The 72,089-nt window shown below is 42.1% G+C and overlaps 1 protein-coding gene across 2 annotated transcripts; it reads left to right on the top strand.

The window, feature by feature from the left end:
- The first annotated feature begins 11,968 nt into the window (after positions 1 to 11,968).
- LOC148480474 (extracellular calcium-sensing receptor-like) lies at positions 11,969 to 47,396 on the top strand. Of its 2 annotated transcripts, XM_088454323.1 has the most exons (5): positions 11,969 to 12,208; positions 14,502 to 15,308; positions 40,777 to 41,010; positions 43,819 to 43,942; positions 46,186 to 47,396. In XM_088454323.1, the coding sequence occupies exons 2-5, from the start codon at positions 14,511 to 14,513 to the stop codon at positions 47,085 to 47,087; spliced, it is 2,058 nt and encodes a 685-aa protein (XP_088310449.1). In that variant the 5' UTR covers positions 11,969 to 12,208; positions 14,502 to 14,510; the 3' UTR covers positions 47,088 to 47,396. The 2 variants fall into 2 exon arrangements, 1 of the variants encoding a protein (XP_088310449.1); XR_015871978.1 differs by lacking the exons at positions 14,502 to 15,308; positions 40,777 to 41,010; positions 43,819 to 43,942; positions 46,186 to 47,396 and adding an exon at positions 12,280 to 14,350.
- The last annotated feature ends 24,693 nt before the right edge of the window (positions 47,397 to 72,089 follow it).

Here is a 72,089-nt window from a genome sequence, read left to right on the forward strand (position 1 = left end):
GGAGATTTGAAGGGATTTAAAGCTTTTGGCCTGGAGGAAGTAAAATTGGGAATTAGAGGGGGTGACCTCACTAAAGAATTACTCAAGAAAGAGAGTCAATGGACTTTCAATTTGGGAACCCTAACACCAGTAAGCCTCAATGAATATATTAGCTTCAGTTCTTTCCTCTAAAAACCATGCATACCAACATTGCGGAATGAGGATATGTGTATATAGATGTGTGTATATACACACATGCAATGATATTTCCTCTTTCCTCCCTCTCTCTCTCTTTCTTCTTTTTACCTCTCATTTATATAATATATTTTGCTATGATATTTTCCCTAACAGCTTCATCATGTATAATAATAATATACTATAAGGATTTTCATCCTCAGAGGCCTTAATATACATAGTAGGATATACAGACACCTATTACTCAGGAGTCCTCTATTTAATAATTATTATTTTCAGACTAGTTAATAGTATTCATCAGTTACCACCAGATATCAGTCTTCAACCATATCTTACTCCTTTACTCTATTCATACTTAATTATTATTTAGTTCACCATAAGTTTAAGGAGAACTTATAGTACTCCAATATTACAATATTATATCCTCACATTACTTTTGTCTCTGAAATATCTCATACGGATGCTCTGGATAACTTTAAATACTTATGCTGGATACCTTTAATATATATTCACTAAGTGGTTACATGTATGAGTTACTATATATGATTAATGAGGTATGGTATGTATACAGACATGTTCTAGTATAATTTTGGATATTAGGATCCTACCTACTAATTATGCCTAACACTGACCGCTGCCTAGTGTTATTATCTAACTAGACATCAATCTAGGATTATACTATACTTATTTTTTGTCTACCAGATCATTGCACTACCGATGCCATTATCCACCATAGGGAGAATTAACTGTCTTACTTACCATCTCTTGGATACTTTACTCAACTCTAAATAAATGTGCAGGTTGTCATTCATACTGCAATCAATTGGCCTCGACCAATTAGACACCAGGCCGCTTTACCTTATATACATATATGTTAACCTATTTGTTATTCCTATAGCTGTTCAAATATTTACTTAAATTACTAGTATGTATCTACCTAAAAGATACTAAAAGGTATATACATTCAGAGCATCTCACTATCCTTGATGTAACAATCTCTTTCACCAGTTTTGAGTTAATGCAGTAATCAGATAATCAGTCTCTACGTGGGGGGATATATAATGAACCACTCCCTTCACATACTTCACTGATGTGAACAAGCCTCACTTACAAGGCGAAACGTACGTCATCACCCATTGCCCCAGAGTTCTGACCGGCCGGGCACCATCCTGCTGACTGCCGTAAGTATGGAACACGCAGTTACAGCCGCTCGATCCTAAGAAATCACCTACTACACAGTGATCAGGCCAGCCGGGCACTTTCCCGCTGACTACCATGAGTACGGAGCGTGCAGTCACAGCCGCTCGATCTTGAAAAGATCACCCACTGCCTAAAGACTTTACTGGCCGGGCGTTATCCCGCTGATTGCCCATGATACACAGTAAGCTAGTACAGCCTAAATACTTACCTGAACAACCACTCTTACCTGGCAATATTTTATTCATTTCCCCAGTGTTATTGCATGTAACTGGTACTGCTTGAATCTTCAAACAAGAAGGACTATACAATCTGCCTTTTTTCCTCCTCCTTCTATGTGATATCTAATTTTAGTTTTCTAGCTCTGCTATATTTTTTTTATTATAGTACGGGAGCTAATTTCTCTATACTGTACACCCGCTCAGGAGGTTTATTTACTTTCATTTTGTTTACTATGCTTTTGGGAGAATTCTTTTCCTTAATATATATGCATTTATATGTCAATATTTCAAGCATTACCTTCAAAGGGGAAGGGCAGCAATATTAATAAATATCAATATATCATGTATTGTTACTCATTAATGTATAAAACAACAGGTTCAATGTGTGTTCAATTACGTGCATAATCTAATTACTGACCAACACAGTTGGTCTCTGTGAATTTACAGTCTCAAATATGGAGTATTGATATGCTCATATGTATTGCTAAAGAACCTCCAATTTTGAGACTTCTCGTGGAAATCTACTCTAACATATGTGATCATCAAGGGACCATTATACATATGGAAATTGTCTTCCGCACTTTCTCATCAGTCTGCCTCTTGTACCTACCCTGCAATGTCATTTTGATATCAGGGGAATGACAATTTGTGCACACTGACAGCAGAAGTGCCCTTTTGCTTCCTTACTACCAGCTGCCAAACCCCGTTCTCTCATCCCGTGTCCTCTGGTTACATGACACAGTGACAGCAGAAACGGGGGAGACAAATGTCTGGGCCCCTTTTTAGAACAACTTTCAGGAGCGCATATACTTCTGTATAAAACGTCAACTTATAATTACTGCATGCAACTTATTTCCCAATTTAGGTGACACAGTGATTATAAGACATGTACTTTGAGTATCATGTTTTAAAGTTTATTTTGCATGCTTCCGATGATCCATAGACTTCGCCTATTAACATTACGTAGGTGCTGTTTAATAACATGATCTTTTTTTCAACAGATTATATATAACAAACTTCTGTTGATGCCTGTGTCAGAATTATATGTAGTAATTTACACCATTACCTTGGGTACAGTGATTCTTCTCATGCCTGTCTATGTGAACAATTGTTTGGTGATTTGTTATGCTCACTTAGGTGAGCAAAAGTTTGGCTGTATGTAACATTAGGAAATCTCTTCCTAGTTACATACTTAATTTTGACAATTCAGTCGATTGACCTTCTAATACCTTATTATTATTCGCCTGCAGTTAAGCTTATTTCAGCTTAGCTCATTCTCACATCATTTATCAGTGCTATATGCACAATTTGTTCCACCTATCTGAGTGATATTGTGGACGAAATACACTATATATTATTTTGTGTTGTATGTTGTATGTCATGTACTGTTGATTATTTACTATTTTATATTTAATTATATTAAAAGTTAAGTTTTAGTATCACTAGTTTTACTACTGATACAATAATTGAGTGCCCCCAACACAGAGTCTTCTTTTCTGTCTCTACATACCTACATACTTTGTATCCTTCTGACTCAGGGGAGCACCGCCAACTCAAAAATCCACATCTTCCTCATTATTGAATACCATTAATACTATATAAGTTGGTCCAATAGAGATATATACCACTCCATCCTACGGGTGTAGTTTGTATACACCCAGGAGGTCTATTATACTACCCTTTTTTCTGTTTTTTCCTGTGCGGGCTCCAAAAATATATTTTTTTGTTCTATGTGTGTCCTTCTACTGAATACAATTCAGTCTCAGGAGCCCTAGCACGGTTTAACAGTATATCAAATTAGTTGAACACCTTGTTAGTAGATAATACAACAATACATCACGTTGGTTCATAACCCCTCACGTGTAAATATTTAAGATATGAGTAACTTTAATCTCAAAACTGAGCTTTCCACCAAAAAAAGATTTTTGGGAGATCTCAATGAGATCTTCCCAAATGAAGTGACATCAGAAGAATCTGATAAGAATTGGGATAATGATTTTCAAAAACTTAAAACATTACTCCAGAAACAATTAAGAGTAGGGTGGGACCTGACCACCTTGGAAAATTATCAAAAACACAAAATCTGTCCAAGAGGTTTAAGACCCAATCTCTTCCGTGCATTCCAACTCTTTTCGGAAACATTACAAAAAGAATGGGAATCTACCCTACTAAAATGCTCTCAAGAACTAATTAACATACTTCTCAAACATGATAATCTTATTTTGAATGAGTGTGAGAGAGAAATTGAAACCCTAGGTAAGAAGCTCGAACAATGGGAAACTGACAACACCTTCCAAAAAAACTTTGAGCAGAGCAAAAAAGATTTGGAAAACTATGAGAAAATCATTATAGAGAGGAAAAAGAACAAATTTTCTAGAGACAAAAAGGATTTCTCGACTGGACATATCTTCCGTTGGAGATCATCCAATAGAAGAGATCTCCATAGAGAACAAAACAGTAACTATTCCTCCTCAGAACTTGAATCATCAGGTGACGAAGGCACCACACTTAAGATCTCCAGTGCCTCTAACTCATTAGCACCTGTTTTTTTAGGGAATCCGAGAGGAAATCGGGAGCTATACAGAGGAAACAGAGGAAGATCAGGAGGTCAAGGAAGAAGAGGAGGATCAAAGTGGGACAACCTGTCGCCCAGCAGATACAGTACACGAAATCAACACAAGAAACAATAGACAACTTAAAAATTATTAATTTATCAACACATATACTTACAATCACGGAAATGAGAGTTCTCAGTAGGGGGTTATCATTCTCACCCACATCTAAGTTCAATCGCTTTAGATGGGAAAAAGATCTTAAACTGTTTGGCAGAAAACTACTGTTGAAAAAGTTCTTTTCAAAAAAACAGGAGGACATAGTGGCTACTACTCAAGAATCTCTTACTGAATTGGAAGCATCAGCACTATTAGCACTTGAGAGTCTACAAGAAGAATCTGATTCAACATCACTCATACATCGACAACGACCACAGTGTAGAAATAAATCCTATTTTTTTCCCTCTGAAACTATTTGTCCAGAGGTAAATATCTTTATGAATTTGATTTCACAAGATCTGGATAAATTATATAACAATAAACATCTTCATAGTAGAACATCTAATCTCAATAAGGAAGAGAGGGAAGCCCTCCACGACATCAAAGGATGGTCCAATGTTGTAATCAAACCCTCAGACAAAGGGGGTAACATAGTGATCTGGCCCAAAACTGAATACTTAAAAGAAGCATACCGACAACTCCTGGATGAGGAATGTTATCAAAGAATACTCTTGAACCCCATAGATACGTTCAAAAATATATATTACAACATGATAAATCGTGCATTTGGTAATGGGACTATTACCAAATCCGAACATACTTACCTTAATGTGGAACATCCTAAACTGGCGACTTTTTATCTTCTCCCCAAGATACATAAGAACAGTCTCACCCCACCGGGGAGGCCAATAGTATCAGGCATAGGCAGCCTAGCTGAAAAAGCCAGCACCTTTATAGACTTACATCTTCGCCATTTTGTTCTACAACTCCCCTCTTACACGAAGGATACTTCAGATATCCTTAAAAAACTCAATGATACTAGATTGGAGGAAGGCCAAATTCTAGCGAGTCTAGATGTGGAGGCCCTCTATACCAGCATCAATCATGATGTAGGTATCAGAGCGGTGCGATATTTCCAAAACATGGAAGATCATAATGAATTTCAAGACTTTATATTAGAACTACTGGATTTTGTACTACACTACAATTTTTTTACATTTGACGACAAATTTTTCTTACAGGTTAGAGGCACTGAAATGGGCGCAGCATGCGCACCGACCTATGCCAACCTCTATTTGGGATGGTGGGAGCAGGAACATGTTTTCAGTGAAAACAATGACTTTTACACTAACCATATTATAGCATGGCATCGCTATATAGACGATATTTTTGTCATATGGGATGGGGAGGAAAAACTCCTACTTGAATTCATTCAGTCATTAAATCAAAACACTTTCAATCTGAGGCTAACACACGAGATCAGTCAAACCACAATAACCTTTCTGGACCTCAAAATTTACAAGAGTTCGAAAGGAACTATTGAAACCGAACTCTTTAGGAAAGAAACAGCTACTAACAGTTTACTCCACCAGACTAGCTCACATTTTCCCCCAACAGTGGAGAACATTCCCAAAGGCGAATTTCTACGCCTACGTAGGAACTGTTCGGATTATGCAGTTTTTAAACAACAGAGTATAACCCTCTCCTCCAGATTGAAAGAGAGGGGTTATAGCAACAGATCCATCAAAAAGGCCTTTAAAATTACCGACTCTGCTGACAGAGATGATCTTATCTTTGGGAGGAACAAACCTATAGAGACCAATCCCGTGGAAACCATCAGATTTGTGGGAGATTTTTGCCAGGAATGGAAAGTCATAAAAAACATTATTCAAAAACATTGGCATGTCTTACTCCTGGACAAAGATTTATCATCTGCTCTAGGCCAAAATGTATCTATGAGTTGGAGACGATCCCCCAATTTAAGGGATAATCTTACTCAGAGCCACTATCGCCAAGCTCCGCCTAGATCCTTATCTATCCAAGGCTCTTACCCTTGTGGGTCATGCAAGGCATGTACCTATATGATTAAAAAGAGGGAGGTTGCTAATAGATATGGAGCATTGGTTCCAATCAAGAGCTATATAAACTGCAGAACGAAAGGTGTTGTATACTGCCTCACATGTCAATGTGGTATGAGATATGTCGGCATGACTACCAGGATGCTAAAGGAAAGGATCCTGGAACACTTAGGCACAGTGAGAAATGCCGCTTGTGATATAATCAAGATGAGGCAACTAACATCGGTTGCCAGACACTTCCACTACAAACATAAGGGAGATTTGAAGGGATTTAAAGCTTTTGGCCTGGAGGAAGTAAAATTGGGAATTAGAGGGGGTGACCTCACTAAAGAATAACTCAAGAAAGAGAGTCAATGGACTTTCAATTTGGGAACCCTAACACCAGGAGGCCTCAATGAATATATTAGCTTCAGTTCTTTCCTCTAAAAACCATGCATACCAACATTGCGGAATGAGGATATGTGTATATAGATGTGTGTATATACACACATGCAATGATATTTCCTCTTTCCTCCCTCTCTCTCTCTTTCTTCTTTTTACCTCTCATTTATATAATATATTTTGCTATGATATTTTCCCTAACAGCTTCTTCATGTATAATAATAATATACTATAAGGATTTTCATCCTCAGAGGCCATAATATACATAGTAGGATATACAGACACCTATTACTCAGGAGTCCTCTATTTAATAATTATTATTTTCAGACTAGTTAATAGTATTCATCAGTTACCACCAGATATCAATCTTCAACCATATCTTACTCCTTTACTCTATTCATACTTAATTATTATTTAGTTCACCATAAGTTTAAGGAGAACTTATAGTACTCCAATATTACAATATTATATCCTCACATTACTTTTGTCTCTGAAATATCTCATACGGATGCTCTGGATAACTTTAAATACTTATGCTGGATACCTTTAATATATATTCACTAAGTGGTTACATGTATGAGTTACTATATATGATTAATGAGGTATGGTATGTATACAGACATGTTCTAGTATAATTTTGGATATTAGGATCCTACCTACTAATTATGCCTAACACTGACCGCTGCCTAGTGTTATTATCTAACTAGACATCAATCTAGGATTATACTATACTTATTTTTTGTCTACCAGATCATTGCACTACCGATGCCATTATCCACCATAGGGAGAATTAACTGTCTTACTTACCATCTCTTGGATACTTTACTCAACTCTAAATAAATGTGCAGGTTGTCATTCATACTGCAATCAATTGGCCTCGACCAATTAGACACCAGGCCGCTTTACCTTATATACATATATGTTAACCTATTTGTTATTCCTATAGCTGTTCAAATATTTACTTAAATTACTAGTATGTATCTACCTAAAAGATACTAAAAGGTATATACATTCAGAGCATCTCACTATCCTTGATGTAACAATCTCTTTCACCAGTTTTGAGTTAATGCAGTAATCAGATAATCAGTCTCTACGCGGGGGGATATATAATGAACCACTCCCTTCACATACTTCACTGATGTGAACAAGCCTCACTTACAAGGCGAAACGTACGTCATCACCCATTGCCCCAGAGTTCTGACCGGCCGGGCACCATCCCGCTGACTGCCGTAAGTATGGAACATGCAGTTACAGCCGCTCGATCCTAAGAAATCACCTACTACACAGTGATCAGGCCAGCCGGGCACTTTCCCGCTGACTACCGTGAGTACGGAGCGTGCAGTCACAGCCGCTCGATCTTGAAAAGATCACCCACTGCCTAAAGACTTTACTGGCCGGGCGTTATCCCGCTGATTGCCCACAATACACAGTAAGCTAGTACAGCCTAAATACTTACCTGAACAACCACTCTTACCTGGCAATATTTTATTCATTTCCCCAGTGTTATTGCATGTAACTGGTACTGTTTGAATCTTCAAACAAGAAGGACTATACAATCTGCCTTTTTTCCTCCTCCTTCTATGTGATATCTAATTTTAGTTTTCTAGCTCTGCTATATTTTTTATCATAGTACGGGAGCTAATTTCTCTATACTGTACACCCGCTCAGGAGGTTTATTTACTTTCATTTTGCTTACTATGCTTTTGGGAGAATTCTTTTCCTTAATATATATGCATTTATATGTCAATATTTCAAGCATTACCTTCAAAGGGGAAGGGCAGCAATATTAATAAATATCGATATATCATGTATTGTTACTCATTAATGTATAAAACAACAGGTTCAATGTGTGTTCAATTACGTGCATAATCTAATTACTGACCAACACAGTTGGTCTCTGTGAATTTACAGTCTCAAATATGGAGTATTGATATTCTCATATGTATTGCTAAAGAACCTCCAATTTTGAGACTTCTCGTGGAAATCTACTCTAACATATGTGATCATCAAGGGACCATTATACATATGGAAATTGTCTTCCGCACTCTCTCATCAGTCTGCCTCTTGTACCTACCCTGCAATGTCATTTTGATATCAGGGGAATGACAATTTGTGCACACTGACAGCAGAAGTGCCCTTTTGCTTCCTTACTACCAGCTGCCAAACCCCGTTCTCTCATCCCGTGTCCTCTGGTTACATGACACAGTGACAGCAGAAACGGGGGAGACAAATGTCTGGGCCCCTTTTTAGAACAACTTTCAGGAGCGCATATACTTCTGTATAAAACATCAACTTATAATTACTGCATGCAACTTATTTCCCAATTTAGGTGACATAGTGATTATAAGACATGTACTTTGAGTATCATGTTTTAAAGTTTATTTTGCATGCTTCCGATGATCCATAGACTTCGCCTATTAACATTACGTAGGTGCTGTTTAATAACATGATCTTTTTTTCAACAGATTATATATAACAAACTTCTGTTGATGCCTGTGTCAGAATTATATGTAGTAATTTACACCATTACCTTGGGTACAGTGATTCTTCTCATGCCTGTCTATGTGAACAATTGTTTGGTGATTTGTTATGCTCACTTAGGTGAGCAAAAGTTTGGCTGTATGTAACATTAGGAAATCTCTTCCTAGTTACATACTTAATTTTGACAATTCAGTCGATTGACCTTCTAATACCTTATTATTATTCACCTGCAGTTAAGCTTATTTCAGCTTAACTCATTCTCACATCATTTATCAGTGCTATATGCACAATTTGTTCCACCTATCTGAGTGATATTGTGGATGAAATACACTATATATTATTTTGTGTTGTATGTTGTATGTCATGTACTGTTGATTATTTACTATTTTATATTTAATTATATTAAAAGTTAAGTTTTAGTATCACTAGTTTTACTACTGATACAATAATTGAGTGCCCCCAACACAGAGTCTTCTTTTCTGTCTCTACATACCTACATACTATTATAAGATGCACAAACTTGAAAAAGTCTCATTACAGGTAAATTCAATTTAACATGTGTATTTATAAAATAGTATTTGCCTATTATTTACGCACAATTTATAATATATAGATTCATTTGGCATTTTATCTTTTTTATCTTTTTAGTATGCTGCTTGAAGACTTTTACAACTTCCTTAGTTTGGTGTTTGCTGTGGACGAAATCAACCGCAACCCTAAAATTTTGCCTAATGTGACATTGGGCTACAATGTCTATGACTCTTATGTCGACCTCTTTCGAACTGTCCAAGGGGCTGTACGTATATATTCAGGAAACACCAAGCAATATCCAAATTATAATTGTGACCGATATGGCGTTTTAGCTGCTATAATTGAAGCAATGGCATCTAGCTTCTCCATACAATATGCCAATATATTTGGAATCTATAAATATCCACAGGTATGTGATTTTATGCCTAGACCAATTGTTCCCAAACTCGGTCCTCAAAGCACCCTAACAGTCCATGTTTTAAGGATATCCATGGTTGAGCACAGATGATTAAAACAAAAGACTGAGGAACTATTCAAATTACCTGTGCCAAAGCATGGATATCCTTAAAACCTGGGCCATTAGGGAAATGCATAGGGTAAAGAGGCTTTGAAATCCACTATAAGGATACACAATGAAACTCTGAACCCTAGAATAAGGATGGAAAAATCTTATACCTTGAGAGTGGAACATCTGCAACTAGATGTGATGAAATCTGTTTTGTGAAAAGTGTGGTTTATACAAATAAATGTAAAAAAAAAAGATATTTCAATTTGTAGTATTGGGTTTACAGCCCTGTGGTATTACCGGGATGTAGTTATGAGACCGGCGGCCGTGATGCCACTTGTCTCAATCCTGATACTGGAAGCCTGACAAAAGGACTTAAGATAGGCATCTAAATACCGATGCCTATCTTAATCCCGACGCTGGAATTCAGGAGGACGACAGCCCGAAAGAAGGTAAGACGGGCGCCCTTAGCGTTAGCTGCGGAGGGTGGGTTAGGTTTAAATAGCATAGCAGGGTTATCATTATCTTTTGGGGGAGGTTAGGGTTAAGCACCTCTAGAGGGGAGGGTTAGGCTCCACTGGAGGGGGTTAGGGTTAGGCAATAAGGGAGGAGGGATAGGTTTAGGCACAAAGGGGGAGAATTCAGGTTTAGGCACTAACGGGGAGGGTTAGGTTTAAAGTGCAGGGTGGGGAGGGTTAGGCTACAAAAAGGCTCAATACACGAGTCAGGCGAACAGAGTCAAAAACATCATTAGGAAACACTGGCCAATTCTTTTACAAGATAAAACACTATCTACCATTTTACCATCTCAACCAAAGTAGTTTTTTGCAAAGCAGCAGACTACAAAACCAAACTAGTCAAGAATCATTTTAAACCACGAGAATTGATGCAGAGTACATTAACTGGTGCTCCGCTGGGAGAAGGTTTCTACTACTGTGGAACCTGCCCAGCCTGCAATAACATCCACCTATAACCACTCAACACTCCCAATCAAGGACCATATATCATGCCACAGCAAAGGGGTCATATACCTACTAACATGTCCCTGCATGAAACAGTATGAGGGGAGAATGATTAGACAACTGAGAGTTAGAGTGAATGAACATATTCACAACATCCAAAAAGGAACCGAGGATCACCCCCTGTCTGCACATTTCAAAGAATTCCATCAATGTGACCCCACACATCTAGAATTCATAGGAATCAAACATGTAAAACCAAATTGGAGGAGACTTCAATAGACAAATCAACAAAGAGGAACTCAGACACATGGTCATTTTGGACACTTTAGTGCCAAAAGGGTTAAACATAGATAATGAGGTCAAATCCATCATCTGTCCTTGAATATACAATATTCAACTGATCCACAAATAAGTAATATATTCTCTGAATGGTTAGGTGATATTGAACATTGAAACATCTCGACAGATAAAAGCAAACATATTTTTTTCTTCCGTATTTTCTACTGCTTTATCCAAATTAATTCAAAACATAACTACAATTACATCTAAGTTAACACATGTATGTATTCACATATGGCTTCATATCTTGTATGGTTCTGTATATGTATACACAACCTCTTGAGGTGTAAAATTTTTTACTTGTACCAATTACAACCCTAAGGGTTTATTCCAGAATTCTTCTCTCATTCCCCTTTTTTTTTTCTCTTCTTTATTAAACATATGTGCATGAGGAATAACACCTGCATTTACTATTTAATTATTTACTTACACTGAAGGACCTATCAGCAAGGAGATTTGAGCTGTCAATCATTTGGAGGTTGTACCTCCACGAGAATTTTACCCCCTCCCTTTCAAGACCATACTACAACACTCCTAGAGGAAGGCCACAAATGGCCGAAACGCGTTGGAGCTTTTTTCACACAGTCTCCACATTTGCCAACCACCATTTACCACTGCATCAGATGGGCAGTGCTTCTACAATCCTGATATTAGCGGTCACATGACCCGGAAGTGACGACGGGAGCCCAGCAGCAGTCCGCATCCAGTAGCCGTGCTGACAGAAGGAGCCGTGCAGACATACATAGAGGACAGAAGAGGGAGACAGCAGCAATGCGGCAAGAGCCAGGTGAGTTCTGACGTTGAGACAGGGTGCCCGGTGGAGATCTATAGGTTGACACTGGTCCGCTCCCTCTCTAGGTGGAGTAGGCAGGAGCGCAATCGGGACCCGGTGCCATGTTACTCAGACGCTGCACTGATCCCGGACGCCGTCCAGCTCACCAGCCAGGGATCCCTGCCACACTGTCGCACAGCTGCAGCATCCCATCCTGAAGGGAACCCGGGCACCACAGGCTACCACTAGGATACTTTGTACTCTAATATCCAGGGGACCAGTAATGGGACGCCGTACTGAGGATCCCTTTGGGACACTTATTCAGTGACATTGTACAAGTGAGCCAGCCAGCCCACACCCTCAATCCCTCCTAGGGGTTTAGTACATCTAGGAACATTCTGACATTTCTACATATCTTTTACATTTGTTTTAACCAACACCCTAACATTGGGCACCAGGCATTTGTGTCTATTATAGTTACTGCATACATACCTAGTATTGAATAAAATTCATGGTTGTATACACAATTGGCATCTATTCATTTCTTGTTTCACCCATTACATATATCCATCAACACTATTTGTAGAGGGCAAGCACTGTACAAATCTTTTACTACTACAAAAAGGGAGGGTTAGGGGGAGAAGGTGGGAGGATACCAACCATCGGGATGCCGCTGTCTGCATTTTGACAGGAGGCACCCGACAGCCAGCATTACATACTGATTCCGGTCAGTGGCGTAACTTCATCCCAGTTGCCCAGAGGCAAGATAAATGTTGGTGCCCCCCACGAATTAAAATTTACCACTCCCCGGCACCTATGCCTGCCCCAGCTGCCTCCCCCCCACCACCTGCCCTATCCTCATAGAGCTAGGCTTGCACTTACCATGTTTTTTACTGCCACACTGCTTATAAGCTGGGCTGGCTCTGGATGCTCTCCCACATGATCCCCCGTAGTGGTCCCTTTATGCAGTTTCTCTTATACAGTGCCCCAGTAGTGCCCTTTATACAGTGCACCCAGTAGTGTCCCATATACAGTGCCCCCCTATGTAGTCTCCCCAGTAGTGGTCCCCTTATGCAGTGCCCCCAGTAGTGCTCCTTATACAGTGCCCCAGGTAGTGGCCCCCCTATACAGTGGCCCCAGTAGTGCCTCTTATACAGTGCCCCCAGTAGTGTCCCTTATACAGTGCCCCATATACAGTTCCCCCCTATGTAGTGCCCCCAGTAGTGGTCCCCCTATGCAGGGCCCCAAGTGGTGCCCCTTATACAGTGCCCTCAGTAGTGCCCCTTAGGCAGTGCCCCCTATGTAGTGCCCCCAGTGTTGGTCTTCCTATGCAGTGCCCCTTATACAGTGTCCCCAGTAGCGGGTCCCCCCTATGTAGTGCCCCCAGTAGTAAGTCCCCCTATGCAGTGCACCTTATACAGTGCCCCCAGTAGTGGTCCCCTTATGCAGTGCACCTAACATATATAACACAAGACACACACAGATTACTTACCTGAATCCCCATTCCTGCACCCGCCACCATCTGCTCCTCTGTCCTCCCGCTCGGCACTATGGGAGAAACACCATGACATCTCTCTAATCACCACTGCAGGAGCCGGAAGGCGGAGCTCATGAGTGAGCTCCAGCCCGGCTCCCTCCGTGGATGCAGCAGCAAATGAGAGTCTGTCTGATATTCATTGGTTGCTAAAACAAACACATCGCCACCGGCGGTGTGTTTGTTACTGAATAGTGCGGACCACACTCACTGCGGTCCGCAATACACTTACTGATCGGTGGGCAGGAAACCCCCATGTGTGCACATATGGGCACACATGCTATGTGACATCTGCAACCATAGAGCACTACAGCACGTCATGTAGGAGGAGCGCCACTGCTGATCAAAGTTCAGCGGCTCCTCTGTTCCTCAGTAGCAGCTGGAATGGCTGGGTGACAATGGAGCTGGGTTCTCCCTTCAGGGCCCAGCAGCAAATGATTCAATTATCTCCGGGAGTTCCGCCACTGATTGAGGTATTACCTACAGAAATTTGGGTATAGCACCATTGCTATCCTTGTTTGTTGGGGCAGGTTTATAACTTTCATATACTTGATTCCCCTTAGAACAATTTAACCATTGTCAGTCACCATAAATCTTCAGATAATCAGCTGGAAAACAGAGAATACCAGTTTTAGTTTATTTTATATGCACCCTTTAGTGGGTTTTTTTTGGAGATATATATATATATATATATATATATATATATATACCTGCTTTAATATTAGTAATGTGTTGTAATATTTTCACCTGTTTTCTTATTTTATTTTATTGCAGGTCAGTTTCATGTCTCAAGAACCTCTACAAAGTAATAAACAGAAATTCCCCTTATTCTACCGTGCAGTACCTAGTGAAAATACTTTATATGCTGCTATAATTGCCCTAATGAGGCACTTTGGTTGGATGTGGGTTGGTATTGTATATCCAGATGATGATAGCAGTATAAATGCTATAAAGATTATTAAAAACATGATTGTAGATAATGGGGGGTGCATTGAATTTATTAAGCTTGTACCCTCTATTAATGACTACAGCCCTGACAGGATCAAAGACATTGAACGAACCATAGCAAATTCAACAGCAAACGTTATACTCATCTATGGATCAAAAAATAATGTTTATTACCTGGAACTCAATGTACACATAACCAGCATACCAGGGAAGGTGTGGATCCATATAGCAGAGTCCAGTTTCAGAATATTTAGCATTCTAAATGACACTGCTGTCAATGGCTCTTTGAGATTCACCATGCATAAAAATGAACAGCCAGAATTCATTAAGTTTGTCCGTGAAGTTAATCCTAGTAGATTCCCACCAGGGCGGACATTTACAACCTGGTGGGATGAACTTTGTGAAAATCGATGTCCATTCAACCCCAGGAGACGAAATTGCACAGGTGTGGAGAATGGAAGGCAAATCATTTTCTCACATTGTAATCTCCGATTCACAGGCATGAGCTACTTTGTATATAATTCAGTTTATGCTGTAGCTTACGCATTACATGAAATGTATCAAGAGACACCTTTAAGAGAAAGATTAAGTGATATATATAAACTAAAATTTCAAGACTTAAAAGGTTGGAAGGTAAGAAATAATAAAATTAAAATTTGTACCTGAAAAAAAGACACAAATAAAACAGCATTGTACAGTACTGGACTGTGAGACTCTCTAATAAGGAAAATGTCACCTTAATTTAAATAATTCATTTTAATATATATTCATCTGAAAATGCATCAAAAATATAACCAAAAATTAAAAAAAAATGACAATTGCTTAGATTGCAGATGGACACATTTCTACAACACAATTCAATTGAGGGCCACCTTGGTAATGTTGTATCAATACTTGAGATCGTAATTACATACATTTGATAAACTGTGTCTTACAAGATACATTTATAATTAAATTACTGAACATTAGGCAACTGGACATTATCACTATTCAAATTATCTGCTCGCACTAATGTGTTTTGAAACAATTTAAATCTATATAGGAAGCGAGAAAGCGTGTCTGTTTGTCCTTTATGCACGGCCGGAGTTTTAGATCTACCTCCACCAAATTTGGCAGGGTGGTGTAGTTTGACCAGGATTAGGTTTTTGCCTAGGTTTGAACTTCATCAGGGCCACACACTGTCACACAATCCCTAAAAATAGGGACACTCATAAATTACACAAGTTCTGGGGCTGGCTCAAGTGGAAATTGGCAGTCTGCCAAAAACCTATGTAAAGCTACAAAAGTATCATATTAAATCCAGAATTAAGGTGCGTACACACTAGATGATATATCGTTCGATCCGAGCGATATAGGCTGGATCATACGATACATAATTCACATTGTCTAGTGTGTACGCACTATATCATGTACAATGCATGCTACTGCGCATCATAAGCCACATCATTTGTCATCTGGACAAGCAGCTCAATCAGGTTAGTGACTTGCAGCATATCGTTGAATGTGTACGCACGACCAAACGACAGAACGATATGTGCAATGACTTGGCCGATGCAGACGTCATCCTGGACCCTCCCCTCCTCCATTTTGTGCTTGGATAGGCGTGGAGAGAGATGGCAGCATTAGGAGCACAGGCAGACAGGAGTACAGCTGATCAGGTATGTTTATGCAAACTTTGCAAACTTTATTGTTGCTGCCCTATGATGTACTTTTGCATCTAATATTTATGTATACATTTCAATGTTTTTTTACACTTTCTCCTGCTATTGTCCACTGACCACCAATGCTATAGATCACACTGCTGACCACCAATAGCTAATGTATTACGCTAATGACCATGTATAGTTATGTCAATGGCCGCCTACCTATGCTAATGCTGCTGACCTATGCTAATGCTGCTGATTTTTCTGACTATTTGGTGGGATTTGCAATTCCAAAAATTACAGACCACTTAGTATTGTCTTTCTGAAATGTAGAGCTCTATTGTACTATCATCTGCCTTGGGAGAAAGTTTTTTTTTTTTTTTAAGTTTATTAAAAAAAAAATCTCAAATAACAGTAAAAACAGCAAACTATGAAAAACAATAAAAACATAACAACAACATTAAATACATTAAAATGAATAATATTTCTTGAAAATTTTGTAGAAAGGCACCATTATTTGGGGCCCACCATAAGTAAAAATTTACATATTTAATATTTAAAATTTTTGAAAATACCCTGTACAATGACAGTTGGGCCACAAGACTATCCAAATATTGTTTTTTGTAGTGGGGGCACCCGGAGACTAATATAGGCCCCCCCTCACTACATGCTAACAATCTATGTTATTCTTTAACCACATATTTTGTCCATTTGTTCTTCTATTTTATACAGGCAGGGATCACGAGTTCTGGACTAGTTTTATTGAAATCTACCACAATAAAGAATGTCTGTGGTGGGTTATGGGGCAGATTATTCAAATAATATTTAAAAAAAAAATTGGCCCTGGATGAATTAGTCCAATTTAGTAAGGAGCAGTACCCTACACATACATTTGCTCCTAAACAGAGCTAATTCATGCTATGCCACACAGAGTCCAACCAGCAACTCACCTCCCCGTGTACCTCCAGCAGCTTCTTGCCTTCTCCCTGTGTGCCATCAGCAGCACAGCAGATGTGGATTTGGTTCTGGACAGCCAGCTAATTGCGGCTAGTGCACCGGCAGGCAGCAAGCACACAAGAAAAGGGGTAGTATAATGGTGCACTATTCGAATGTGACTAAATATAAACACATAAAAGAAAACTTTTATTGAGTATTCATTAAAATATATGTAGTTCCCCTTCGGGAGTTATAATCATGGCGAATTTTATAAAATAATATATAGATAAAGAAATTGAAATGAAAGATTAAAATAATGTGCCTGGGGTATTGTCACACATTCAAAAAGACTCCTTATGATATTACCGTATCTGGGTATCAGCTCCTCAGATAGTAAAATACAGGAATGATAAAAGTAACAATGGTCTGAAGTTTGTTCTGAATTAGTTCTGTATTAAGTATGGTACAAATAAATGAGCATTGTATTGTGAAAAAAAGTTTAGTGTCTTATTTATCCAATTTGTTATTCACTTGATTGAACACACTGCGTATATTAAGTGTGCCTATCTCACTCAGACTTATTTATGATGGCACGAAAATTATTGATAACGTGTACTGTGGATCCCCTATTGCTCAAGGATATCTTCTTCACTTATTATCCAGTTATATAATTTTTCCGTGAAGTAATTGATTTATATTCAGTTTCTAATTAGCTGAATAGCCTTATAGCAAGATGAAAACAAATTCCTCTTGCTACACTCTAATTCGTGATGTCATTAGTTTACACACATACAGTCAGGTCCATAAATATTAGGACATTGACAGAATTTTCATATTTTGGCCTCTATTCACCACCACAATGGCTTTGAAATGAAACAAACAAGATGTGATTTAACTGCAGACTTTCAGATTTAATTTGAGGGTAATTACATTCAAATCAGGTGACCGGTGTAGGAATTACAATGGTTTCTATATGTGCCTCCCACTTTTTAAGGGGCCAAAAGTAATGGGACAAACTAAACAATCCTAAAATTAACTTTCACTTTTTAATACTTTGTTGCAAATCCTTTACAGGCATTTACAGCCTGAAGTCTGGACTGCATAGACGTCACCAGACGCTGGGTTTCATCCCTGGTGATGCTCTGCTAGGCCTCTACTGCAAATGTCTTCAGTTCCTGCTTGTTCTTGGGGCTTTTTCCCTTCAGTTTTGTCTTCATCAAGTGAAATGCATGCTCAATCGGATTCAGGTCAGGGGATTGACTTGGCCATTGCATAACATTCCACTTTTTAGCCTTAAAAAACTCTTTGGTTGCTTTTGCAGTATGCTTCGGGTCATTGTCCATCTGTACTGTGAAGCGCCGTCCAATGAGTTCTGAAGCATTTGACTGAATATGAGCATATAATATTGCCCAAAACACTTCAGAATTCATTCTGCTGCTTTTGTCAGCAGTCACATCATCAATAAATACAAGGGAGCCAGTTCCATTGGCAGCCATACATGCCCACGCCATGACACTACCACCACCATGCTTCACTGATGAGGTGGTATGTTTTGGATCATGAGCAGTTCCTTTCCTTCTCTTCTCTTCCCATCACTCTGGTTCAAGTTGATCTTTGTCTCATCTGTCCATAGGATGTTGTTCCGGAACTGTAATGGCTTTTTTAGATGTTGTTTGGCAAACTCTAATCTGGTCTTTCTGTTTTTGTGGCACACCAATGGTTTACATCTTGTGGTGAACCCTCTATATTCACTCTTGTGAAGTCTTCTCTTGATTGTTGACTTTGAAACAGATACACCTACCTCCTGGAGAGTGTTCTTGATTTGGCCAACTGTTGTGAAGGGGTTTTTCTTCACCAGGGAAATAATTCTATTGTCATCCACCACAGTTGTTTTCCATGGTCTTCCGGGTCTTTTGGTGTTGCTGAGCTCTCTGGTGCATTCTTTCTTTTTAAGAATGTTCCAAACAGTTGATTTGGCCACACCTAATGTTTTTGCTATCTCTCTGATGGGTTTGTTTTGATTTTTCAGCCTAATGATGGCTTGCTTCACTGATAGTGACAGCTCTTTGGATCTCATATTGAGAGTTGACAGCAACTGATTCCATATGCAAATGTCACACCTAGAATCAACTCAAGACCTTTTACCTGCTTAATTGATAATGAAATAACAAGGGAATAGCCCACACCTGTCCATGAAATAGCTTTTGAGTTGATAGTCCCATTACTTTTGGCCCCTTAAAAAGTGGGAGGCACATATAGAAACCGTTGTAATTCCTACACCGTTCACCCGATTTGGATGTAATTACCCTCAAATTAAATCTGAAAGTCTGCAGTTAAAGCACATCTTGTTTGTTTCATTTCAAAACCATTGTGGTGGTGAATAAAGGCCAAAATATGAAAATTCTGTCAATGTCCCAATATTTATGGACCTGACTGTATATACTTCCAAATTGACCATTATATAGTTACTAATATCGTCACCCTGATTACAAGAAGGGGCTGTAGTCTATCCTTTAATAACAGATAGTTTCCCTCCGGTAGAATAAATCACATATATACAGTATGTGCGTGAATCTACTATATTAATTGGGTATTTATACAGCAGGGAATAAACCTCTCCTGTATAATTTAAGGTGCAGTTATTGCCCAATTATTCGATATTAGTTTACTCCTCCTGTTTGATTACTTGTCTCACTTCATTTACTGTATGCCAGTGGTTCCCAAACTGTGTGCCGTAGCACTCTGGGGTGCCTCGGGACATTTGCAGGGGTGACTCAGGTTGGTGGTCTAGCACCAAATCAAATCATTTATGGTCAATGTAATGTAAATATGTGGACAAACAGAAGCGCAAACCAGTCACCATCACCATCACATAACTGAGCCTAAGGTTGACAGGTAGCACATTTTATTTCACTTATTTTTTACATTTCTCAATATCAAACTTTTGGCCTAGGGGGTGCCATGAAAACAATGTTGATACTCTAGGGTGCCTTGGTTCAAAAAAGTTTGGGAACCACTGCTGTAAGCTGTTTAATATATTGGATATTGATACCATCAAGGAGTAATAATTCCTTAGACAGCTGTAAATCAGTCCTATCAATGGCTTGTTGTATAGTAAGTTGTTAAAAAGTATATAGATAGTAACAATCTCATTTATGACAAATTTGTCTCAAGATAAACTGTAACAAATATCAGTAACCCACAAGTGTTATGGTGCATACACATGGTCAGATCAGGCTGATAGAGCCAAAATCAATCCAGGGCTTGTGGCAGGGAGACCCTACCGCAGGGTCTCCATCGCAAGTCAAGACCATCGCGACCATATTTTTGGCCACTCGCATATGCTGTGGGTGGTCACCCACAGCTATACGAGCGGCCAGGAGGCCGCTCCATTTCCATGGAGGAGGGCCCTGATTCAGAGCGAGTGCTCTGGTCAGAGCGTCCGGCTCTGAATCAGGCCCTCAGTCCATTCCATGCTGTCTGTAGTTCAGCTTGTAATGGTAAATGCTGCATATTCTACATACAACAATTTTCCACAAATAGCAGTTAGAACATATATAAAGCTGAAATTGGCTGCTTATAGTTAGTGTTTGCTTATAACAGTATTTATACAATAGTGGTTTTATTTATATAGATGATTATGTTGCTGTTATTCGATCTTCGCATAAATCAGGGGAGTAGGGTGACTTATGATAGTATGCTCATTCCTCAAATACCCTATATATACTATGTGATTTTTGGAATTAGTTATATATTCAGTGGAGTCTGTTAAAGCACACAGCTGTAGCCAGTGATTATGTTCGTGGATATACAAAATGTTTGTGGCTTGGTGCTATAATGGTGCTCCTTTATGAAGTATTTGCACTCACAGCAGCCACACATATACAGCTGGGATTGACAGTACTATTTAGTGACATTACTACTTCAGATACAGATCATACAGCTGTGATGAGCATTAGTCAATAGTCGAGAGTGTGTGAGCACCCCTAGCACTCGCTGATGCGCATTTTGTCTGAGCTTACTCATGGAATCACCCGATGGGCGGGTCTGATGGGTTTAAATACCCTTACCTTCCTATTCAGTTGCGGTCCAGCCAATTAGATCTCCGTAATCACGGAGGGTCTCAGGATAGGAATACTATGCACTTGCCGATTCAAGCACCAGACAGAACTAATTGATATTGGTTAAGTTGATTCTACATATTCCAATCTTATGGAAATGTCACTAGTGCGTTAATTACATAGGGGAGTTCTTGGGATACAGACATATAGTTCATCACCTAGTTAATATTCATCACAAATTAGTTAAAGACATAATATGTAATCCATAATAATAGATATTAGATAATAGATAATATATATATACACAAAGATCAGCAAATCCTGCACACTCTCACTATTATATAAAAAGATCATAGGGTGCCAGATCACAAATATTAATAGTCTCAAAAGTCCAGAACACCAGACGACCGGCACACCTTATTCATATGCAAAAAATAGTTTTAATCCATAAAAACCATCAAAAGGTACATAGCCCAATAGCTAACAACGTCCGTTCATGTAAGCCAAAAAAATGTAACATGCAGTCAAGTAATGTAATTCCAGCATGATACTCATCGTTAGTTGAATCTTCGTTGTAGCAATAAAGTGTGGCCCTGCCCGACAGCTGTTTCGGTACCCTCCGGTACCTTCTTCCAAGGGCACTGTCACATACACTAAGGCCTCATGTCTTATTGCACCCTGACAACCTGGACCTGAAAACAAATGGCATCAATCAACAGCACTCACCTGTAGATGATCTCACCTGGAACCTCCGGAAAGTGGAGCCACGCATCCAGCGAAAAACCGGAAGTGACGCGTGCGTTCCACCGGAGCTTGCGTTCCAGCAACCGGAAATTATGTTCCGGTTGTTCTGTGCTATGTCTAAATACATTATATCAGTTTTATAGCCAGGCCTGGCTATAAAGGTGCTACAAGGACAAACACACACAAATTAGACAATAACAAGAAAAACATCAAAGCAAGTCAGGAAGATGCATAGGAAAAAGGCATGTCAGAATATATGAAAATTAGATATAGAAAGCAGTTCAAATTGAGTTCTTCATTTAGTCCACCAGGTGAAACTGTATGGAGATCATATATCCAGCGACATTCCTTTTGCAGTAAAAGTTTGTTACGATCGCCCCCTCTTATCAAAGGTGGTACATGGTCAATGGGCATTACTTTAAAGTCCAGCAGGCTATGGCCCTTTTCAATAAAGTGTTTAGCAACTGGTGGAGTATTGCTGTCTATTCCAACCAACGCTTTGCGTATTGAAGATCTGTGTAAAGCTATTCGCTCCTTCAGCATACGTACAGTTTTACCTACATATAGCTGGTTACAAGGACATTTTATCACATACACAACATATTTGCTTTCGCAATTCAAACGATGTTGTATCTTATATTCTTTGTTGGTATGTGGATCTTTGAAAATATCACCAGTTGTCATAAATCTGCAGTTGGTGCATCCTGAGCATCTAAACACACAATTTTTCAATGTAAGCCAAGTATTTTGCTTTTTGATCCCAACATCAGATCTTGTTACAATGTCCTTGATATTATTACTACGCTTGTAGCTGATTAATGGGGGACCTTGACAGCTAGTTGACAGGGCCGGGTCCAACTGCACAATGTGCCAATGGCGTAAAATTGCCTTTTTGATGGTTTGTGAACAGACTGAATATGTCATGTTAAATATTAACCTCTCAGGTTTTTTATTTTTTATTTCATTCTTTTTCAACAAAACCAGTCTGTCGATTTGTAGACATTTAGGTTTCCTACCATAATTTTACATCTGACCAAGCCGATGCAATTAAATCCTTACAAGATAATAAAAATATAATCATATGCCCCGCTGATAAAGGCGGTGGCGTGGTAATACTAGATCGGATGGATTATATTAAAGAGGTTTATAGACAACTCGAAGATGAAACATGCTACCAGAAGTTGACGAGTGATCCTACCTGGAGGTATAAACGAGAGATTGAGGGTATCATTAATATGGGAGTAGTTAATGGTTGGGTGGATGAGATGTTGTCTAAAGTTTTGATACAAGAGCACCCGATTATTCCATTACTTTATATTCTACCGAAGATACACAAGTCTCTCTCTAGACCACCAGGTAGACCTATAATTTCCTCCCAAGGGTCGCTGTGTCAACCGATCTCTAAACATGTAGACTACTTATTACAACCTATTGTTCAGAATACTGATTATTATGTACGTAATACTACACATTTTCTAAATATGCTGAGAAATTTTGTCTGTCCATCTAAGGAAGTGTTACTTGTTACAATGGATATTGTTAACTTATACACCAACATTCCACATGCTGATGGAATGCAAGCAGTTAAAAAGATGATCACCTCCAGCCCACACTATAAGGGACCACCAGTCGATTTTGGTACTTTATTAATTGACATTATATTACATAAAAATTACTTCTTATTTGATAATACATTTTTTTTGCAACACCAGGGCACCTCGATGGGTTCGATTATGGCCCCGACGTATGCTAATTTATTCATGCACGTTTATGAAAAAAAGAGCATCATGAGTCACTTTTTGGCTAAATATATTCTATTTTACGTACGATATATTGATGATGTATTCATGGTGTGGTCTGGAGGTGAAAAAAGTCTCTTGGAAATGGTAGATCATTTGAATGCTATTAATAGCACGATAAGGTTTACACTCAACTTTAGTAAAGTAAACATTAATTATCTTGATGTTACGATTGAAAAAATAAATGGTCTATTTAAAACATCGGTTTACACTAAGGTAACCAATAAAAATACACTATTGGCGGCAGATAGTTTCCATCCATGGCCCCTGAAAAAAGGTTTACCGTATTCACAACTATTGCGAGTAACATGTATTACTTCTGATAATACTGAGCTACCTAAAGCTCTACAACAAATGGGCGATAAATATATTGAAAGAGGCTATGACCCTAAGGAAATTAAAGATGCAACAGATAAATGTCTACAAATCGACAGACTGGCTTTGTTGAAAAAGAATGAAATAAGAATGAAACCTGAGAGGTTAATATTTAACACGACATATTCAGTCTGTTCACAAACCATCAAAAAGGCAATTTTACGCCATTGGCACATTGTGCAGTTGGACCCGGCCCTGTCAATTAGCTGTCAAGATCCCCCATTAATCAGCTACAAGCGTAGTAATAATATCAAGGACATTGTAACAAGATCTGATGTTGGGATCAAAAAGCAAAATACTTGGCTTACATTGAAAAATGGTGTGTTTAGATGCTCAGGATGCACCAACTGCAGATTTATGACAACTGGTGATATTTTCAAAGATCCACATACCAACAAAGAATATAAGATACAACATCGTTTGAATTGCGAAAGCAAATATGTTGTGTATGTGATAAAATGTCCTTGTAACCAGCTATATGTAGGTAAAACTGTACGTATGCTGAAGGAGCGAATAGCTTTACACAGATCTTCAATACGCAAAGCGTTGGTTGGAATAGACAGCAATACTCCACCAGTTGCTAAACACTTTATTGAAAAGGGCCATAGCCTGATGGACTTTAAAGTAATGCCCATTGACCATGTACCACCTTTGATAAGAGGGGGCGATCGTAACAAACTTTTACTGCAAAAGGAGTGTCGCTGGATATATGATCTCCATACAGTTTCACCTGGTGGACTAAATGAAGAACTCAATTTGAACTGCTTTCTATAATTAATTTTCATATATTCTGACATGCCTTTTTCCTATGCATCTTCCTGACTTGCTTTGATGTTTTTTGTTGTTATTGTCTAATTTGTGTGTGTTTGTCCTTGTAGCACCTTTATAGCCAGGCCTGAACTCATTGGCATCAATACACTGCACTAATGGTATTTTAAAACTGATATAATGTATTTAGAAATAGCACAGAACAACCGGAACATCATTTCCAGTTGCTAGAACGCAAGCTGCGGTGGACTTCTGTTTTTTTGCTGAACGCGTGGCTCCACTTTCCGGAGATTGCAGGTGAGAAGATCATCTACAAGTGAGTGCTGTTGATTGACGTCGTTTGTTTTCAGGTGCAGGTTGTCATGGTGCTATAAGACATGAGGCATTAGTGTATGTGGCAGTGCCCTTGGAAGAAGGTACCAGAGGGTACCAAAACAGCTGTCGGGCCGGGCCACACTTTATTGCTACAACAAAGGTTTAACTAACGATGAGTATCATGCTGGAATTACATTACTTGATTGCATGTTACATTTTTTTGGCTTACATGAACGGATATTGTTAGCTATTGGGCTATGTACCTTTTGATGGTTTTTATGGATTAAAACTATTTTTTGCATATGAATAAGGTGTGCCAGTTGTCTGGTGTTCTGGACTTTTGTGCAAAAAAAATGTATTATCAAATAAGAAGTAATTTTTATGTAATATAATGTCAATTAATAAAGTACCAAAATCGACTGGTGGTCCCTTATAGTGTGGGCTGGAGGTGATCATCTTTTTAACTGCTTGCATTCCATCAGCATGTGGAATGTTGGTGTATAAGTTAACAATATCCATTGTAACAAGTAACACTTCCTTAGATGGACAGACAAAATTTCTCAGCATATTTAGAAAATGTGTAGTATTACGTACATAATAATCAGTATTCTGAACAATAGGTTGTAATAAGTATATATATATATATATATATACACAGAGAGAGAGAGAGAGAGAGAGAGAGAATGGAATCGTATAGGAAACTGAATCATGACTCCTATTCAAGCTCGAAAATTGTTAGTGAAATTGTGACTAATACATTTTATGAATAATCTTAAAGAAAAGAAATTAGTAAGTGTCACTGATGGAACAGAATATTAGTTATCCTGTAATCATATGTGAAAATTATGTGAGAGATGCGAAATTGTGAGAAAAAGAAAAACTAAGGTGTATTGGGTCTCTAAATGTGCCCAAAATATAAGAGAGAGAGGAAAAAAAGAAAACTGATGACTCTCAAATAAGTGATGAATAAAAAAAAAAAGTGTAACTAGGATTGAGAAGACATTACTCTAAATGCTTTGAATACATTTTACCAATGTACACTAATTGGGTGCGGTGCGGTGATTATAAGGGTGTGTGTATGTGTGTGTGTGTATGTGTATATATATATATATATATATATATATACATATACACATACACATCCATAGGTGTTGGTCAGAATCAACCATTAACAAGACATTACATTTAATTGTGTACCCCATACATCCTCCTATTGCAATTTCTCAGGATATGTGACCCAGAGTCAGCTCCCTCTAAATTTGCGATCCAAGATCTATATATATATATATATATATATATATATATATATATGTAGAATAATTATTCTTCTCATTAAGACCCAGGGGATAGATACTGCCCATCAGAAATATGAGGCGTGCTTCCCGTCTGAGGAGTTGTTTAGTCAAATCTCCTCCTCTATTGTCTGTTCTGATTTTCTCCATCATGAAGGCCTTAGGAAAACGTGGGTTGCCTTGATGATGAAGTAGAAAGTGTTTTGCCACAGTTGTTAATGTTTTGAATTTCTTCTGGTCAGATTCAGCAATACGAATATTACCTGCATGTTCAAGTAATCTTTGTTTAAAACGTCTAATAGTCATGCCCACATATCAAAGATTGCAGGGACATGTTAGGCAGTAGATGATATTTTGTGAATTACAATTTAAGAACTCTGAAATCTGTCAAACATGATTATATTTGTCAGAAAATTATTTAGTTTTAGTCATATACTGGCACGCTCTGCAGTGTCCACAGCTAAAAAAGCCCTTAATTGATGGTTTTACAGTTGACTCCGATTGATAATGGCTATGTACAAGTGAGTCTATCAAATTTTTGGATCTTCGCCAGCAGATTCTCATTCTGTCACCAATAATGCTTGCTAAATCTCGATCTGTCCTTAGGACATGCCATTGGCTCTAGATAATCGTAAAGAGATATGTGCTCCACGCTAAGTGAATTAGCTGCTCTGTTTAAAGGAAAAATAACAATAGGTATGTTAGGAGTGCTTGTAATGTGTGTGTGCAATGCTGAAAACACATAAAAAAGTTGTTGCAATTTAATGTGGCAAAAAAGAAAAAAGATTTTTTAAAACAATATTACGTTTTTACAGTGCATCCAGAAAGTATTCACAGCGAGTCACTTTTTCCACATTTTGTTATGTTACAGCCTTATTTCAAAATGGAATAAATTAATTTTTGTCCTCAAAATTCTAGACACAATACCCCATAATGACAACGTGTAAAAAGTTTTTTTGAGATTTTGGCAAATTTAATTTTAAAAAACCACTAAGAAATCACATGTACATAAGTATTCACAGCCTTTGCCATGAAGCTCAAAATTGAGCTCAGGTGCATCCTGTTTCCACTGATCATCCTTGAGATGTTCCTACAGCTTAATTTGAGTCCACCTGTTGCAAATTCAGTTGATTGGACATGACTTTGAAAGGCCTACACCTGTCTATATAAGGTCCCACACTTGACAGTGCATGTCAGAGCACAAACCAAGCATGAAGTTCAAGGAATTGTCTGTAGACCTCCGAAACAGGATTGTCTTGAGGCACAAATCTGGGGAAGGTTACAGAAAATTATCTACTGTTTTGAAGGTACCAATGAGCACAGTGGCCTCCATCATCCGTAAATGTAAGAAGTTCAGAACCACCAGGACTCTTCCTAGAGTTGGCTGTCTGTCTAAACTGAGCGATTGGGGAAGAAGAGCCCTAGTCAGGGAGGTGACCAAGAACCCAATGGTCACTGTCATACCTACAGCATTCCTCTGTGGAGAGATGAGAAACTTCCAGAAGGACAACCATCTCTGCAGCAATCCACCAATCAGACCTGTATGGTAGAGTGGCCAGACGGAAGCCACTCCTTAGTAAAAAGCACATGGCAGCCCACCTGGAGTTTGCCAAAATGCACCTGAAGGACTCTCAGACCATGAGAGACAAAGATTGAACTCTTTGGCGTGAATACCAGGCATTCTGTTTGGAGGAAACCAGGCACCGCACATCACCAGGCCAATACCATACCTACAGTGAAGCATGGTGGTGGCAGCATCATGCTGTGGGGATGTTTTTCAGCAGCAGGAACTGGGAAACGACAGGATAAAGGGAAAGATGAATGCAGCAATGTACAGAGACATCCTGGATGAAAACCTGCTCCAGAGCACTCTTGACTTTAGACTGGAGCGACGGTTTCAGCAGGACAACGACCCTAAGCCTACAGCCAAGATATCAAAGGAGTGGCTTCAGGACAACTCTGTGAATGTCCTTGTGTGGCCCAGCCAGAGCCCAGACATTTATCTGGTTGAACATCTCTGGAGAGATCTGAAAAAGGCTGTGCATCGACGCTTCCCATCCAACCTGATGGAGCTTGAGAGGTGCTGCAAAGAGGAATGGGCAAAATTGCCCAAAGATACAGTAGGTGTGCCAAGCTTGTGGCATCATATTCAAAAAGACTTGAGGCTGTAATTGCTGCCAAAACTGCATCAACAAAGTATTGAGCAAAGGCTGTGAATACTTATGTACATGTGATTTCTTAATTTTTTTTTATTTTTTATTAAGTTTGCAAAAATCTCAAAAAAAACTTTTTACATGCTGTCATTATGGGTTATTGTGTGTAGAATTTTGAGGAGATAAATGAACTTATTCCATTTTGGAATAAGGCTGTAACATAACAAAATGTGGAAAAACTGATGCGCTGTGAATACTTTCCGGATGCACTCTAGCTCTTTAAGCAAGGTGGTCGGACCCGGATGGTGGGAAGTGTAGATGGAACAATGCCGGTGATTATAGTGACTTCAGCTTGATGTTTGGAGATGTACTCACTAACTTTCCCTATTCCTACCTTTCTCCTGGCAGTAGCTACTGTAGATGTGACTAGTGTCAGGAGACAGGTAGGAATAGGGAAAGTTAGTGAGTACATTGCCTACATCTCCAATCATCGAGCTGAAGTCACTATCCTCACTGGCATTATTCCATCTACACTTCCCGCCATCCGGGTCCTACCACCTTGCTTAAAGACCTATAAACATAATATTGTTTTAAAAAATCTTTTTTATTTATTGCCACATTAAATTGTAACAAGTTTTTTATGTGTTTTCAGCATTGCACACACATTACAAGTGCTCCTAACATACCTATTGTTGCTCTAGATAATCTCTCTTATCCTTTGATTTTCCTGACAATAGGTACCTATAAATCTTATCGGTTGCTTTTCTTGGACCCCCATGGTTTGATTTTGTTTGGGATGGATCAGTGATTCTCTGCTCATTCTAGCCGAATGGAATGCTTTCCATGTCAATCTTCTACTATATCTTCTAGCTATTAATCTTGTATGCATCTCCTTGGCTCTGATCTCTTCGAGTTCTAAAAAACTATTCTTTTGGTATATCAGTAATTACTGATCTTGGATGAGAGCTGGTCGCATGTAAGATGCTATTTGTCACAGTCTTCTTTATAAACATATCAGAGGTAAGATGTCCATCCTCTTTGACAGAGATTGTTAGGTCTAAGAAGTTCACGGCTTGTTGACTCATCTCCATAGTCAACCTTAGGTTGAAGGGACTGGAATTGAGGATTTCTTTAAACTTTAAATCCTCTTTGTTTCCTTTCCAAATTATGAAGAGATCCTCTATATATCGCAGCCACAGGAGGACATGCTGGGTATGATGTTCATTAGCTTTCGTAAAGACGTACTCTTTTTCCCACCAACCCATAAATAGGTTGGCATAATTTGGTGCTCATGCTGTGCCCATACCAGTCCCCCTCTGCTGCAGGAAGAAACTTCCATGAAAAATTATATAATCTTTAATCAACACAAATTCAAGGAGTTGGAGTAGAAAGTTGTTGAAGTCACAGTGAGTGTCTATTTTGAGAAAGTATTCTGTTGCATGTAAGCCCCTAGTAAGTTGAATACTTGTGTATAGGGACTCCACATCACATGTGGCCAACCATGTTCCTGGAACTACAATAAGATCTATAATTAGTTAGGATATCCATGGTGTTCCTCACATATAACGGTAGACTAACAACAAATTTCCTCAAATGTTTGTCTATGAAGCAGCTAGCTTTCTCGGTTAAGTTGTTGATACCAGAGACGACAGGCCTACCTGGTGGAGTAAGTTTGCCCTTATGGACTTTGGGAAGCATGTAAAAAGTTTCCACCCTGGGTTCTTTTGTTTCAAGATATTCAAATTGGATTTTATTTATGGTGCCCTCCTCTCTCACTTGTTTGATTAAGTTGTTATACTGTCTCAAAATTCCTCTGTTGGGTTAGATCAGAGGTTCCCAAACACGGTCCTCAAGGCTCCCCAACAGTTCAGATTTTAGAGATATCCATGGTTGAGCACAAGTGGTTAAATCAAATTGACTGAGGTACTAATTAAGTCACCTGTGCCCAACCATGGATATCTCTAAAACCTGAACTGCTGGGGAGCCTTGAGGACCATGTTTGGGAACCTCTGGGTTAGATGTTTATTTCTTATAGCATTGAAAGTCCAAGAGTTGTTTAGAGGCTTCTTTGATGTACATTTCTCTTGGCCAGAGTACTATAGTCCCACTTTTGTCAGATGGCATTTCTGTATTTCATTGAGAGCATTTTGTTTTTCTTTACTGATGTTACGTTTCACTCTGAATTTTTGTACAAATAGCTGATCTAGGTCATGTGAGACTAGTTCTGTAAATATATTATGTGTGGATTGCTGTTAATATCCGGAAAAAAATCAGATTTCTTTTTTAATGTTATGAGTTTGTCAGGACTTGTTGCTGAGGCTTCAGAAGACCAGTTATCAATTTGAAGTTCCTTGAGAATTTCTAAGGCTTCCCTTTCTTCCATTGCCTCAAAAATTGAGAAATAAAGGAGGAATCATCACTGGTCTTTATTTCCATACCATTAGCGTCACTTTATTCCCCAGTGGGTCATCTTTATGAATAAAGTGTTTTCTGAGAAACAGCTTTCTAGCAAAGAGATTGATGTCTTTCTCCCATTCAAATCTATTCATGGTCTGTGTGGGGGAGTAGGATAAGCCTCTACTTAATATCTTTTTGGGGGTCTATAAGAGCTCTATTTGTTAAGTTAATAATTTGCAACTCCGTTTGTTCTTGAGATAGTATTGTCTCCTGTATGTCTTGGGTTTCTCCCATCTTCCTCCCATATTGCGAGTTCTTAAATTTCTTCCCCCTTCTCCTGGTCCTCTTATATTTGGATTTTGATCTTCTTTGCTTCTCACTAAAAAATCCCTCTGACTGAGGGTTTATTTCTTTGAGGTAGATGGTGTGTCAAAGATGGCAGGCAGTGGCAGATATGGACAGGCAGTCCCACTGCAATTTGAATCTGGCACTGGTCGCAAGCCAATCGTAGCTCACAGACCAGCAGCCAATCAGGAGTGACCACTGCTGATTGAGTGCCCATTCATCAGCTCTGATTGCCCAGTAATCGGCGACACTGTCTCTCCATGTCTGCCTGCTAATGCACCAGTTATAATCAGCTAGCAGGCCAGCATCAAATCAACATCGCTGACACCCAGGACCCCCTCGGTTTCTCTGACTGGACTGGCACACCTTGTTGCGTGACTGGGTGCAGCGGGAGTGGTGGGCAACAGAGGCAGCTCGAGGACCATAGCAGCCACACCCTTTGCACCCACAGTAGTTACGCAACTGTTTGCATGCATGTTAACAAACAGTGGGGTCCTTTTCAGGATCAATGGAATGGGGTTATAGGCGAGGACAATGTAAAGGCTGCAGGTGTACTTCAGGGTCCAGTCTTCAACCTGGGCAACGCTGGGTATCCCAGCTAGTTTGTAGTAATTGTTAGTTATATTTTTTTAATTTTGAGCTAAATATACAGTATACTAAATAGAATTACTTGAATTAAGGTGCCCTTTTGCTTACTAGAGACTCACAGGGGTATATTTACTAAAGTGAGTTTTTAGAAATGGAGATGTTGCCCATAGCAACCAATTAGATTGTACTTAACATTTAACTGCCACCTTTTAGAAGATAATAGCTAGAATCTGACTGGTTGCTATGGGCAACATCTCCACTTCTAAAAACTCTCACCTCAGTAAATATCCCCCACATAGTAAAATAAAGCGCTGTTTTATATTTGTCTTTTTTTCCTTTTAAAATTTTGTTATTAATTATTGGATCATACAAAATAATAATTATGCAAAATTGATTTATTAAAGTAAGCATGTGTATTGCAGACATTCTGTATCACGTAATTATATCCAAAAGCTCTACCCATTTTAGGCTGCAGGGTGTTTCAAATTATAATTCATGTTAATCTTTCAACATTTATTCAGGAGTCTTGATGAGACTTTCACTGGGAGCATCTGTGGGCTTTCCTTTCGTCAGTCACAAATTCATATTGGAACACTCCAACTCCCGGGAATAGAATGCTGTAAACTTAATTCTTAGTGTTCCACTGATATTAACATGTCCTATTAACCAGACTTTGACATCCTCCTAGTGGTTACTTAGAAAAATACAGGTTTTTCAATATGCTTTAAACTAATTGTGCTATAAAATCACATTTTACTATCCATCATATATATATATAATATACTGTATATATAATCAGTAGATGATGGACTTTGTTGTACCTCCTGACAGCAGTAGCTTTGTTATTTACCCATGCCAAGCAAATTTGACGGCAATCCTAAACTCTGTCGTGGTTTTTTAAATCAGTGTGATATACACTTTACGTTACAGCCTGATAACTTCCCCACCGCTAGAACCAAAGTGGCATACATCGTATCCTTGCTCACCGGCTCGGCTCTGGATTGGGCTTCCCCACTCTGGGAGCATTCAGACTCACTGCTGGATAATTATACAGACTTTGTATCTTCATTCAGGAGGATTTTCGATGAACCTGGACGCACAGTGTCAGCATCATCCAGCATCATGACCCTGAGACAAGGAACCCATCCTGTCAGCCAATATGCCGTACAGTTTCAAATTTTGGCATCAGAGCTTAAGTGGAATGAGGAGGCCCTCACCTCAGCCTTTTGGCATGGTCTGTCCAACCGATTAAAAGATGATCTGATTACCCATGAGCTTCCTACCAAATTAAATTATATGATCTCACTCTGCAACAAAATTGACCTACACTTCAGAGAACATTAGGTTGAAAAGCACAGAACTGACCTTCAAAGGTCATTTACGTCTCCCTTGTCTACCTGCCCACCCCATCCTCCTATAGATGAGGAGCCCATGCAGGTGAACCAAACCCATCTCTCTAAAGAGGAATGTCAGAGAAGGATACTAAAAAACCTCTGTCTGTACTGCGGAGATTCGGGTCACCTGGTGGCCTCCTGCTCCCGCAAGTCGGGAAATGTCTGTTCCTAACTGACCTTGGGGACATCAAGTTAGGAGTTATTTGCCCATCCCCAAATACTGAAGATTTCAAGATTTCCTTAGCTTTGAATCTCAAGCCCAACCCTGTCTTTGTCTCTGCTCTATTAGACTCTGGAGCAGCCGGAAACTTCCAGCCTAGTTGATAAACTACAGATTCCTTGTTCATCTCTCAAGCAACCAATTTCCCTGATTTCTGTAGATGGACATCCTCTAGCTAAAGGAGTGGACACCAAGGAAACTCAACCAGTATTAGTTCGAGTTGGGGCACTCCACTCCCAGTCTTTAAAGTTCTTAGTGATACCAGAGGCTTCTCAAGAAATCATCTCAGATTTACCCTGGTTACGCCAACATAATCCCAGGATAGACTGGTGCTCAATGCAGATTCTTTCATGGGGATCTGACTGTCAGAAATCCTGTCTTCCCAAAATATGACCTGTAAGAAAGATTGCTTCGTTACCATCTCCAGCTATACCCGTGGAGTACCAGATGTTTTTTCCGAGCAACAGGTGAACATCTTACCTCCCCACAGAGAATGGGACTGTCCTATTGAGTTGCTGCCTGACAAGATGCCACCCCTTGGTCGCACCTATCCTCTATCCGTGCCTGAGACTCAAGCCATGTCAGAGTACATCCATGACACCCTAGCAAAGGGGTTTATTCGACCTTCCACCTCTCCCACTGGAGCTGGCTTCTTTTTTGTTGGCAAGAAAGACGGAGGCCTAAGACCTTGTATAGATTACCGGGGCCTCAATGATATAACGATTAGGAATCGGTATCCTCTTCCCCTGATCACAGAATTGTTTGACAGAGTTAAAGGGTCAATCATATTCTCTAAGCTGGATCTGAGAGGGGCTTATAATCTCATCCACATTCGTGCTGGTGATGAATGGAAGATCGCCTTTAATACTAGAGATGGACACTTTGAATACCTTGTGATGCCCTTTGGGTTGTGCAATGCCCCTGCCGTGTTTCAGGGCTTTGTTAATGAGATTTTCTGGGACCTGATGTACGTCTCGGTTGTAGTTTACCTGGATGATATATTGATTTTTTCGTCATCTGTAACAAAGCATCATGAACATGTGAAGGAAGTATTGTCCCATCTGAGAAAGAACCACCTTTATTGCAAACTAGAGAAATGTGTCTTTGGGGTTCCCAGTGCACCATTCCTTGGTTACATCATCTGGCTCCAGCCTAGAAATGGACCCCAAGAAGGTGCAGGCGATTTTGGATTGGTCCCGTCCTCAAACTTTGAAAGTCATCCAGAGATTGCTTGCGTTCGCCAACTACTACAGACGTTTTATTAAAGGAATTTCATCATTGTTGGCTCCCATTACTGCATTGACCCGAAAAGATGCTAACCCTGCCCAGGGGGTCACCTGAGGCAGAGACTGCCTTGAAACTTTTAAAACAGGCGTTTATTTCAGCTCCAGTATTACGACAACCAGACCTGGATAGGCCATTTCTAGTGGAGGTGGATGCGTCATCAGAGGCTGTGGGTGCAGTTCTCTCCCAGCATTATGATGATAATTGAGTTCATCCCTGCTGGTTCTTCTCTATGAAGTTTTCTCCTGCCGAGAGAAATTAGGCCATTGGTGAACAAGAACTTCTAGCAGTAAAATTAGCATTAAAAGAATGGAGATATCTGCTGGAAGGGGCCAAATTTCCCTTCACTGTCTTCACGGACCATAGAAATCTTCTCTTCCTCAAGAATCTTCAGTGCGTGAGTCCTCGTTTGGCCCGATGGGCAATATTTTTTGCTCGGTTCCAGTTCATCCTGACCTTCCGGTCTGGATCCCTTAATCAAAAGGCAGATGCCCTGTCCAGATCTTTCCTCTGCGATTTGGACGAGGGGGGTTTACACGTGCGCTCCTGTATGTGGATACATGCTGCGAGGGTAGGAAAAAAGGGGGGGGGTTGTGGGAGAAATGTATGTATATATGATGGTGGGGTGAGAGGAACGGGGTGGGGGGGGGAAAAGGGGGGGGGAGGTGACAGGGGAGGGTAGGTGGGAAAGCGGAATATGGGTGGTTATGTAGTAACAATAGATGGCGTGTATTGGTGTTTGTCTACTGTGTGGGTGTTGTTGGTGTGTAATGAAAAGCTAGACACTTGAGATCGAATCCAACCTGTTTATTGGTGAGTCACAGTGCTCCCCAGGCGGTATCGTGAATGAGATTGAGGTTGAGTGGCGGATTAAGTGATTTCCTGGTCAGGGAGTTGGTGAGCCCTTTTAGGGGGCTCCTTTCCGTGCGGCCCTTACTTCTGCAAGTCCCCTCTGCTGGACTTATGGTCACAGTCTTAGAGGACCAGGATAGTGATGATGTCTATGATAAAGTCCCATGAAGTGGCAGTGGCGGCGTCCCGTCCGTGTACAGATGTCGTGTACTCCGGTATCGGTCCGGTGGTCACTGGCACCCTGCGAGCCCGCAGGGTGTGCCGGACGGGCGCTCGTCACTGCTTTGTGATAGGGGATGATGCGGCGGTCCGCATTCGTAATTCTGTGCCACCTTGCCATGGAGTTGATGATGGGGTACAAGGTGGGGTAGTGCAGTAGTCCTGTGCAGGGGTGTGTTGCCTCCAACGCGTTTCGGCCTTAAGCCTTCTTCAAGGAGTTACTGATAGTATGAATGTGAGCATGCTATATAGGTGGAAGGTGGGTGTGTGGGCGTGGCCTGTGGGTTGTGTAGCCTATCGTGACAGCAGTGTTAGCAGGTGTGGGCTGTATTGGGTGGGGTGGTGCAGTATGAGTGATTGACATTGATACAGACTAATCATTGGTGGTAATGGTATATTGTGCAAGCGGGGGGTGTGTGTGTCAGCGCGCGCGTAATACACCACGCGGTATTGGCAGGGCTGCCCGGCGGTGAGCGTTGCCGTGGGAGCGTCGGGTATCCCTCTGACATCACCTCCCACGTGCGCGTCGCTAACATGTGGTCCGTGTTGGCCGGGGGTGTGGCAAGTCATGTGACGCATAGACGCAGGCATCCTCCTGCTTCGAGCGTCACATGGTGTACATGGGCCTATCAGGGAGGGGGTTCGCAGTGGCAGCGTCCTGGTCTCCATGGTGACGCTAGCTTGCCGGGACCCGACTACAGAGGTGCTGTATGCGGCAGGCGTCTTGCGTATAGCGCCTATGCAATGACAAGTCGGAGAATCAACAAGATGCCCCTGTTTTGGATTCAAGCGTCTTTGCCACCATACAGTTAAAGCCTCCTACAGGGAAGTCCTTTGTGGCCCCAGAGTTAAGGAAGCAGCTCCTCACCTGGGCTCATTCCTCTTGCTTTGCAGGTCACTTAGGTATTCGGAAGACCTTGGAGTTTTTATAGAGAGGATATTGTTGGCCATCCATGAAAGCAGACGTGTTGGAATTTATTTCTTCATGTTCTTTGTGTGCCCAGCATAAATCTTCACGTCAGGCATTGGCTGGTGAGTTATTGCCACTGCCTATTCCATTGTGTCCATGGACTTCGTCACAGATCTGCCGAACTCTCAAGGGTTCACTACCATCTGGGTCGTAGTAGACCGATTCTCTAAAATGGTTCATTACATACCACTAAAGAAATTGCCTTCTGCTCCTGACTTGGCTCACTTGTTCATTCAACATATTTTCCATCTCCATGGTCTTCCTGCTGAGATAGTATCTGACCGTGGTGTTCAGTTCACAGCAAAATTTTGGAGAGCCTTATGTTCTGTATTGCAAGTAAAGCTAAATTTTTCTACGGCTTATCACCCACAAAGCAACGGTTCCACTGAGAGGGTTAATCAAGATCTGGAGACCTTCCTGAGGATTTTTATGACATTTTCCCAAGATAATTGGTCTGTATTGCTGCCATGGGCTGAATTTGCGCATAACGCCTCCTACCACTCTTCCACGAACCAAACACCATTTCAAGTGGTCTACGGCCTACATCCACGGGTCCCTGAATTTCAGAGTCTGCCCGTCTTTGACATCCCAGCTGTAGAAGACACTGTATGGAGATTTGCTTCAATCTGGTCTCAAGTTCGTTCTGACCTGGAGAAGGCGTCCTCCCGTTACAAATTTCAAGCTGATAAGAGGAGTAGGAAAGTACCACATATGCGAGTTGGAGACCAGGTCTGGTTGTCCACCTGGAACCTACGACTTCGAGTGCCATCCATGAAATTTGCTCCACGCTTCATCGGGCCCTTCTCCATCATAGAGGTCATTAACTCCATGGCTTATCACCTTCACCTACCCCCTTATCTGAAAATCCCCAATTTCTTTCATGTCTCCCTGTTGAAATCTCTGGTGCTAAACAAGTTCCACAGAGTCCTTCCTGCTTCTCCCTGAGTCCAGACTGAGAGGGGCATAAAGTTTGAGAGGTCTCCCAGGTCTTGGATTCCCGTCTCCACAGGGGACATTTGCAGTACCTACTAGACTGGAGGGGCTACGGCCCAGAGGAATGTTGTTGGACCGATGCCCGAGATGTCCATGCTCCTGCACTCATCAAGAGGTTCCATGCTGCCCATCCAGAGAAGCCTGGTGAGTGTCCTGAGGCCACCCATAAAGGGGGGTGCTGTCACGGCCAGGGTTTTCGGCATGGTACCCGCTAGGTATTACCTGTGAGGTCAATGTCCGGGGGGTCACTGGCAGTGGTGCTGGTGTTTGGCGAGGGGCATTGGCTGTGCATGGTCCTGTGTGGGCACATTGCCACTAGGCCTGGTTAGATCTGGTGGTGTTTCCGTTCCATTGTCATGGGCGCTGCCATCTTGCCTGTGGCCATGTGGTCCCAGCTGTCCAATCCTGGTAGGTCATGTGCTCATTCCAGCCAGTCACAGTGCGGCACTAAGTATTTAAGAAGGTCCAGAGCCTTCCTTCCTTTGACAGTGCAATGTGTTTCTCAGCTGCGGCTGAGAGAGAGTACCTGTGCCTTTTCAGCCTGCCTGTCGGTTACAGTACTAGCCTGAACCTTGCCTGCTTCAACCTGCTGGACTTACCCTGCACCCTCCATATACCTTCTTACCTGCCTGAGTTCCTGAACCTGCTGTTTCCCTGCACCTTGCTTTACTTCACTCCCAGCTGGACTTCACTACCTCTGTCTGCATCAGTTACAGCTCACCATACCTGCAATCACTTACAGCTCATCAAGCCTGCATTTTGTTACAGCTCATCATAACTACATTCTGTTTTAGCTCACCATACTTATACTGGACTGTTCCTGCCTGTCACTATCTGGACATTTGTTCATTAACCCTCACTACAGTTATCAAGTGCACTTTAGTGCTATACTTGGACTTTTTGATTGCCATTCCTATGTCTTCTCAGTCACTTATTAAAAACCCCACTTTTTCATTTAAGTCTGCTTCTATCACCACCCCGGGTCCACAACAAATTCATAACCTCACACATTGCGCCCTATCTTCGTCGCTCATGACCGAAAATGGGGGTGTGGCCTAATTACCATAAGCTACACACCCTACATGCCATTATTAGGAGGCGTGTCTGCCTCCAAATAACGTCAGGCTGAGGGGAGCCTCACAAGCTGGGCTTCCCCGAGCTCTCTCCCATCACTGAATGGATGCCGAGCGCAGCTGTGGCAGTGGGGGGTCCCCAACCTCCTGATTTGACCACCCGTGGGCTACTTCGGCCCACAGGTGGAACAGCAAGACATACTGTCCTGCTGAAATCGGGTTGTTGGGGAGGGGTGCGCCCCTCTATGGGTGGTGCCCCTGTGCGACCACTCAGGTGGAACACCCCTATAGCCGGCCCTGATACTTGCCTAACTTTGAAAAAGCATTACAGGGAGATTATGAATGCAACATACTATGTGTGTGGCACTGTAATGCTCCACCAAAGAGGTGTGTCATAAAATGTACTTAGGTCCAACTGTAAATGAACTCCAAAGCAACAATTACATATTAACTATATAGAAAGATGCAAATGTGATAGTAGGCTGTGCTTTGAACCAAGTATTTCCATTTTGCAAACCATGCTCATCTTTCACAGAACAAATCTGGAATGGTCACAGAAAGAACCTGTAAAAGTAGGCAAATAATCTGCTCTTTAGCCCAAAGACCCACTGAGGCAAGATATTTTACCTTAGGCATGAGTGTAAATTGAAGATATACTGGACTCTAATATTTTCTAGCATCTTAAATGAATCCCTGTAAAGCTAGGTACACAGCTATGCAATCCTTAGCCTGATCACCCCATATTGGATGATCGGGCCGACAATTGTATAGCTGTGCATTCTGTACTGTTGCAGGAGCATTAGCCGATAAACGGCTTTTAACGCTACAGCAACGGTCAGGACAGGGGGTCGCATCTTATGTACTGTTTAATATTTGTTAGCCTGACCTCCCTATCCCATACAAGCCCTTACACACTGAGCTATGTCTGCACAATGTGTATTGTGCTCTATGGTAGCTAACATGAGGTCATGCTGGGATCACCCCACTTGGCAGATCGGGACAGTTTAACCCAATCAGCCGCTGATCGAAAGGGTGCGTACCCAGCTTAACTCTGTCCCTTTTAAGTTTCATGCAATTTGTCACACAACCCCTCTAATGTAACACAGTTCCTTGGGCACATACCCCATGTAATGAAGCCCATATCCCTTGTAATGAATTACACTTGCCCTTTAATGGAGTAAACATCTTCACTATCTTGACAACAAATCACCTGTAAGTCTTCACACAGCCATTCCTGTAGCCTTCAATATGGTGGAAAGCAGCAGACATTTTCTCACAGCACACATGCTCCTTATTCTTCTCCTCAGTGTTTCCTCCAGGGAGATTGCTAGACTCTTATGGGAATTAGTGAGATCACCAGTATTACAGGGAGTCTCCTTGACATTCAGGAAGAGATGGTAAATATGTTACCAGTTTTTGAGAAAATTAACTGTGCAATGTGATTTTATAAGCCAACTAACCTCCATGCATGATTAGTATTAATTTTGATTTAACAAAGCCATAATTAATCTTCATGCCTATGTCGTTTGGTGAGTGGGTCAGAAAAAGTTTATTTTTCTACTACTTTTTTTTTATTTATCTGCCATAATTTGAGCCAAAATGATTTTATATTTTTACTTTTGGGTTATATTTTCCTTTACAATTCCTACTATCAGTACAGGGGTGGTTTGTCTTTTACAGCTGCATAAATATCTGAGAAGAGTTAATTTCACAAACACAATGGGACAAGATATTTACTTTAGTGATGGAGAAATATCTATTGGATATGATATTTATAATTTAATCTACTATCCAAATTGGACAATAAATTCTCAAAAAGTTGGAGGTTTTGATTCCCATGCTCCACCAGGAAAACAGATCATTTTGGATAAATCTGCCATAATCTGGGAAAATAAATTCACCAAGGTTAGTCCTGTGCATTACAACCAAAATATGGTAAAATATATGAAAAAAAAAAAAGCATGGTAATATATACCATAACAATGTACAAGAGTTGAATGTCACACTGTGCATGCTCCTAAACTGGGTGCATGCAAACACAGGCAATGCAAAGTCATACACATTTCAATCCCTACTCAACGTTTGACCAGAGAGACAGAAAAAGGCTGTAACTGGGCTTTGTTATGTAGGGCCTGTTGATGGAACTGGGGAATAAGTGATATTGCACCTGTGTCTAGGTGTATCATTTGTGCCAAGATTAGGCTGGGGAAAGTCAACAGTAATGATGATGATAAGCAGAGCCGGCCCTAGGCATAGGCATTATAAGCAAATGCCTAGGGGAGACTCAGAATGCTAGGGGCATTCCAGGGCTCTGCCTGTCTGTCCCCGTCCGCCGCCTGCAGCTAGCCCCCACCTCCTCCGCCGCTTGCCGCTGGTGTAACTTAATGAGCACTGCCCCAAGAGCGTAATCTATGGAAGGTTATCTATCTCTTCCCCCTTCTCGGCAGCTGCTACTGGGTCCATTGGTGCTGCTGCCGCTGCGCCTGTAACGCTGTACAACATGCAGCGGCAGCCTGCTATACAGAAGTGCACACACTGCACTGTGGGCTGAACCAGGAGGGAGGCTCTGCACAAAGTCCCACCCCCTGCTGTTTCCCCTCCTTCCTCCCCTATCCTTCCCGCTTCTGCGCTGCGCTGTACCTGACCCCTCCTTCGCTGGAAGCAGGGGAAGCCTGTGAGCAGAGCAGTGACGTCTGGCACATATCGGCAGCAGCAGGACTCGGGACATCAGCGGGACACGGGAGTCAGTGCCGGTGATGACTGCAGAGGTATCTCAGAGCGTCCTTTCTGTATAGATGGAGTGTGGCAGCCAGGAAGCGGGACTCCCAGATGCGGCCAGCACCTGGTGGCTCTACAGTGCGCCAGGTAAGAAAGAATGGGGGTAAGTCTGCCTGGAAAGGGGGGAGGGCTTCTAAGTGTGCCCAGTAATGGAGGGGGGGTGCTAAATATAGCCACTTAGTGAGTGGTTGGTATGTCTTCCCAGTAAAAGGGGGAGGATTAATAAGTGTGCCCAGAAAGGGAAGGGAGGGTGGTACCAAGTGAGCCCAAGATGGGGGTGGCACTGTCCCCTCTGTCCTGGTCCTGTTCCTGTCACCTCTAGGCCTTTAACCCCTGTCCCGGGTTTTGTCTCTGTCCTACCCTGTCCTTTTTGTCCTGTCACCTCTGTCCTGGCCCCTCTGTCCTACCTCTGTTCTGTCACCTCTGTCCTGGCCCTGTCACCTCTATCCAGGCCCCTCTGTTCTGTCCCCACTGTCCTGTCACCTCTGCCCTTGCTCTATCCCCTCTTTCCTGGCTCTGTCACCTCTGTCCTGTCACCTCTATCCTGGCTCCTCTGTCCTGGCCCTGTCACCTCTATCCGGGCCCCTCTGTCCTGTCCCAACTGTCCTATCACCTCTGCCCTGGCCCTGTCAGCTCTGTCCTGTCACCTCTGCCCTGGCCCTATCCCCTATTTTAGTCAATCTGCAGATATATCCATCAGCTGTGTACCCACTTTAAGATTGGTGGTGAATTATCTTCTAGGGGGCACCAGCCAAAATTTTGCATAGGTCACCAAATTGGCTAGGGCCGGCCCTGATGATAAGTAGCAAACCAAGAATAAGGATAGGGTCATAGATGTATTTAAAATGGGTTGGGTATGAAATCTCAGCTGTTGGGATGCAATCCTAACACTCCCTACTTGGTGCCTAACTCTAAACCTCCTCCTAATGCCTAATCTTAACCCCGCTAGCTAACCCTAACCTCCCCCTAACACCCCGAAACTTACCTTCAAGATGCCGGTGGTTGGGATACTGGTGCCGGAATTTCGACATCAGTATACAGACCGTTGGCATCCCACACACCAGGATGCCAACTACATCCCTTTAATATGAATGCAGGGTGGGTGGCTCAAAAGGGACCCTGGGTCCAGGGGGGGCCCCTGCACCACACATCCTACAACCAAAGTATAATTACTTTGCTCCAGCAAGTGGGTCCCTTCTCCTCTGTGGCTCCATCTTACCAGTAACATCTTTGGGAAGATGGTGCTGCGCAGTGACAACAAAGACTCTGGCACTATGCTAGAGCCTTTGTTCTTTAGTGCGCATGCACCATCTTTCTGAGTATCACTGGGAAGATGGCACCGTGGAATTGGAGGGACCCGCTTGCTGCAGCAAAGTAAGATGCCTGGTTGGTGGAGGGCTGGTGCTGCTCAGATGAGGGGGTCCACTGCACATGGGCCATCTCAGGAGTTAATATGCCCCTGGATAGGGGGCGGGCGAAATGCAGCATTTTCTACCATCCACACCATGCGTAAGCACATATGGAGAATTTGTATTTAACTCTACATCAGGCCCAATGGTTGTTATTTATGGAAGAGTAGCATAATAGAACATATCCTAAAAGTACTATTTAAACATCCAGATGATTATTATTATGCTGTTGATGATTATTATTACAGTATTTATGTTAATTACAATAACAATATTCATAACTTCGTGGACTTTGTAAGTCTATTTAGATGTTGAGCTAAATGCAGTAGTGAAATGTGCCCCATATGATCAGTATTCGGTGGTGGCATCTTTCTTTTCTTCTTTACGATAAGTCATTAGTTGCTCTGTTGTTTTTAAACTCCATAGATATTTCTTCAATTTAATGGCTGCATACACATTTTCCTGTCATCAGCAACTATCCAATCACATAACATAAATGGCTCTCTCTATACATTTATTGCACTCTATCATGTAGATCCCGCAGTCTGTGTGCAGTGACAGCTGCCAGCCTGGAAATAGGAAATCTGTCAGGGAAGGACAGCCGATATGCTGCTATGACTGCCTCCCTTGTCCAGCAGGACAATTTTCCAACATGACAGGTTAGTTGTGCTTTTAATGCCCTATTTATGTTAAACATTTCCACGTTTTATTATTTCTCTTCTTCTTCTTTTGATAATATATTGAATTATTGATTTGCCTACATTGTTTTTTATTTTTGTAAAGTCAAAGGGCCATTTTATAGACTCTCTGCCCTACAGTCTATACTTTAAACCAGTGAATCCCAAACTGGGTGCCGCGGGGCACTTGCAGGGGTGCCACGGATTGGTGGTCCAAGACCAAATCAAATGTATGGTCAATGTGATAGGCAAAATCAGTGCTGCTGGCTGCCAATCATGTGGACAAACAGAAGCCCGACCCTGTCCAATACCACATAACCACATAACTGAATATCTCCATAAGAAACGTTTAGCATTTGGGTATCTTGAAAAAATGCGGATACTTTAGGGCTCTATGAGTTTGGGAACCACTGATTTTTAAACCATATATGATGTAAATTATTAATTACATATGCTATAAAGTGTATAAGGAGACCAATGTGTACATTTATGTCCAAGGCCAGTGCTAGGTTCTTCTGCGGCTCCCCCAGACTTACTCCAATGCTCTGCAGAGCTGGGGATGGGCTGGCCCTACCGCCACATCTAACAGCTTACTGTGAACTCTGACCCTGTATATGTGTGATGTGTTGTGCACATTGCACTCTGTATCAGGCAGGCTATAGCTTAAGTGCTAATTATGCGCCCCCCCATGGACTGGTGACACATGGAATATTAGTAGAGTAAAATTGTATTTAAGAATATTCAATCTATATACGTAACAAATGGAGTATGTGCATGTGTGTACAAAGCAAATGAATATTATTCATTCATATCCTCACCTTCTTACGTCTTATCTATCTGCCTAATTTCTTCCCAATTCACTTCTCAGTTATTATTAATCTGTAAGACATACCCCTTTTAACTGTGCCACTTTCGGTGGGACAGTTCTGCATTTCTGGGACTGGGGCTGCCCCGCCTTCCCACCCGCAAGCCTCAGTGTCCCGCGTGGAGGAAGGGGGATATCAGTGGAATTATTCTGAAGCTTACTGCTGTTCTGCATAGCAGCAGAGCATCCTGTGAATAAATGCCACAGCGTCTATTGACGGTATTAAATAATAGACAATGATATACCAGTTTACGATCTATAAATTGTATTCCCTTAAAGTTCTCTTGAAATGATTAGAAGGATGAGACTGAAATGAGATACCAGTGTTGCTCCAGACATCAGCAGGGGTTTGAGATGATGGAGCAGATTTAGAATAATGTTAGGTTACTAAAAAAAAATACCCTAAACATAGAGTGGGCCTGATAATTTCTAAGGAGATGTTATCAAAATATTATTTATTTGTTACTAGCATATAAGGCTCTGCAGACATCTTGTAAAGTAGAATGTTATTATAAAAGTAGTGATAGCTACTAGCAAAAAATTATACCACAACAATTTGCACCAATACCTAGTCAAAATTACTTGGCAAATTATAGGTTAGTAAGGGAGTGGGTTCAAATGGCCTTGAAACTTTTTTAAATGGAGAGATTGTAGAATCGAGATTGAGGCAAATTAGTAGACATAGCATAGCTAACCATACATGTGCAATCTTCTAGAGCTAGGTAACATTCAATAGATAAGCAAGTTGTTTGTACCTCCTATCTAGTTACTGTATGTCTTGTATGCCTACCTTTTATACAAAGAATGGAACTGATATTCAAAACTAGTAGAGAGCTAATTGATCTAAGGAATCAAACTGATTAAAATATTTTTTTCATTCCACAAGTTGCCTTGTTGTTGGTTCCGCTTTACTGTCCTCTGGATAAACACAGTAACAATTTAATCAGCTTGTGTGAGAAGAGAGAGGGCTCCTTCATACAGTGTGCTAGTCCCCAGTGCAAAGTGGAAGCAACCTCAGCCATTAGTCCCTAGAAATTTGATGGGTTGAGGTGTCACCCACCTCTAGATAATGTTTCAGCCTCTTAAATTGGCTGCATACATTGTGTGCCAGTAATGGATGAACTTTATGGTCAAGCTGACAGAATGTTGGGTTTATATACTGTAGCAAAAATGCGTAAAATATTCAATATAATAAAAAGAAAGTATTTAGCATATATATATATATATATATATACACATACAGTATATCATGTATAATAATGTAAAAAGTATATATATTGCATGTGTAATAATGTAAAAAGTATATATATTGCATGTATAATAATATAATAAGTATATATAATGCATGTTAATATTCTAGATATAGATGTGTGTACAAAATGTCCAGAAGAAGAATGGCCCAATGAACAGAAGACAGGTTGTATCAGAAAAGATGTAACATTCTTGTCTTATGGAGATCCAATCGGAATTGTCCTGACTTTTATAGCAATCTTATTTTCTATTATATCTGCCATGGTTCTTGGAGTATTTATTAAGTATCAGAACACCCCGATCGTCAGAGCAAACAATCGGGATCTTAGTTATCTAATTTTATCAGCACTCATGTTCTCCTCTCTCTGCTGCCTTATATTTATTGAACGTCCAGAGCGATGGACTTGCTTTTTGCGTCAAGCTATTTTTGGAATCACTTTTTCCATTTCAGTATCCTCCCTCCTTGCAAAAACATTGGTTGTGGTGATAGCATTCAATGCCACCAAGCCAGGGAAAAGCCTATGGAAGTGGAAGGGGGCTAAAGTTCCTAAATATATTGTTTTTCTTAGTTCAGTATTTCAGGTGTTTATATGTATTATGTGGCTTTTCATAACACCTCCTTACACATTTTATAACACACAGTCAGAAATGACAAAGATCATTGTTGAGTGTGATAAGGAGTCAGCCATTGTGTTCTATATCATTTTAGGTTATTTATGTATTTTGGCTTCTATATGTTTCATTGTTGCATTTTTTTCAAGAAAGCTTCCTGATACATTCAACGATGCCAAGTTAATCACATTTAGCATGTTAGTCTTCTTCAGTGTTTGGTTATTTTTCATTCCAACATACCTCAGCGCTAAAGGGACGTTCACCGTGGCGGTTGAGATATTTGCCATCCTGGCTTCTAGTTCTGGCATGCTTGGCTCTGTATTTGCCCCAAAGTGTTATATTATTTTACTAAAACCTCATAGAAACAGGAAAAGATTTGTGTTGAAGGGTTCTCTCTAGTTTGACAACCAGACATTTTTAGCACTTTAACGCCTATATTATTTATTAACAAAAATGCGTTTGGTGTTATATCATGTTCATTTATGTGCAAATAATTGTAAATAGTGCCTGAACAATAAATGTATATTTTATAGTTTTGTAGTTGCAATTTAGTTTTAAAATGTTCTTATTATTCTTAAATAAAATAACAGGCTTACCGTTAAAATGCATTTAGGGGGAATGATTTAAAATATGGAAAATACTGATAAACCCACAGAAACCTATTACTTCTAGATATTGCTGCTAATAGATATTCTACAAGCTATACAATCATGGGTACACTTACTTTTTTCAACATGGTTTCATCATGTTGTCATAATTCTTAATAAATAATGATACATCAAAATCTGTTATGTGTTTTTGTCATATGAGATTAGATTTATCACATGATTTAGGAGCATATTTAGTACCACATTTGTTAAGAGGAAATCTCCTGAAAATAGTAATTTTTGGATTATTTCCACAAAAATTACATATTCCCAGAATGTTAGAAGGGTTGACCGATATCTGCTTTGGTTCCACCATCAATCGCAAAAGCAACCTCCATAGGTTTCTAATGGGCTGCTGAGATTTTAAATGTACTACGCTTCGAAAAGTATAGTTATTGTAGCCAATGGGCCACATTTTACTACATTTTTCAGGAGAGGGATCCTAAGGGCAAAAATGCAGGTTTTAATAAATATGCCCATAAGTGAGGACTAGATGAGTTTTAATAATATCCTTATATGTAAAAACATACATTTAAGGCGTACCTTGTTTTCACATGAATGTATGTAGTCTCTGCTGGCCTAAATGGTTGCACCGATACCAAATGGTGCATGGGCCAGGGTAGTGTGGAGACCAGTGGACATTTTTGGCCATGCTGGTCAAAATGGTGAAAAGACCAGTGTGGGCTGGGAGCCTGTATAAACTATGTCTAACATGTGCTTTCCCCCTGTACAAAACACAATTAAGAAGCGAACATTTGACAGTATACAGTGCACTTACAAACCCACTGCAGTGAATCCCCATTTTATACCTGTTAATACTAGCACAGTGGTTCTCAACCTTCATGTTTTCTCAACAGGTCATGTTTTGAAGATTCCTGTAAATGGAAGCAGGTGGAATAATTACTGACCCAGCAAAATAGATTAACTCACCTGTGCATGATTAAAGAAATCCACAAAACATGACCTGTTGGTGGTAACCACTGTCCTATGATATAAATAAAAGAGAGAGAGAGAGAGAGAAAAATCATTGAACAATGGCCCTCATTCAGGGGCGGTCGCAAGAAGCGATCGCTCTCTCTGAATGAGGGTGGCCGCTTCCTTTTTTTTAGTGCAGCCTCCTAGTCACTATCTAAGCTGTGGGTTACCACCCACAGCTTAGCGACCGACCAGGTTGATGGTCGTGATGGTGATCACCATCGCAACCATCGGGGCTTGCGACGAGACCATAAGGTTGGGTCTCGGCAACCGCAAGCCCCAGGGAGCTTCCTGCTCTGATTGAGCAGGAAACTCCCCACTAACATCACTGATGATGTCAGTGCGGCCGCCCACAAAACGGTAGGCGTTCCATTTTGGAAACCACCCCCTGGCCCGCCTACAAAATGGGGCGAGCTGTCGATCAACATCGACAGCTGCCCCTTTTGTAGAGAGCTCCGGAGCGAGAGAGTTTCTCTCTCGCTCCGGGGTTTGCGCGTGCGCAGTGTGGCCGCTGCGCATGCGTAGGGCTAACCATCGACCCGGTTGCGAGCGCATCGGCGCTTGCGACTGGGTCTGAATGAGACCCTATAGCACTAAAAACCATCTGTGCCATTTTGACTGGTAGCAGTGAGGTCTCTCATGATTATAAATGCAGCATAACAATTCATACATTAAACACATTAAAAACTACACCTAAAACATGCCTCCCAACATTGGAAGTCAACAAGGAGGAGTGAAGCTAGATTTTCTGTCACCCTGACCAGGGACTCATCAAGGTAAATCCTCCCACCAATGCCCTCTGTCATAGTGGATAGTAGTCACCCTCTACCTATATGACACTATATTACACATACTGTATCAGTGACCGCCATATACTACAGACAGCATTAGTGACCACTATATACTAGAAAGCATTGTTAAACATAATAAAATACAGACAGTATCAGTGACTGCCATATACTATAGACAGCATTAGTGACCACCGTATACTAGACAGCATTAGGGATCATTAGCGTTCCCGCTAGGCTGTTTTAGCGGGGCGCGGCACCCTGCCCTCCTTCTGGAGGGCAAAAAGCATCCTGCCCTCCAGGAGGAGGGCAAAAAGCGCCCTGCCCTCACAGCCTGCGGGAGCCGTTCTCACCCGCGGGACACAGTGTCCCGCGGGTGGAGAAACATGCAGTGGCCCGGTCACCGCCGGAGAATAGACGCCGGGCGCATGCACCCGGCATCTATTCTCCCTGTCTGCAGGGCTTGGGGGCTGCCCGGCGTGTCCGTAAGTGCCGGGCACGCCCCCAAGAGTGACGAAAAGGGGACGCATCTTATAGACATGCCCCCTTTTCCGATGACCGCGCCCCCTTCTCAGAGCCGTTCTCACCCGCGGGACGCAGTGTCCCGCGGGTGGAGAAACATGCGGTGACCCGGTCACCGCCGGAGAATAGACGCCGGGCGCATGTGCCCGGCATCTATTCTCCCTGTCTGCAGGGCTTGGGGGCTGCCCGGCATCTCCGTAAGTGCCGGGCACGCCCCCAAGAGTGACGAAAAGGGGGCGCATCTTATAGACACGCCCCCTTTTCCGATGACCGCGCCCCCTTCTCGGACGCAAGCGGGCATGCCCTCTCTAGCTCAGGCACCCTGCCTCCCGCCGGAGCTAGAAGGAACACTAGATCATCATATACTACAGACAGCCTTAGTGACTGCCATATACTAGGCAGCATTAGTGACTGTCATATACTACAGACAGCATTAGTGACCACTGTATACGAGACAGCATTAGGGACCATCATATACTACAGACAGCCTTAGTGACTGCCACATACTAGACAGCATTAGTGACCGTCATATACTACAGACAGCATTAGTGACTGCCATATACTAGACAGCATTGCTGACCACCATAAAATACAGACCGCATTAGTGACTGCCGTATACTACAGTTATCATTAGTTACGGCCATATATTAGACATTAGTGACCGCCGTATACTACAGTTAGCATTAGTGACCACCATATATTAGACAGCATTGTTGACCATCGTATAATTCAAAATGCATTAGTGACTGCCATATAATAAAGACAGCGACAGAATTAGTGACCCCCATATAATACATGCAGCATTAGTGACCCCCCATATACTATAGACAGCATTAGTGACAGTGATATACTATAGCCATCATTAGTGCCAGTGATATACTATAGCCATCATTAGTGCCCATATAATACAGACAGCATTAGTGACCACCATATACTACAAACAGCATAGTCTCTATGGCATCTCTGTGGAAGAATCTATTATCAAACCCATATATAAATACAAACAATTGCAAAAGTATCCAACTGCCTAAAAAGTCAAGAAATTGGTCTGTATTACAAATGACACTTGTTCACATTGTACCAGGCAGTAATTTTATTGTGAACTAGTAGACACTTCAAGTATATTTTCAAACTCCACTGATTATTTGTCTGCAGATTTTTTTTTCAACCTCAAAACTGCTGCTTGCATAAGTATTCAATCCTTGTGGTGTGAAAGCTCCTGAAAGCATTAGTGACCACCATATAATACAAACAGCATTAGTGACTGCCATATAATACAGACAGAATTAGTGACTACCATATACTACAGACAGCATTAGTGACTGCCGTATACTACAGACAATATTAGTGACCATCACATTCCACAGACAGCAGTAGTAACCACCATATACTAAAGACAGCATTAGTAACTGCCATATAATACAGAAAGCATTAGTGACTCCCATATAATACATATAGCATTAGTGATTTCCATATACAACATACAGCATTAACATCCTAATTACATCCCTCAGTCTCATAAAAAACCTTAATACTAATTAGCCCCAATAAATCTTTATACCCACCCACCTCTCCATACCCTAATTTACCTGTTGGAGAGCTCTTCTGTTAAATCTGTTCCTCTTCTATTGCAGCCATATTTTGAGAAGCATCTGCCTATCATACAGGTCCCTCTGAGGCTGCTGTTGTCTGTGAGGAGGCAAGGCCATGCACAGACAGACGGGTGACTGGGGCCATGCAGCCTATTCCTACATTGCACGGCCCATGGGAGGGGATAACTGTAGCCTGACTACCTCCATCCTCCTCTATGGTATTGTATGTGAGGCAGTTGCAACTCTTGATCCCCTGCTGGCACTACTTTCTCTCTGTCACCCCAGGGACATTACCTACCTGTTCCCCCCCTGGCTAACTAATGGGGTTTGGCCACACTCAAGTGGCCATGTGCCGATCTGCCTCCTTAACTAGTGCCTGCCTCCTCCTGTAAACATTTAACTGTCACATACACCAGTGAGAAGCAATTTACAGCAAGATGTTATTTTTCCATGGAAGTCCCACATTCCAAGTCATTTACAAGTGAAACACATGTGTTGCAACATTTTTACACCCGGTGCCCAAAGAGATTTAAGTCATTAAACTGTATGTATATTCAGATTTGTGTACTCATTGCAACTCTTCTGCTATAATTACCCAATGTCAGGGGGTTGAGTATGGGATGCCGGTGCTCTAGATCCCAGCAGTGAGAGTCCTGATGCTGGCATTCCGACCAGGTTAGAATGCCGATGACCCCAGGTAAGTAATCCTAACCTAACCCCTAACCCTCCCCACAGCCTAAACCTAACCTCCCCCTTAGTGCCTAAACCTAACCCTTTCTCCCCACAGCCTAAACCTAACCCCACCCACCCCCTCCCCCCCGCAGCCTAACCCTAACCCACCCCCTAGTCCCTAACCCTCCCCCTAACCCCATTACTTACCTTCGGGATTCCGGCGGTCGGGATGCCGGTGCCAGTATTCTGATAAGTGGCAGGATTCCAGCATCGGCATTCTGACCGCCGGAATCCCAGCGGTCGCCATTCTGACTGCATCCCAATGCCAGGATGTAGAAGTAAACAAAATGGAAAAGTCAGGATAAAGTATTTCCTCTCATTAGCTGGGTCTTTTCATCTTTCTTTAAATACACTGCTTATTTGACCCTTATGCAGACCCGGATTTACACCTCATGGGGCCCTAGGCAAGATACCGGTTTTGGGCCCCCCCTTCCTCAAACACTACATAGCACTATATTTTCATTCCAGTGCCCCTCCCTTTACAGCATAGACCCTCTTACCGCACAGGTCCCCTCTCCTCTCACAGCACAGACCCCCTCACAGCACAGAACCCCTCACAGCACAGAACCCCTCACAGCACAGAACCCCTCTCCCCTCACAGCACAGACCCCCTCTCCCCTCACAGCACAGACCCCCTCACAACACAGAACCCCTCCCTTTACAGCATAGACCCTCTTACCGCACAGGCCCCCTCTCCTCTCACAGCACAGACCCCCTCACAGCACGTAGCCCCTTTCTTTACAGCACAGCCCCCTCACAGCATAGACCCCCATACAGCACAGTCCCCCTCTCCTCTCACAGGACAGACCACATCTTCTCACAGCACAGTCCCCCTCTCCTCTCACAGCACAGACCTCCTTACAGCACAGAGCCCCTCCCTTTACAGCATATACCCTCTTACCACACAGGCCCCCTCTCCTCTCACAGCACAGAACCCTCACAGCACAGAGCCCCTTTCTTTACAGCATTGACCCCCATACAGCACAGTCCCCCTCTCCTCTCACAGGACAGACCCCATCTTCTCACAGCACAGACCCCCTCCCCACATAACACAGAACTCCCTCCCCTTACAGCACAGACATCCTCCCCTCCTCTCATAGCACTTACAGTACCTGCCATGGACGCTGCAAGGCAGAATGGCCATGGCTCCTCAAGTGTGGCTCTTCCTCAGTGTACCAATGCCTCCTCCTCAGTGTACTAGTTGCGATGTGACGTGATGACGTCACGTCACCGTTAGCGATGCAAAGCCTCCTGGGCCACGGAGGTAAGGCAAGTGACAGTGTGGAAGAGTCACTCAACAGGACCCTCTAAGACTCGGTAATGATAGGGCCAGCCCTGGTCTGTAGCTCCGCCTCTTCCTCCCCTGCCTGAACCTCCTTCCCCGTGCCATACTGCTGCAGTGTATACTGTACCAGACTTGTAGCAATCAGTGTGGTGTGCGTCCTCTCCCCAGCTGGTGGCAGTGCAGCAGGTTCTCCTCCAGGGCCAGATATCAGGGGGGCCCGGCCACGGGCCCCTTGGGACCCGCCGGGCCCTAGGCAGCCACTTAGGTTGCCTAGCGTTAATCCGCCCCTGGCCTTATGCAGCAACAGTGTTACTCAGGAAAGTATAGGGGTGGCTTTAATTGTCATATTGTCACGGTCTGTGTAGTTCCTTCTCCCTATCTCTGGTGTCGCTCTTTGCCTAGGCCTGTCTAGCCCATTCCACCCTGGCTAGTCTTTGATTGCAGACCTGATTGCATAATCAAGCAGCTGCGGGTTGCACCTGGGAACTAGTTTTATATTCCCTCAGAACTGAGCAATCAGTGCCAGGTCATCTAGTCTACCTCTGAGACTGTGCATCTAGGTTCCCAGATAGCCTCTGCTTGGCTCGCTTCTACAAAGTTTTCTTCTGCTTCCTGTGTAAGTTATCCTGGACACTATTATTATTACATTGCACAAACTTACCTGGACTCTGTTTATCTGTATATCAGTTACTCTGGACTTTTTATTTCTTCATCAGTATTATATTACATTGCACCAACTTACCTGGACTTGTTTAATTGCATATCAGTTACTCTGGACTTTGTTGCTATCAGCAATTACCATGTTTGCTTCACATCAGGATCTATTTAGGCAGTGCATTGCTACCTTGGACTTCTGTATTTAACTTTGCATATTCAGTCTGGTTCCATCCGGTCCTGTCAGTTTACCTGTGTTCATAGACTCCCTGTTAATAGTTCCATTCTGAACCCAGTGATTATCTGTCTGCATTGCTCTGTTCAACCTGACCATTTCAGCATTCATGAGTACCTTGTTTAATAAATTATTTCAGTACACCTGATGGTTGTATTAACCTTTATTTTGAGTACTTCACACACACACAAAGAACCCTGATTTTTGACACATTTAATGTTTTCATTTAAATTAATTGGTTTGATTGTGAAAAACTGTATTGTTGCCATGACTGGGAAGAGCAAATGGCGTTCAAGTAATTGTTTATCAACTACATTCAGTTACCACAGTATTTCTTTATTTTTTATTTTTTGCATGCATCCACTTTTGGAGAAATCATAATGGCAGTAAGTCCAGAAAAAAAGCTTTTATCACATCAAAATGAGAGCTGCTTTGCACATACACAAAGGGTTTAAAGGCTTCCGTTTTCAGGTTTAGCTGTCTTATAAAATACAAGATTAGTAAACATTATAGAAAAAATATCATGGAATAATAGACTAGATCAGAACATATCATTTATCAATTAGTTTTATCATTCCCAACAAACAATAAAACCTTGAGTATGATAAATGGTGCTCAAGCCAATCGGCTCCCAACTGTCATTTTTCAAACAGATGACAGTTGGGAGCTGATTGGCTGGAGCACTATTATCATATACAACGAGTTTTAGCATTTGTTGTGAATGTTAAATGAGGCTCACAGTCATGTCTGCCATCACTTCAGATACATCTGGGAGATTAAAGAAGAAATTCCTTTTTGGGGCACACTTGTGAAAATCAATTTAGAACATAGCTTTTAATCTCTGTAAAACAATAAGTGGAGAATACTACTAGATATATAAAGGTGGTGTGGTTGTTACTAGATTAAAGGGTACTTCCGTATCTCTGCAGCCCCCTGGTAACGCTACTTGCGTATCTTCACTATTCAGTGAAGATACGCAAGTAGCGTAAACTTGAGGATATGCCATTCGGCCCCTTGCGGGCTCGATTCACTTGCCACACTGCGGGCACGGTGGCTCGATTCACTCGCCACATGGATTTATTCCCCCTCCATGCCCATTTGGATGGTAGGGAATGATGTTGGACAATAGCGTAAAGATGAGCCAGTGTGCAACGTCAGTCCGTAAGGTATATCAGATCCTTGCAGGTGATTAAATAGTATCAGATCATTTATTTCGCCATTCTATTTTGACAGCAAAAAAATATGATAATGGAATCTCATTATATAATTTTTTGCTCTCTAAATAGTATCAGACTATTTATTTTGCCATTCTATCTTATCACCTGCAAGGATTTGATATACCTTATAGACCTATTGATGCTTAATACTTATTTTATAAATTACGTTGCTACTAATTTAATCTAGTAACAACCACACCACCTTTGTATATCTAGAAGTCTCTGCAAGCTTTTAATAATTTCTGTAAAAAAGTGTTTTAAATTAGTTTCACATGGAGTTTTTCTTCAGTCAATCCTGCTCCTTGATGTATCGATTACATAACTCCATGGGAACATCACCAACAACGTCTATTTTATAATTAGGAATTGTTTTATCCCTAAAATACATACAGAATACGTTGGTATTTGTATACATTTCTCTGGTATCAGTCCTGTGCGGAATCTCCTCCAACCCCCCCCCCCCATTTTTTTATTTTTTTTAATGGAATAATAGAGGTGGGAGGTCTGGAGTGTGATGACTGGTATGGGGGGGCTGTGATGGCATGATTCACAGTGCCACCAGTGGGGTAGCTATGATGGGTGCAGGGTTTGCGGTGCACAACCTGCATACAATTAGTATTCTTGCCTCTCCAGAATCTATGGTCGGTGCTATGCAAATCACCGGGAAAATAGCGTGGCTGCCATTTTCCTGGAGATTTGTGCATACACAGTATATTAATCACTGGGAACATGGGGCAGGCATGTGCAGTAGACCCTGGCGCCTGTGACTCTGGCTCAAACTAGTCGTATCTCCGAGATGAAGGAAGGAAGGTACCCACACAGAGATTACACACCGGTCCCTGCCCCTTGGTGCCACATCCTCTGCGTCTCCCACCTGGAACCCCTGGGATTTCCTGGAGGAGCTAAATTAAGTTGGCATATGGTGGCAGTGAATGCTGTAGATCAGAGCAAATGCTGCATTATGCACAAATCTTACCCAACTAAAAAGCCAATGGAAGCATACTCTAGAATCACTTTGGTACATGTTCTGACATATACAGTTCAGGCAACTGAAAAGAACTGAAAATAACTCATTAATACCCATCACAGGCACCCTGGCCCTGTTCACACGCTTCTTTACTCAGATTTGGTGACAGGCATGTCTCTGCATTAGAATCTCTACATGCTACAACAGTACCTATGCAGTAAAACATTTTCTCCGTGCATTTGCAAGCAGTTCCAGCGGGGGAAGCTTGAGACACTTGACAGCCACTAAAAATAATATAGTTGCAGCTACATGTGGCTCCGTAACCTTCACAATTGCCCCCTCCTTGTAAACAGCTTGCAAGAGACTTATCAGGATTTTTACAAGCGTTTGAGGAATCCTGTGCACAATGTCTGACTTTCCCCCAGCAGGCTTGTATGAAGAACATTTCATACAGGGAACATTGGCAGGCCTCTCCAGGAGGAGCTGGTTCCTCAACCTTACACCCCTTGTTGAACACAGAACATGTACAAGTATCAAAAAAATCAGCTTTACCTGTAATGAAATAAAAAAGAAAAATGTCATATATACATTTGTTGTTGAGATGCATTTCTTCTATTCCGTACCAACAGATATAATGTATAAATACTCCCAGCACCACAAATGTGTTAAACACACTGGAGTGTTCACATTTTGTCGGAAATGTATTCTACTTTGAAGAGGCATAAAGTACCAGCCAATCAGCTTCTGACATTTTTCAAACACAGCCTATAAAGTGACAGTTAGAAACTGATTGTTTGGTCGCTCAACTAAATTTAAAATAAACTGTCTTTATAAACATCTGATAGAAGTATCTACTCATGCTTGGTCGACAGTTGCTGAAACATAGCACACATAAATACCAGAGCTGTGTTATTTTTGAGTCAATTATTGTGGATTTGGAGTACGTCTTGCCTTAAATCAGCGCGATTACAAGAAATTCACCTCCGAGTTCTAAACCGCACATACATCTCCCCCGCCCGAAGGAAACACTTTGTCCCATTGGCGGATGGCAATTGTGTAAAATGGATTTGTTCTAATGCCTCCCTTTCACATAACCTCTGGTACTGCAGAAAAATCCATAGATTTTGGAATAAAATCTTATATTATCTAAACAACACACTACACCTTTAAATTGACCAAAAACGCTGCTGCTCTTAATTTCTCAGTATGGGAGACAGACTCCTCTTTAGATTTATGGAAACCTTCTTTGAGGGTCATGGTTACAGTGGCCAAACAACTCATTCTTAAATATTGGATCCTAAAATCTGCACCCACTTTAAATGAATGGAAAACTGCACTGCTGGAGGTTATTTATGGTGAGAGACGTATGGCGCTATTCAATGTTGAAAAAGGAGTGCAAATTTTCTCCAAGAAATGGGAACCTTATATACAATGTTTACCAACCCAAACCCAGAACAATATATGGAGGGTCTTTGAACATACGGAATGGTTTATGCTAAGACACATTACCTAAAATAATTTCTGTCACTGTAGTGTGTGCTTCTCCTCATGAAATCCCTTCTGACAACATATTCCTCCCTATCTGACACAAATTATATTGATATATCGATATATTGATGACAAATTGTTAAGTTATCAGCAAGTGTTTGTACAGATTATACAAGTTAGGCAGTCTGAGTGACACTGTTTATATGTTACTCTAGATTTCTTTACGGTGTATTACACCGATTATTCTACAGTGTATATATACAGTCAGGTGCATAAATATTGGGACATTGACGGAATTTTAATATTTTGGCCTCTATTCACCACCATAATGGCTTTGAAATGAAACAAACAAGATGTGCTTTAACTGCAGACTTTCAGATTTAATTTGAGGGTAATTACATCCAAATCAGGTGAACGGTGTAGGAATTACAACGGTTTCTATATGTGCCTCCCACTTTTTAAGGGGCCAAAAGTAATGGGACTATCAACTCAAAAGCAATTTCATGGACAGGTGTGGGCTATTCCCTCATTATTTCATTATCAATTAAGCAGGTAAAAGGTCTGGAGATAATTCTAGGTGTGACATTTGCATTTGGAATCAGTTGCTGTCGATTCTCAATATGAGATCCAAAGAGCTGTCACTATCAGTGAAGCAAGCCATCATTAGGCTGAAAAATCAAAACAAACCCATCAGAGAGATAGCAAAAACATTAGGTGTGGCCAAATCAACTGTTTGGAACATTCTTAAAAAGAAAGAATGCACCGGAGAGCTCAGCAACACCAAAAGACCCGTAAGACCATGGAAAACAACTGTGGTGGATGACAGAAGAATTATTTCCCTGGTAATGAAAAACCCCTTCACAACAGTTGGCCAAATCAAGAACACTCTCCAGGAGGTAGGTGTTTATGTGTCAAAGTCAACAATCAAGAGAAGACTTCACAAGAGTGAATATAGAGGGTTCACCACAAGATGTAAACCATTGGTGAGCCTCAAAAACAGGAAGACCAGATTAGAGTTTGCCAAACAACATCTAAAAAAGCCATTACAGTTCTGGAACAACATCCTATGGACAGATGAGACAAAGATCAACTTGTACCAGAGTGATGGGAAGAGAAGAGTATGGAGAAGGAAAGGAACTGCTCATGATCCAAAACATACCACCTCTTCAGTGAAGCATGGTGGTGGTAGTGTCATGGCGTGGGCATGTATGGCTGCCAATGGAACTGGTTCCCTTGTATTTATTGATGATGTGACTGCTGACAAAAGCAGCAGAATGAATTCTGAAGTGTTTCGGGCAATATTCTATGCTCATATTCAGTCAAATGCTTCAGAACTCATTGGACGACGCTTCACAGTGCAGATGGACAATGACCCGAAGCATACTGCAAAAGCAACCAAACAGTTTTTTAAGGCTAAAAAGTGGAATGTTATGCAATGACCAAGTCAATCCCCTGACCTGAATCCAATTGAGCATGCATTTCACTTGATGAAGACAAAACTGAAGGGAAAATGCCCCAAGAACAAGCAGGAACTGAAGACATTTGCAGTAGAGGCCTGGCAGAGCATCACCAGGGATGAAACCCAGCGTCTGATGATGTCTATGCGTTCCAGACTTCAGGCTGTAATTGCCTGCAAAGGATTTGCAACAAAGTGAACGTTAGATTTAGGATTGTTTAGTTTGTCCCATTACTTTTGGCCCCTTCAAAAGTGGGAGGCAAATATAGAAACCGTTGTAATTCCTACACCGTTCACCTGATTTGGATGTAATTACCCTCAAATTAAATCTGAAAGTCTGCAGTTAAAGCACATCTTGTTTGTTTCATTTCAAAGCCATTGTGGTGGTGAATAGAGGCCAAAATGTGAAAATTCTGTCAATGTCCCAGTATTTATGCACCTGACTGTGTATATAGTCTTTTTTTTTTTTTTTTTTTGATATGTTAAATTATTTTCGGGTACTTTTTTTTTTTTTTTTTTTCTATGCTCTGAAACAATTTCAACTTGTGTTTGCTTTAGTTTTAAAAATTAGAAAAATTAACAGTAATTTTGTGTATTGTTGGTACCAAGAAACAGACCAGTTGTATATCTGATAATTTTATTATATTCAATTCTTGGATTGTACTGTGTATAATTTTTACTGTTCAATAAAAAGATTTAAAAAAAAATAATAAAATACCAAACACTCTATTTTAATTATTATCTCTCTCCATGTAATCACTCTCCAAGTTTTGATACATCTTCCCCTATGCCACACAGAAACCCCAGTTTACATATGCCACAGTGCTCCCCATGCTATGTGAGGAAGGGGGCAAGTGTGCGGGGGCCCTGGGGCGATCGCCTCGGATGCCCCGTTGTAAATCCGACTCTGTGTAGAAAACCTGATGTCCAAATTGGCCATCAGAATCACATAATTGACACTCATGCCATTTCAGTATACTGTAGCATTTAACACCTTCGCTACTGAAGGTTTTCTCACCCCCTGTGCTGATCGTATTTTGCCACATTCTGCACCTGTCACGTTACAACATCAAAATCAATTAAAAAAATGTATGCAGTGCCCAGAATAATGACATAAAAATTTTCAGTAAATACCATTACTGTAGACTTTTTTGCTCTTTTTAACACCGCAAATAAAATCTACCTACAACAGACAAAGAAGTGTTTTGTTTTTTTTGTAATTGTAAGAAACCGAAACGAAATGTGTATATTTTAGCCAAGATGGAGGAGCAGGGGCGTAAGGAGGGTGGTTCCAGTGGAGTGCATGCTGCGCCCACAGGCTGATCTCTGACTCTGGCAGCTGAGCTGTCTATCTACCCTGTCTAATACAGTGCTTTCCATCTGCATTGTGTCACCCAGTTGTACTATGGGCTCGGGCAGCGCTGGGTTCTTTTGGGATGGGAGGCTCAGGTGCGCCCCAGCCGTGACTTTTTTTTTTAGATGCTGGTGTGACAACATAGGTTACGCCCACCAGCCAGCCACCAGCCTGCCTACACACAAGCCAGGCACCTGCATGCACACTGAGCAACAGCAGCAACAGCCAGAGAGACAGGACAGGGACAGCAGTGATCCTTCCCAGCTACCGATAGGTAGGGGCCAATCAATGTAATTTTTTTTTCCTGTGGGGAGCAATGTGTCTTGTTTTCTGTGGGGGCCAATGTATGTGGTTTTTTGTTTTTTTCCCTCTGGGAGCCAATATGTATGTATTTTCATAGGTCAGCCGCATCGCTGTATAGTGTGCCTTGGCAACTATATAATATGTTGTGTAGTGTGCCTCCAGTTAAAAAAGGTTCAAAATCACTGGTCTACTAGCTAGCAGCTTACCGAGTGCTGTGTTTTGCTTGACGTCATGACATCACACACACACACACTAGAGTTTAATGTCACACACACTGACAGGAGCCAGAACGTGCCCAGAAAGAAAAGGGGTGCATCGTGCTGGCTGCGCCTGTTTGCTATTTAGACAGATTGACACTAAGGACTCCATTTACTAACAAAACATAACCCCTTTAGCGCTTGCTAAAGGGGTTCTGCCAGCAGCCCAGTGGAGGACCTCGCCGAGGACTTCACTGGACCTCACCGGAGGGCAGTGGCGGGCTGGGCCGGGGGGCAGGGTGCCATGTGGGCCGTCGGCAGTCTGCGTCACAGCTGCTCCGCGCGTGTAGCACTGACCGATGGAGTTCGGTCAGCGCTACACAGTGACAAACACACAGCCGCCGATGCTGGCAGCTGTGTGTTTGTTTCAGCAGCTGATGAGAGTCTGTCAGACTCTCATCAGCTGCTGCTGATCCCACTACAGGGGCCATCTTCCGGCTCCCGCAGTGGGTAATGGGAGAGACGTCATGACGTCTCTCCCATAATGAAAAACTGCCCGGGAAGACGGACAGAGGAGCTGATAGCAGCGGCGGGACCAGGTGCGGGGTTTCAGGTAAGTTTTTTTTTTTATATTACGTGTCTCTTTACTGGGGGGGCTACTACTGGGGGCACTACAAGGGGGGAGACTACTACTGGGTGCACTACAAGGGGGGGACTACTACTGGGGTCACTGCAAGGGGGGACTACTACTGGGGGCACTGCAAGCTACAAGGGGGGGCACTGCAAGGGGGGGGGACTACCACTGGGGGCACTACAAGCTACAAGGGGGGGGACTACTACTGGGGGCACTGCATATGGGGGGTATCACTACTGGGGGAACTGTAAAAGGTGCACTGCATACGAGGATCACTACTAGGGGCACTACTGGCGGCCTGCATAAGAGGGTCCTCTCCTGGGGCACAGGGGGCACTGCATATGGGCACCACCACAGGGGGCTGCCCCATATCTTTATTTTGACTTTACATTAATTCCATATAGAGCCGCCTCCTCACTGGAACACTTGAGGGGCACCCAACGCACGTGCTCCGGGCACCCTGGCTACACGCTACTCCTCTGCCAGGGCTACCTGCATGCATTTGCCCCCCAGGCTAAAAATTGCCAGCCAGTCCCTGCCGGAGGGGTAAGTATTAATAAATACTAGAGGCATTTTTGTTTGTAAAACAGTGATATTGCCGCTGGTATTTTCGTTCGTTTATAAATGGGGCCATAACAGTATAATTGTTGTGCACAGGACACTTTATCAGGGGCGTCTGAAACTATTTATCTTGGGGGGCCTGCTACAATCAGTGAGGGGTCACATATAATAAGTCAGTGGCTGAGGAGTTTTATAAGGGATGGAGCCTGCTACAATCAGGGGTGTGTGGGTACAGGGCACAGATATATATTGTGGTCAGTGAGTAAGGTGGGTGTAATGAGTATTTTTGATAATGGGGGCTGCTACAATCAGTGAGACTGGAGCACTGACATATGATGTAGTCAGTGAGGGTATAATAATGAGTATTCTAGTGAATGGGGGCCTGCTAAAATCAGTTAGAGGGGGGAGACCGATTAGAGGTTCCCCATTGCAAGGAAACCACCATTATTTTATTGTTGTTGTTTTTATTTTATTAATGGAATTGCTTTAGTGGGTTGGAATATTTCATTTCAATACCTCTCCTAATGTTTATCTTTGCATCAATTTTAATTTAACCCCATATGCTGGACACACCTCCCAGGGACACTTGGAGGGGGTGTTACGTCAGAGCATGCACGTGCTCCGGGCGCCCTACGCCTCTTTGGAGGAGATCTGAACATTAGGAGCCCCCCACCCATCTGTGGAAAATTTTATTTTTTAGTGTAGTGTTGGAAGTAATTGTCTTTTGGTCACCCAGTCATCTGAATTAGAGCCAACCTCTATCGAGTAGTGCTACATCCTCTAATGGTAGACCCCCAGAAAATAAAACCCCCTCCAAATCCACCCCTCTTCGCTGCACACGCTCTCATGTAAAACATTACCAGATTAGCAGCATAGGCCTGTAGGCAATGAGGAATTGTAGACACTGGACTGACAACTTTGTCAGTATAGTGGGATCAAGGTCTCTGAAGGTAGGTACACACACAATGATTTTTTGAACGATTATTGATAAACAATATCGATTATCGTTCATCATTGAAAAAATCGTTCACTTTCTAAGTTAAAACGATGAACGATTATCATTCATGCGCGTTCACGTTTGTAGTTTTGTAGTTCAGTCAGACTGACCAACTGAACGATTTACATTAAGGGAATATGCAAAAATCGTTTGTAGTTCAAAAAAATCGTTCATTACTCTTTAAAAATCTGAAAGATAATCTGACAGAAAGTCGTTGGTAACAAAATCGTTGTGTGTGTGCAGCTTAAGACATAGTGGCTGCTTCAGAGACAGACGCTAATGCAATCGCAGCTGCGATTTTGTATGCAACATAGCTACATAAATATTTTAATGTTTTCAAAGATCACCTGAGCATAGGGAAGCCCACTGTTGCCTTCTTACATGCATACGACGTCTCTTACCTGCATATATATTGGTAAGTGACACACATCGAGCCTGACACGCAGAGCTGCATAGGAGATCGCAGGAGCTAATTTATGTAGGCCCTTGTAATGTCGTTCAAATGGTCAGACACGCCTTTGTTTTTCTGACCACCCCCAAACATTGTCTACATGTACCTGTCACTCACTTTGCAAGTGGATCCTCTGTGCATCAGTAATCGCAATGCAATCACTGCACCCACGCAGTGCGACTTATACGCATGCACACTGGCAAACAATCACTTGATCTGCGTCTGCAATCGCCATTGCATACATCTCTGAATCAGGCCCATTGTCTCAGTTATGTTACTATATAATAAGGGCCTGATTCTGCAAGGATCGTAATTGCAAAGCTTTGCAATTGCGATCCTTGCAGATATGGTAATGCAGCAGGAGGCATCATGCCTCCTCTGCATTACATATCCGAGCTGCGTTGTCCAACGCAGCATCGGATAATCTGCGTAACATCGGCCAGCTGCAGTTTCCCATGGGGTCCCGCAGCCGGCCGCCGCAGTTTAGAGGAAGAGGCCAGGAAATCTCTGTCAGCCGACGGAGATCCTGGTTTCTTTCCTCCCCGACAACGACGGAGACACGCTTCCGTTTCGGAAAATGGAGGGCATCGCCGCCTATTCACCACCCACAAACGGTAGTAGACGGTCAATCACTGACAGTCTGCGAGAGTGTTAGCACTCTCAGAATAGGTCCTGCACCTGTGCAGATTCGCGAACACCAGGAATCTGCGTTCAGCAGTGCACTAGCTGAATCGGACCTAAATTCGTAAGTAAAACACACAGACTACTTTTTTTTTTTCTACAACTTTATTAAAAAAACAATATTTTTTTTTTCAAACTGTAGTCCAATAGGTATCTACTTGCATGGCATTCCAAAGGGTAGAAATTAAATATTTTTTTGGATTGGTGGTTATTGATCTTGATGTCCAGTGGATTATGTTATGGAGGAGGATTTGTAATTTATAATAAAAGTGTTAAAAGAGGGAAGTCTATTTCAAATAAAGCTTGTTTAACCCTTGTGAGAATCATTTACTAATGTTGAACATATTAATGGAGAGGGATATCATTATGCTTGTACCCTGGTATCTATCTCAAACGAAAAATAATAATCCGGCACTAACTTTCTAACTGTGAGTCAATATATTACAGTCTACCACACTATGCTTACTGCTGCTCCCAAAATATTGGGGAGAACCAAAACCCTAACCAGTAGGTAGTAATGGAACAGGAAAATATTAGAAGCACTGACAGCCCAAGTTGTTTATTAAAACGGTATTTTCCTTATATAAGAGAACAATTAAATTAACACACAATATCACACTGCTGGTGTTAAAACTGATATATATCTATAAAAAATTATATAGGACTGGTAAACAAGGTAATGCTGCATACACACGTAAAGATTTTCTGTTCAACATCCAACTAGTTGATTGGTTGGAATGAAAATCTGGTAACGTATGGGAGTAACTGATGATCAGCAATTTGCTCCTAAATGCCAGAAAACAGATGAAAACGGTCGTTCATACAAGTTTGTTAAATGTTAGATCTAAATAATTTGTTCAAGCAACAGTTTCTGTCCTTTTCCGGCGTTTGGGAGCAAATTGCTGATTGCCATTTGCTTTCATACTTTACCAGATTTTCATTCCAACCAATCAACTAGTTGGATGGTTGGACAGAAAATCTTTACATGTGTATGCACCTTTAGTCAATGAACAGCATTAAATAGTATAAAACATATATAACCAAAATGTAGTTAATAGTTTAAGCTGCTTAAGAAAATTATAAGGAACAGCTGTTTGTAATGAGGTTATAAAAGCAAAAAAATATCCTGTCCCAAGTATTGAATCTTCCTTTGCAGATAATTAATGTACTTATCCCTTTCTGGTTAAAAGTGAGTTGTATCCAACACAGATGTTTAGTGCTTCTATTAATGTGCCTGCATTAGTGTGTTAGTTCCAAACATGAATGAAGATGTTTAAAACATGCTTGTTAGTATTGTCTCAACTGATAAGCACTGCAAGAGATTACTAAGATTCGAGTTTGGTAGAGATGACCATCTCAGGTGAGGTTAGGCATGTTTTTCATCTCGCAAATTTACTAAAGACAAATTCTGGTGAGATTTGGGGCTCTATTTATCAACATTATTTTTACTAAAATAATGTGAAAAAGGGTGTTTTCACACCCTTTTCACATTATTTTAGTATCACCTATAGTTATTACAGGGCAATTGAAGTAGAATTCGTAAAATTCTACTCCAACCCCTAAGTATCACTTATTTTTAGTAAAGCAGATCGCATTTCTCATAACTGTAATGGGAAATGTGATCCGACCATAGTTACTAAAAATAAATGTGAAAAAAATATTGGGGAAAGCCCTGTGATAATGGTGGCGTTATCCAGGGTCTCCCCCGGTTACCGGACTCCTGCCCTGCTCTAACGGGGAGAGCAGAACTGGGAGTCGGTCCTTGTAATCAGCAGTGTGGTCTAAACAGACCGCAAGCTGATTACTGTAAAAAAAAAAGAAAAAAAAGTAGTAAAAAAAAAATTACTTACCTGACTCCAGGGACCGGTGATCAGGCCTCCGGTGATGACTCCCCTCCGGTCAGCTGGTCTCCCATAGTGCCCTGCTGCCCGGTCGTCAGGTGATCGGGTCCCAGTGCATTATGGGAGATCACCTGACCGGAGGAATGGAGACCATCACCGGAGGCCTGGAGCATGCAGGTAAGTGTAAGTAAGGGTGGGGGGGTCCGGGATCGCGGGGGGCGGGGCTTAGCACCAGTGGGGGGTAGCAGCGGCGACCAGTCGGCACATGCGCGGGCACTTAATCATGGTATTTTTTGCGAAAATACCGTGATAAGGCTCCGAAGGGGATTCGCAGGGACAGAGCTTTATCACAAGCTCTGTCCCTGCAAGGGATTTGTAGTAAATCCCTGTGATATTGCCTGAATTCGCAATGCGAATTCAGTTGGTAATATCACACTACAATCTGCATTACAAATGCGGATTGTAGTAAATAGAGCCCTTGGAGAGATTTCTTTAATCTCACTCGTAAAACTGGGGTGAGATCGCAAACTTGAAACAACTCCTTATCAGGCAAACTCTGAAGTACTTTTCATGTAAGAAATGCAACTCGCAAATTTACAAAGAATTGAGATTACAATCTCAGGTGAGATTGTAACAAACTCGCAGAGAAATTGAAGTATAAAACACTCCACCTCCTGAGCTGCCAGTTTGCCAGAAACATACACAGATCAGTGTGATTTGTGTAAGTTTCTGCATGTGGACTTAATTTAAAGTGTTGATATTTGACAAAAATGACATAGGGTCCCCCCCCAAAAGATATAACCAGCCACGGACTGGTTAGCCAGTCCTGGTTCCAAAAATTACGGGGAACAAAACTAGTAGGGTTCCACGTAATATAGGAAGCAGGGCCAATGCTGGTTTAAATATAGGGGGGAAAAAAATGCGTAGGGGTCAACCTATATTTGAAACCAGCACTGGACCCAAACCGACCTGGGTGTAATGCCACAGCCAGGAGACCCTATTACCGGGTCTCCATAGCCAAAGCATTCACACCCCAAGCCAGTCAGGCCAAGCCGGGGATCTCAGGGGAGGTAGGGACCCCCACAAGAAGGGATTCCTCTCTCCCAAAACCCCAGGCTTGGACTGAAGCCCGGGGCTTTTCCCCCGCACCCCTGGGCTGTGGGTACGGAGGTAATGTGTTAAATAGTTAAACTATTGTATTTTAAAGTGGAACTACAGGTGCTAGCATGCCTGCCCTTTTGCACTTGTGGAACTACACGTGCCAGCAGGCGGCCAGCACCCATACCTCCACTGTAAAATAAATAGTTTAAAAAAAAAAGACCGTACACATACACCGTATACAGTAAAACTTTATTACACACCTACCTGTGCCAGCTGGCCTGTCCCCTTGTCCCATGTAGAATCCGCTTGACATATAGTGGCTGCTCATTGGCTGGTTACACGTGGTTTCCAGCCAATGAGCGGTCATTCAAGTAAAGTGGCTTCTGATGCTCAACTGACCTATTGTAAATGGTAATCCAATTACCTACAGAGAGTCCAGTAGTCAATGTTCACCTAAAAAGCTACATTTAGAAGGCAGTCTTTATGCGTTTCTTCTCCTTAACAATATTGGTGGCTACTTCTTTCTTCTGACTTTTTTTTTTTTTATCTCCAACTTCTTGAATCTCCTAGCCATCACGAAACCTGGATTTCCCCCACTGACACCACTTCTTCTGTGGCATTCTCCTCTAGTGTCACGATCATGACTAACTTCTCTCATTTGCTATTAGTTTGTCTTGTGGCTTACCTCTGCCACCTGTCCTGTGGGTCAGGATATTCTGATTTGCCTGGGAAGTCTGCTCAGCTTGCAGGCTGCAACACCTCCAGTGTGCGCATGAGACTATGCTATTCCTTCCAGGCTGATTATTTACCTGAGAGTTCTTCTGTCTGTGTAGTCTGCAGAATCCTGATTAGAACAGTGGGCCTGATTCAGCTTTGGAAATAGAGTGAGAATTAGCACTTAACTGATCATCTTGGTGAAACCATGTTGCACTGCAGGTGGGGCAGATTTAAAATGTGCAGAGATTTAGATTTGGGAGGAGTGTATCCAAATTGACATCTAAATTGTAGAGTAATAATAAAGCTGTGCAGTATTTGTGAACTACATGCAAAAGCAGCCAGTATTTACCCTAAATGCAAAAAAAAAGTATATTTACACCCCTTGCATTGCAATATGGTTTCTCCAGGTTCACAGTTAAGTGCTATTTTCTCACTCTATTCCCAAAACTGAATCAGTCCCTGTGTTTGCAGTACAAATAGTAGTGCTGGACTTGAACTGCAGAGATCATTAAGATGCATTTGCTCTTAGTGCCTGCTATTCTCTCTACACTTCCACAGCTTGCTAGTAATCACACTGCACACCAGAGTTCCATCCAAAACTCAGTGTGGACGCAGCCATGTTGTACTCAGTCACCTGACTCTCCTCCACCACTCAGAGCACTGCTCCCAGACCAGCTGACTACAGTAGCAAATCCCTAATGGTCCAAGAGTTTATAAGTAAATTCCTGTCAGTCTGCTGGTGCAAGTGCTTTGTTGTTTGTATCCTGCTGCAGGCTGATAGAGTATTCTTCAGCACAGTGACTTCCAGCTCTCCTAGCTCCAGTCATTCCGGTTCAATTCCGGTGCCCAGTATTCCGGTTCAATCCTGGTGCCCAGTATTCTGGCTCCATCCCAGTGCCCAGTATTCTGGCTCAATCCCGGTGTCCATTATTCTGAATCAATCCTGGTGTTCAGTTGTACGGCACTCAGTATTCCATAATCCAGATCAGTCAATACCACTTTTCTCTAAGACACTTGACTGCATGAGGAAAAGTTACATAAAACCTCCCAGCTTCTGCCAAGACCTCTCAGATATCATTCCAGCCAGAACCTTTAGTCCGGGTCCACAACCAACCACATCCATGGCATCTAGGAGCCTCACATTATGTCACACCCCACAGTCCAGGGATCACCATGGTGGTGGTGTTGGTGTTCTTCTATCCTTCGGTTACTCCTACTAACTCTTACCCTCAGAACCATCCCTTTCATTCTCTACATTCAAGCTTCATGCTATTCCCCTCTTTCAATCTGTACACCTCCAAATAGCTGTCATTTATTGTCCTTGACAACTTTGATTCCTGACTCCCCTGCTTCCCCTCTTCAGACCTTTCTGCCCTCATCTTAGATGACTTCAATGTCCCCACAGAATCCTCTGCCTCTAAACTTCTTACCCTCACATCACTTGGCCACTCTCAATGGACCTCCCCACCCTCCCATGTGAGTGGACACTCACTTGATCTGATCTTCACTCACCACTGTGATATCTCTGATTACATCAATTCCAAATTCCCCCTCTCTGACCATCACCTTCTCTCTCTTTTAACTTATCCCACACCCCTTCTCCACCTCTGCCTCCTAAGGTTACCATCACTAAGGGTAACCTTGAGGCTATTGACACCATATCCTTTTCCTCCCTGCTTGACTCACTTCTCTCCCCATTATTGCTCTCTCCTGCCCTGAATAAGTAATTTCATTTTACAATGTCTCCCTTATTTCTGCTCTTGACTCAGTAGTTCCAGCAACCACTACTCCCCCTTGCAGATCTGCACCTCAACCCTGGCACTTCAAATGCACCATATACCTGCAAAAGTGCTCAAGAACTGCTGAGCGACAGTGTAGGAAGCCGCGCTCCTATGCAGACTTCCTCCCTTTCAAATGTATGCTCTCAACCTAGAGTACTGCCCTCTATCTCTCTAAACAGTCATATTACAAAACCTTATTGTCACGCTGGGAGGCGGTTTTCTGGAAGCTGAGGCCAGAGGCTGCGGGAGGAAACGGAGGCGAGGGGCCTGAATGTACGACCTCCACATCCACGGGCCTTGGTCGTTGGCGAGACCTAGTCAAAGGTGCGGAATCTAACCCACGAGATGGTGTTCGCCAGTGACCCCCCAATCGGGATATTGGCTTGAGCTGCACCTCGTAAGCAGGTCGCGGTCCTTTCACTAGGTGACCAAAGCCTGCGGGAAAAAGGAGAAACAAACACTCGTGGCCCAAAGGGTCTGAGCCAGTAAGGGGCACGTAGGAACACTGTACTAGAGGTACAAGGAAGTGTGCACTGCGGACACACTCTACCGGGTTGCCGGTCAGAAAGAGTGCACCACGGTGCAATACTGTAACACGTAGGTAGAGACCACAGAGTCCAGTAACGAGGTGGGTAGTGGCACTGGAGCCAGCCAGAGATTATGACGCTGGAGAGGTGGTACGCATAACTACACTCAGGCTGTGATGGTAAAGCACTGGTGAAATGGATAGTATACTGCACACAGGTGGCAGTGGTAACGCACTGGAGGAATAGAGGTATACTGCACACAGGCAAGGTGATAACGCACTGACAATATAGCTGCACACAGGCTGAGGTGGTAAAGCACTGGTGAGATGAATGATATAGCTGCACACAGGCTGAGGTGGTAAAGCACTGGTGAGATGAATGATATAGCTGTACACAGGCTGAGATGGTAAAGCACTGATGAGATGAATGATACAGCTGCTCACAGGCTAAGATGGTAAAGCACTGATGAGATGAATGGAATAGCTGCACACAGGCTGAGGTGGTAAAGCACTGATGAGATGAATGATATAGCTGCACACAGGCTGAGGTGGTAAAGCACTGGTGAGATGGACGATATAGCTGTACACAGGAATAGATCACTGGAAGCAAGGGAACCTGGAACGAGAGACCACTAGTAACACTAGCAGCGACAATGGTTGTTCAGGCAACTACCTGATACACAGGAGCCGGAAATATACCCCTGGAAGCCCACTGATTGGTCCACAGAGTCAGCTGACCGGCCAGACTGTCAGGGGAGAAAAAGCAGTCAGAGCAGGAAGTGTCGTGGCGGCGCCCATGACAGGGACTCTGATCCCCGTGCACGAGCCGCCCGGGAAGTCAGAGGAAGCTGGCGGGACGGTAAGGGACGGCTGATCCCCGGCTGAACTCTGACAGTACCCCCCCCCTTTCAGGGTGGACACCGGACACCCACCAGGTTTACCAGGAAATCTAGTATGGAAGGCTCGAACCATTTGAGGCGCGTGAACGTCTGTGGCCCTGATCCATGCCCTTTCTTCCGGACCGTACCCTTTCCAGTCAATGAGATATTGGAGTTTGTTAGATTGGGTAAATCGAGAGTCCAAAATCCTCCCTACCTCGAACTCTGTACCTTGAGAAGTTTGCACTTGAGGTAACTTGGGAGCAGAAGTTTGAAAACGATTCAGCACTAGAGGACGCAGTAAAGAAATATGAAAGGTATTGGATATTCTTAGTTGAGGAGGGAGTTCCAACTTATACGCGACTGGGTTGATGACCTTGCAAACACGGTAAGGACCAATGAAGCGCGGAGCTAGCTTCATACTAGGTACTCTTAAACGGATGTTCCTGGAGGATACCCAGACTTTATCTCCAACTCTCAGCAGTGGGACAGCGACACGTCGTCTATCCGCAAATTTTTTGTAGTTCTTAGACGACTGCTTCAGAGAAGAATGAACCCTCTTTCAAATGGTCACGAAGGACTCCACCAATTTAGAAACTGCAGGAACCTCTACAGTAGGCAAATTTTGAAAATCTGGGACTCGAGGATGTCTCCCAAACACCGTAAAAAAAGGAGTGGCTTTGGAGGAAGTGTGATATTTGAAGTTATGTGAAAATTCTACCCAAGGTAATAGATCCAGCCAGTTATCTTGTGAGGAGGAAACGAAGAGTCTTATGAAAGTCTCCAGCTCTTGGTTAACTCTTTCGGGTTGGCCATTAGTT

This window comes from Taudactylus pleione, unplaced genomic scaffold (assembly GCF_031769625.1).
Source record: "Taudactylus pleione unplaced genomic scaffold, aTauple2 ptg000612l, whole genome shotgun sequence".
NCBI classification, from domain to species: Eukaryota; Metazoa; Chordata; class Amphibia; order Anura; family Myobatrachidae; genus Taudactylus; species Taudactylus pleione.

Bases quoted from the DNA above. Each gene is read 5' to 3' on its own strand.
- LOC148480474 (XM_088454323.1), top strand. From the start codon at position 14,511: ATGTCTCAAGAACCTCTACAAAGTAATAAACAGAAATTCCCCTTATTC. The intron at 15,309-40,776 runs GTAAGAAATAAT...TGTCTTTTACAG, and splicing joins AAGACTTAAAAGGTTGGAAG to CTGCATAAATATCTGAGAAG. The intron at 43,943-46,185 runs GTTAGTTGTGCT...TTAATATTCTAG, and splicing joins ACAATTTTCCAACATGACAG to ATATAGATGTGTGTACAAAA.